This window comes from Cervus canadensis, chromosome 18 (assembly GCF_019320065.1).
Source record: "Cervus canadensis isolate Bull #8, Minnesota chromosome 18, ASM1932006v1, whole genome shotgun sequence".
Lineage (NCBI taxonomy): Eukaryota > Metazoa > Chordata > Mammalia > Artiodactyla > Cervidae > Cervus > Cervus canadensis.
In genome coordinates, this window is record NC_057403.1 from 38,388,047 (window position 1) to 38,459,535 (window position 71,489).

The following is a 71,489-nucleotide window of genomic DNA, read 5'->3' on the forward strand; positions in this document are numbered from 1 at the left end:
AGACTGTAGTTATTAATCAAGCATCACCCTGCCCTCCAGGGCCTCCCAGACCAGGGGAAAGGCATGTGCTCCAGCTGTTAGGATGCAAAGTGGTGAGAGGCATGTACCGCAGGTGGATGCACAGGGCTCTGTAGGTGTGAGGGAGACCTGGAAAGAGCACTGCTTTCACTGCCTGGGGGCGGGGGTGTAGGCGGGACCCCAGGAACATCGTCTCAGGGGAGTAACGCTTGAACCAGCGTTTGCCAACTGAATCGCCTTTTCCGGGTAGAAAAGGTAGAAAGCCACGTGGAAAGGAAGGGCAGCACAGAGAGAGGGGAGATCATGTGCTAATGTCCAGTGACACCGAAAAGTACAAGGGATTCAGGGATGCGCGTGTTTACAGGCACCACCTGTGGGCGGCGGGCTGTTGGGGGGCTGAGCTTGGAGACGTCGGTCATAAAACACATGACGTGTCAAGTAAGAAACTTGGGTTTTCTGCTGAAAGCAATGGGAGCTTTTGGAAGATTTGAAGATGGGGGAGGGCAAGGGGTTAAGTGCTGGAGGCCGCCTGTCTGTGGCAGTTGCTAAGAGGATGGATGGGGGTATGCTGCTTTAACCTGAGACCTGTGGGACACTCCTCCTGTGGTCTGTCCAGGTGAGAGATGACAGGGGCTGTCTGACCCCGGGCAGAGGGCATGGGAGTGGAGGGAATGCCTCATCTCCTCCCAGCAGAGCTGTTGAGAACTGATTGGCCACGATGTAAATAGAGAACAGTTAGAGTCACAGTAACACAATCCTATCACCATTCAAAAAGGACAGAAGGGAGGCTTCACTGGAGAGAAGCATCCTGCCCTTTGGATGGCCACACGTGGACCTCCCTTGCCCCCCCGCCCCTGTATCTGCCTGGAAATGGACATGGCTGTGTGACCCTGGAGGTGGCTTTGGGATGGACAAGCTGGTGGTGAGTCCCGGTGCAGAGGCATGATGTGGGGGAGGTCAGAGAGCCTGAGGGTGCGGGAGGAGTGGACGGGCTCTGCTTGGCATCTGGAAGTTTCGTGTGGTCAGACAGATGTGCATCTGCCTCCTGCCTCAGGAACTCTGCTCTTGGAATAAATCTCTTAATCTCTTTAAGCCATAGCCTCCTCATCTCTGTGGTAAGGCTGATCACAGCCTCTGTCCTGGAGGTGTTTGGGGATTTAGTGCCAAAATGTATGTGGTGGTTGTTCTTCAGTCACTAAGTTGCATCTGATTCTTTGTGGCCCCTTGGACTGCAGCGCGCCAGGCTTCCCTGTCCTTCACTGCTTCCCGGAGTTTGCTCAAACTCATGTCCATCCAGTCAGGGATGCCATCCAACCATCTCATCCTCTGTCGTCCCCTTCTCCTCCTGCCTTCAGTCTTTCCCAGCATCAGGGTCTTTTCCAATGAGTTAGCTCTTTACATCAGTTGGCCAGTGTATTGAAGCTTCAGCTTCAGCATCAGTCCTTCCAATGAATATTCAAAGTGCATGTAAAGAAAGCAGTTGGCATACTATTAAGCGCCATACCTGCTGGATTCCGGGTCATCTGCAGAAGTCACCGCGAATGTTTCCTGGTGCTGTTATTTCCCCTATCCTGCCTCTGGAAGCTGCCCAGCCTCAGAGCAAGGCACAGATGTTGGAGCCAATTCCTAGGAAAGCCCATCACTGATGCACTGGAAGTCCCCCTCCTGCCCAGTCCATAGCAGGCATGAGCCCCTAGAAGGGCCTTGGCAAGAATTATTTGCACCTTTTTTTTTTGGTGAAGGCCCTCCTATTGCTGCTCAGCACCACCCTCTGGCAGATTTTCTGGGCTGTGCCCACCAGGCAGTTAAGGAACTGACATCCCAAAGGTAATTTCTCCCCAAGGAGGTATCTTATGGGTTGTTGATGTTTCACTGCTGCTAGGAGATTTCCCCCTGACCGGTCCCGGGCCAAGCCTGCACCAGCCACCTGGGACTGTGCATGCTGGGGGGCCGTGTGCCTCCTCGGCCAGGGAGGATGGAGCAGGCCTTACTGGGAGGACCACAGGCGTTCCTGATTGTACCTTCCCCTCTGCCGCGGGCTGTTGGGGGGCTTAGGCCAGTGAATAGTGCTGAGATTGCCCGAAAGCATTGTTATTACTGAAAGCCAGAACACCGCCTCCCTCACTCCCAGGGCAAAAGGAGGCAGAAAACTCATCGATAAGTGTCTTAATATGCAACTGCCATTAACTCGACAATAGCTATTAAAAGCTATCAATTATTTAGATATAGGAATCTGGGGAGGAAAGCCCTTAGGAGCACATCTAAAGCTTGTAGAGTGTCAATAGTAGAGTTATTAATTTCCAGCTCGGGGATAGTATTTAAAACACGGGTTATGAAAGCCCTTCGGAGGAAGAGAACTTTCACAATCACGCAGATGCTGAGCTAAGGAAACTTCTGAGGGCATGCAGGGTGCTGTTCATACCCTGCCTCCAACACAGCCCCGTGTGGGGTGTGTCCGACTGGGGCTGGGCCCACGGGAGAGGACCAGGTGGTCCTGTCTGCCTACACTTGACCTTCCTCGTCTTCAGCCTGAGGCCTGAATGCCTCCTTCGAGCTATAGCTCTGTCGGGTGCTGGTACCAAGATGGCCACTAGGGGGAGCCGAGGTTCTCGGCCAAGAACGGCTCTCCCGCAATGTAAAAAGCCCAAGGGGACCCTTCAGCACCCGTGCCTTTTCCACCCAGGATTCGGAAAGCAGGCTGGGCTGGGGACAGCGTGGCCGCTGACTGGCCTGGCAGAGGTGGACAGTATTTAAAGGAGCCCCCGTCTCTAAGCGATATCCGGGTCCGTCCTCGCCAATCTGCCTCCCTCCTGAATAGGAAAAGCGCAGTTACATTCCGGGCGGCACACAGCCAACTTCAAGGTGACTTCTTCCCGGAACCCTTCCAGAGGTGCCTGTCGTGTGGCAACTCCAGGTCCCCGGGCATCGTCTCCCCAGCGAGGAGGAAGCTGAGGAATGTGTGCTGTTTCTTCCTCCCCTTCTTCCTCTTCCTGCTGTTAACTGCCCACCCCCCGCATTTGATTGAGCACCTCTGATTTGCAGGCAACAGTGGGCATTGTGTTGGGGTGCTAAAGGATGGTGGGGACTTCTTTGAGAGACAAAGCTCTGTATTCAAGGGTTTCCCACTCAGTTTGGAGATACAGAAATTTGATTCAATGCAGTGAATATTACCCGACTGCCCACATGAGAAACAGTAGAGCATGGGGCAAGAGAACTGATCTGGTGACAGTTTTTCAGTCTTGGCTTCACCTCAGAGAGCCAGGGTGATGTTGTGTTACTTAAACCTGCTTGGTCTCTATTTCCTCCTCTGTAAAATGGGTCAGACACCCCTGGGTTCGCTACAGACCTGTTTTAAGACTCACATATGGCCATGGAAGAGAGAGGCTTTCTTAACTGCGAAATAAGCGTCACTTCTTTTGTGAAGTCCCCAAACCCTCCCACCACCAAGTGTCTGCCTTCCCACACTTCTCCTAGCTCAGCTAGAGCCATCTGCACGCACAGCCAGATTTACCTGTCATTCAACAGAGAACTCAAGAGTAGGGATGGTGGATATGCCTGGTTCGTTCAGCTCACAGCCTGGGGACTTCCCTGGAAATCCAGTGGTTAGGGCTCAGCGCTTTCACTTTGGGGGCCTGGGTTCGATTCCTGGTCAGGGAACTAAGATCCCGAAAGCTGCGTGACAAGGCCAAAAGAAAAAAAGAAAGTTTAAGCTCACAGCCATGACTCCTGATTTGCAGGAATGTTTACAGATGTTTGGGGTAAGGTGTTGGGGTGAGGGAGGGGGTGAGAATGCCTCACCGTTTTCCGGTTTGGGGTCCTGGGCTGATGGTAGTACATCCAGGTGCACGTAGGTGGACACCGACTGGGCTTGGGTCTTGGCTGATGCCCGGGGAGAGAACCTGACCATTGAGAAGCTGGCCACAGGGCCTGGGCTGTGGACACACATATTGGAGGCCCTCAGGGCAAGGTGAGCACTGAAGCCCTGGGAGTGGGTGGGCTCCAGGACGGGAGGGGGCAGCGTTTCCCACAGGCTGGGCTGGATGTCACTGAGGGTCATGGGGCGGTGTCGTCAGGCGCCGCTGGTGTGTACTGCGCCGGGTCACAGAGTGGGAGACCGACCCCTTCTGGACTGTCCATCAGTCCTGCCTTGTTGAGGGACGTGGTTTGGTGCCAATGAGCCCCTCTGGCTTGTGCTAATCTGCCTTTCAGATGAAGTGCGAGCAGGTGCTTTCAGCAGGCAGCAGAGCCCAGCAGCAATTTACACTGGGTCTTCTTTCCTGGTTGCTTTTGAGAAGTGATGGTATTTATATATATGTACCATAGTGATACTCTGTTTCCTTTAAGTACATTTGAGTTACAAATAAAGGGAGTCACTGTAAAGGAAAATATTAAATAAACAATAGTCCAGGTGGTGCAGGAATACAGTAAAAATCCCTATGCTCCTTCACCAGTGATTGTAGTGGGGTGAGAGCCCAGGTTTGGAGTCATGGGTGGAGATCCTGTGATTCTTCTGGTGGTGGCCCTGGACTTCTGAGCTTCAGTCTCCATATCTGTAAACAGGGTTTATAAGACCTTCTCAGAGGAATGGCGATGAGGAGCAAAAGAAATGATGCATGAGGAGTACCTGGCACAGAGCTGGGCATACAGTAGGTGCTCAGTCATTGCACGTTGTTAGGCATTTTAGCTTGTAGTGGGTGTGTGTGGGGATGCAGACTATGGGCCAGAGCCCCGGGCAGCATGCACCTTGGGCGTGGAGGCAGGAGGAGGTGTGGGATGCTTGAGGAATGGTCTGGGAGGGACCAGGGGACCCAGAGGAAGTGACCTGTGGGCCAAGGGAGGGAGAGCCTGGCTCAGCCCACCCAGAGCCCTGGGAAGAAGCCAGCGGGCTCTGCTTCAGCCTCAGGAGGGAGTGGCCTCCTCACTCTGCCTTGCCGCTCCAGCTCCCCTTCCTGCGGGATTTTAATTCAGAACTACAAGTGTGCATATTCAGAATAAGATCCCGGCAACATTAGCCTTGAAAGTTCCAGCCTGGAAGACCCTCTTTTCTCCTGAAGTTTGGTATTAGTGCACTGGGGAGAATGGCCCAGTGTCTTTTGGGAGCGGCGGGCTCTGGCTGATGAAATCACAATTCTTCCCCAACTTGTAGACAAAGAGTGTGGGCACATGTGCTAAGTCACTTCAGTCGTGTCCGACTCTGTGACCCTGTGGACTGCAAAGCTCCTCAGTCCATGGGATTCTCCAGGCAAGAGTGGGTTGCTGTGCCCTCCTCCAGGGGATCTTTCCTCCAGGGGATCTTCCTGACCCAGGGACTGAACCCGCATCTCTTGTATCTCTTGCATTCGCAGGTGGGTGCTTTACCATTAACACTTCCTAGGAAGCCTGCAGACAAGAGGAGTTCATCCAAAAATATTAATGAGCTTTTCAATCTCTCTCTCCCTTCCTCCCTCTCTTCCTTCCTTCCCGAAGTGTTTATTGAGGGCATACCAGGCACTCAGATTTTAACCTTTGTCAAAACCAGGAGTGCCTTCTCTGGCAGAGGCCTACTTTCAGTTCTTTAAACATGAGCAAGAGGCAGAAATTCCAGGCTCCGTGTCACTTGGATCAGCCCAGGAGTTCTTCTCTGGTTCACCGGACCCCAGTGTTCACACAGCATTCAGGTCACACGCGCAGGTTGCCTTGAGCCCATCTGCCTGTGTGAGTTCTCCTTGCTGGCCTGCTTTCTCAGTTTTCCGTGTCCAGGCAGGAGATGTGCTTCCTTCTCTCTGCCAGGCGGCCAGGCTGGCTCCGTTCCCCCGTCTGCCATGCCCAGTGAGTTCCAGCCATCACGCCTTTGTGTGTGCCCCCCTTTCTGGAGCGCTGTCTTCCCTCTTTTTCACTTCTGGAGACACCCCAGGCTTTTCCTTCTGCAGGAAGTCGCCCTGAGGTTCTCCAGGGCTTCCCTGCCCTGAGGCCCCACGTTTCAGCCCCCACCTCGAGCCCACTGGCCCTGGATCAGCTGGGCTCCCCACTGGGGAGGTGACTGGGCCTCAGGATGGGATATTTGCTGAACGCTCGTTCCGCATCCATCCACGAGCTCCTGTGGAGGCAGGGGCTGGACTGACCCCGTTTCAGGTGAGGAGGTGACAGCTGGGCTCAGGGTCACCCAGCAGAAGAAACAGAACTAGCGCTGGCGTTCAGGTGCTCTGGCATCAGAGCCCCACTCTCTGGATGCCCCCCCGCCCCACCGCCCTACACACAGTGCCGGCTCGGGGAGCCGAGGAAGGAGCAGGTCCCCAAAAGCCCAGGCTGCCAGGATGCCGGGTTAAGCATGCTGGGTGGTGGATTTAACGTAGGAGGTGTCTGGTGGGCATTAAGCAAGTTTAGCCACATGGAGACGGGAGCTGCTGCCTGTGGCTGGGGTTGGCATCTCTGTACAAAGCCCCCCTCTGATTACCTGAGTGCTCACTGCTATCCCTGGAATGCCGTCCCTCCTCCGCTATGATTCAAAGCATTTATTTAGTTTTGTTTTGCTTTATTCCCCCAAGGGTTTCAGCTGACCTACAAGAAAACATTCAATAAAGTCCTAATAAAATATAAATAAGAACAACAAGGGAGGATGCTGTTCACATCACGACACAGCGTCTGCTGCACCTGATGGTCCTTCGTGACTCAGATGATCCTCACTTCCCCAGTCCTTCCATTCAGAGAGGTCATGCCCATCACATGATTTGGGCTCAAATGTAAAGATTCAAGGTTTTTCTCAGGTTGTCTTGTGCAGGCACCTTCAGAAGGTTCGCTTCCTAGAAAAAGTGGCTGCTTTGAAGGGCCCAGGTCACTGCCAGCCTCCCTGACGCTCTTCTCGACCAGCTCTTCATGCTGAGAAGGTGGCCCTGCCCTCTGGCCATAACCTGGTGGCTCTCCAGGTGAGATGAAAGATGCTGTTATAAACAGGCTGTGTGTGCTCACTCGCTCAGTTGTGTCCGACTCTTTGTGGCCCCACAGACTGTAGCTCGCCAGGCTCCTCTGCCCATGGAATTTTCCAGGCTAGGAATAGTGGAGTGGGTTGCCATTTTCTCCTCTGGGGGGTGGGGTCTTCTCAAACCAGGGATCGAACCCACATCTCTTGTGTCTCCTGCATTGGCAAGCGGATTCTTTACCACTAGTACCACCTGTTATAAATAGGGCCAGCGTCTCAATTCTCGCAGAGAATCTGGTTGGGCCAAGGGGCCACCTGAGCCGGGCACCGAGACGGCCTCTCTCGGGGGGGCAGGTGCTGCTCCTGGCTGCCTGGGCCACTGAGTCACGTGGCTGCTGGCCCCACAGACGATGCTGAACCATCCGCTGCTCCAGTTTGCTTTCCTTGCCTTAAGGAGACGTGGTTACTGGCTTGGGCTTGTGAGCCTCGGGCTCTGAGAAACCAGGGAAAAGGCTGTTGTGGGGATGCTGAGTTTTGCTTGCTGGAAGCCCCCAGAGGAGCCAGGAGGAAAGCTGACCTGCGTGAGCTCCCAGGACACACCTGGGGCCCAGGGATATGTTCCTTCCTTTCTCACCTGAATGGGCCTCACTCGGTGATCTGCAGCCCTGCTGGGGAGGCAGTGTGACCGTGAATGCGCAGGAGGCAGGAGATGCTCCACCTGGGGCACCGAAGACCACGGTGACTGATGTGCCACCTGCCTTTCCAGGGAGAACTTTGAGAACTGGGCTGGACAGTAACAAGGAAGGAGCCTTGGGAAGGGCCAAGTTTGAGTCCCAGTTGGGTTTGCTCTTGATTGGCTCTGTGACCTCGGGAGGTATCTGACCCCTCTGATGTCTGAAGATGACCAGAGAGGATGTCTGTAAAAGGCCCGGTCCCCGTTGGAGCCCAGAGCCAGCAGGATATGGACACCGCTAGGCTGCTCTGCGTGGGTGAGTCCCTGCCCTTCCAGAGCCCGGCTCTTAAACGCAGGTAGACACACAGGTAGACTGTCACACATGGAAACAGGTGACTGCAGCAGGAATCCGTGCCCCAGGGAAGCTCCGAGAGGAAGCGCCTGACCAGCCTGGGGGTGGTAGTAGCTTAGGACAGGTAGGAGTCAGCCAGGTGAGGCGAGCAGGGGGATAGGGAATCCCAGGCAGAGCAAAGGCCTGGAGGGGTGGATGGCAGGGTGCTGTGGGGAAGGATTTAGGGGTGTCTGGGGGATAGCATTCTTTTGGAATCGGGGAGCGATGAGAGAGAGGCCTGGGCTTGTAGAAAAGGATAAGATGGTGTAGGGCCTTGACCCGTATCCTTCAAGCGCCCCCCACCACTCCCCCGAATCCAGTCCCCCACCTAGTCTTGGGGCGGGACTGGGGTTGTGAACACAGAGGTATTTTCAGTGTGGGTCGGCAGTGCTGGGGGGGCTTCCCATCACAGGTGGAGTCCTGTCATGCCCCCACTCTAGACCCCTCCTCATCTCCTTTCTGCCTTCCTGACGAAGGAAGCCCGTGCTTTTGGCCTGATCTTCATGGCTTTGTGTGATCCGATACCACCCCTTCCCCCTCCCTCACCTCTCTCTCCTTCTTTTTTTTTTTTTTTTAAGATTTTTAATTGGAGGAAAATTGTTTTGCAGCGTTGTGTTGGTTTCTGCCATACAACAACACCGAAAGTGAAAAGTGAAGGTGTTAGTTGCTCAGTCATGTCCTACTCTTTGCGACCCCGTGGACTGTAGCCCGCCAGGCTCCTCCATCCATGGACTTCTCCAGGCAAGAATACTGGAGTGGGTAGCCATTCCCTCCTCTCAGGGCATCTCCCCAGCCCAGGGATTGAACCCTGTCTCCTGGATTGCAGGCAGATTCTTGACCATCTGAGCCATCGGGGAAGCCCACAACAATGCAAACCAGCCGTAATTACGCATACTTATCCCCCCACCCCACCTTCGCTTTCAAACCGTTCTTCCCTCTCACTGCACTCATGCTGTCTTCTCCTGACCCTCCTTTACCCGAGTCATTCCTGCACATCCTTTGGGGCTCAGCTCAGGCTTTGCCTCCTCCAGGAAGTCTTCCATGAGTCCCTCTGAGGCCTGTGGCCCCTGTGCTTCCGCATCTCAGCACATTTTACCCTCAGCTCTTCCCCACCAGGCCATCACTGATGTGGGAGCAGGGGCAGGTCTGTGCTGTCCCCTCTGTTCCCCGGGTCTTGGCCCTTAGTAGGTACTCATTAGTCACCGTTGCATGAATGAGTGATTGAGCGAATTAATGAAGGGCTTTGATTTCTTGGCAATCTGCTCACTTCCCTGACCCCAGCTGGGGCCCTGCACACTTACATTGCTACTTCAGAGATTCTGGAGCTAAGCCTTTACTGCTTCGATTCACTGTATGTATTTTTATTCTGGCTTTTCTATTGCACTGCCTGGCGCACAATAGCACTCCACTTTTTATATCCCTGAGCCCACCCACTCTGTTCTGACGCCTGAGCCCCTCAATAGGAAGACTTTTAATCTGCCCGGGCACAGCCATTTCAGAAGCGCATTTCAAAGCTTCTTGAAAGCGAGGTGCTGCAGCTTTGATGTCTCTGTTAGCACCTCTGCGGGGGATGCAGGCTGGCTCACTGAGGTCTTGGGGCCTGTGTGGGGGGTTGAGGACAGTCCGCCCGGACTGGAGGGGACGAGAGCTACCCCTTCCGCCCAGGCTCCATCCACTGCAGGGCCCTCTTCTTCAGTGACCGATGGGGCTTCTGCACACACCCCTGCATCCTCAGGGACTTTGCACCCCTTTCCCAGAGGCTGGGACTGTCTTCCAGCTGCACCCCTCACTGGACATTGCCCTGGGCTGCGGGGGCCTGCCTTACCCCTCGTGTAGCCCATTCCCTTAGCTATGGAAGAGGCTCATGGAAGACAGGCTGCAGTTCCGGAGGCCTTGATTAGGACAATTCCAGGGGACCACCCTGGCTCCAGAGCTCTTGTGGAATCAGCTGAGGCTTCAGTTACCACCCCACCACCCACTGCATTGCGGTCAGCTCCTCCCTCTGCCCAACCCCACCTTCCTCTCTCCCTTTCTCGTGTGTCTCCCGGGATCACTTGGCAATAAATGTTCTTCACGGACTTTCCATCCCAGAGTCTGTTTCTAGGGAACCTGCTCTAAGAACACCTCTCAACTGTGCGGTAACAGGGGCCTCCTGGTCACCAGCTGTCAGGGAGTGACTGAGAGGGTGTGGGTGATGAGGCAGCCCAGAGGAACACCTCCGATACAGATGCCTGGAGTGTCATGACCGGAGCCCCAGGATCCCTCTTCTTCCTTGGACCTGATTCCTGCGGGGCTCCGGGTGGTCTTCATTACAGCCTGGGTACGGGCTGAGCTCTTCTTTCAGGCCTGGGTTTGTCTCTGTCTCGGGATTTTGCCTGAGGGAGTGTGACCGTCGAGGCTTGTTAAGAGCTGGGTAAAGTTCAGTTCAGTCACTCAGTCGTGTCCGACTCTTTGCAACCCCGTTGACTGCAGCACGCCAGGCTTCCCTGTCTGTCACCAACTCCGGGAGCTTGCTCAAACTCATGTCCATCGAGTCGGTGATGCCATCCAACCATCTCATCCTCTGTTGCCCTCTTCTCTTCCTGCCCTCAGTCTTTCCCAGCATCAGGGTCTTTTCCAGTAAGTCAGTTCTTGGCATCAGATGGCCAAAGTATTGGAGTTTCAGCTTCAGCATCAGTCCTTCCAATGAATATTCAGGACTGATTTCCTTTAGGATTGACTGGTTTGATCTCCTTGCTGTCCAAGGGACTCTCAAGAGTCTTCTCCAACACCACAGTTCAAAAGCATCAATTCTTCGGTGCTCAGCTTTCTTTATGGTGCAACTTTCACATCCATACATGACTACTGGAAAAACCATAGTTTTGACTAGATGCCTTTGTTGGGAAAGTAATGTCTCTACTTTTTAATATGCTGTCTAGGTTTGTCATAACTTTTCTTCCAAGGAGCAAGTGTCTTTTAATTTCATGGGTGTAGTCACCATCTGCAGTGATTTTGGAGCCCAAGAAAATAAAGTCTGTCACTGTTTCCATTTTTTCCCCATCTATTTGTCATGAAATGATGGGGCCGGATGCCATGATCTTAGTTTTCTGAATGTTGAGTTTTAAGCCAACTTTTTCACTGTCCTCTTTCACTTTCATCAAGAGGCTCTTCAGTTCCTCTTTGCTTTCTGCCATAAGTGTGGCATCATCTGCATATCTGAGGTTATTAATATTTCTCCTGGCAATCTTGATTCCAGCTTGTGCTTCATCCAGCCTGGCATTTTGCATGATGTATTCTGCATATAAGTTAAATAAGCAGGGTGACAATATATAGTCTTGATGTACTCCTTTCCCAATTTGGAACCAGTCTGTTGTTCCATGTCTGATTTTAACTGTTTCTTCTTGCCCTGTATACAGGTTTCTCAGGAGGCATGTCAGGTGGTCTGGTATTCCCATCTCTTTCAGAATTTTCCACAGTTTTGTTGTGATCCATGCAGTCAAAGACTTTAGCATAGTCAGTGAAGCAGAAGTAGATTTTTTTCTGGAATTCTCTTGCTTTTTCTATGACCCAATGTATATTGGCAATTTGATCTCTGGTTCCTCTACCTTTTCTAAATCCAGTTTGAAAATCTGGAAGTTCTTTGTTCATGTACTGTTGAAGCCTTGCTTGGAGCATTTTGAGCGTTACTTAGCTAGTGTGTGAGATGAGTGCAATTGTGATGAGTACAAGTCTGAACATTCTTTGGCTTGCCTTTCTTTGGGATTGCAATGAAGCCTGACCTTTTCCAGTCCTGTGGCCACTGCTGAGTTTTCCAAATTTGCTGACATATTGAGTGCAGCACTTTAACAGCATCATCTTTTAGGATTTTAAATAACTCAGCTGGAATTCCATCACCTCCACTAGCTTTATTCATAGTGGTGCTTCCTAAGGCCCACTTGACTTCACACTCCAGGATGTCTGGCTCTAGGTGAGTGATCACACCATCGTGGTTATCACGGTCATGAAAATCTTTTTTTGTATAGTTCTTCTGTGTATTCTTTCCACCTCTTCTTAATATCTTCTGCTTCTGTTAGGACCCTACTGTTTCTGTCGTTTATTGTGCCCATCTTTGCATGAAATATTCCCTTGGTATCTCTATCTTTCCTTTTCTCCTTTGCTTTCACTTCTCTTCTTTTCTCAGCTATTTGTAGGGCCTCCTCAGACAACCATTTTGCCTTTTTGCATTTCTTTACCTTGGGGATGGTTTTGATCACTGCCTCCTGTACAATGTTACAAACCTCCATCCTGGGTAAACAGGTGATTTGTTGTTGTTCAGTCATTCAAGTCGTGTCCAGCTCTTTGTGACCCCATGGACTGCAGCATGCTAGGCTTCCCTGTCCTTCACTATCTCCCAGAGTTTGCTCAAACTCATGTCCATTGAGATGGTGATGCCATCAGACCATCTCATCCTCTGTCATCCCCTTCTCCTTCTGCATTCAATCTTTCCCAGCATCAGGAGCTTTTCCAATAAGTGGGATCTTTGTATCAGGTGGCCAAAGTATTGGAGCTTCAACTTTAGCATCAGTCCTTCCAATGAATATTCAGAGTTTATTTCCTTTAGGATTGACTGGTTTGATCTTGCTGTCCAAGGGACTCTCAAGAGTCTTCTCCAGCACCACAGCTGGAAAGCATCAATTTTTTGGCACTCAGTCTTTATGGTCCAACTCCCACATCCATACCTGACTATTGGAAAAACCATAGCTTTGACTATTTGGACCTTTGTCGGCAAAGTGATGTCTCTGCAGGTGCTGGCCTCTGGTAAAAGCTGGATCCAGAACTCAGCTTGGCCTTCAGCAGACCTAAGGGATTTTTCCTACATCCTGCTGGGGAATCCAAGGTGGAAACAGGCCCTGTGGACCACATGCATAAGAACGGCCATCCTGCCTCTTCCCATTTACATGCTGCCATAGACTGTGTCCTCCTCAGGCTCACAGGTTGAAACCTAACCCTCAGGGCAGTATTTGGAGGTGGGGCTTTGGGGATGTGATTAGTTCATAACAGTGGAGCCTTCGTGAATGCAATTAGTGCCCTGACAAGGGAGACCCCCAGAGAGCCCCCTCACCCCCTCAGCTGTGTGAGGACACAGAAGATAGCCAACTGTAAAAACTGGGATCCCATCACACACCCAACCTTCTGGCACCTTGAACTTGGACTTCTAGCCTCCAGAACTGTGAGAAATAAGTTTCCATTGTCTATAAGCCACCCAGTCTGTGATATTTTCATTGTAGCAGCCTGAACAGACTGAGACAGCCCGTGGCCATGGGAAGCACAGGGGTTTCTTAGAGTCACCTGTATTTTCCACCGCTCCTGGAATAAGTAAGTCATGTCAAACTCGATGGCTTAATACCACACAAGCTCACCATCTTGCAGTGCTTGAGGCCAGAAATTTGAACTAGGTCTTGCTGGGCCCAAATCAAGGTGTTGGCAGGACCTCTCAGGAGGCTCCAGGGGAGATCTGTTCCCTTGTCTTTTCAAGTTTTTAAAGGCTCCCACATTCCTTGGCTTATGGCCTCCCATCCCATCTGCAAAGCCAGCTGAGTCTTTCCACATCTCATCTCTCAGATTAACTCTCTCCCCCCCACCTTCCACATTATAAAGGATCCTGATAATTCCATGGGTCTCACCTGGATAATCCAAGTTAATTTCCCCATTTTAAGATCAGCTGATGTAATTCCATCTGGGATCTTAATTCTCCTTTGCTATGTAGCCTTGTATTTGCAGGCTCTGCCCATTAGGATGTGGACATCTTTGTGGGCCATTATTCTGCCTTCTGTGTCTTCCCTGTGATGACGGGTTGTCAGCACACCCTCCACTGACTGTCTTTTCTTTTCCACACCTGTGGTGGCCCCTTCACTTTTATTTGAAACTGTGTTTTAGGATCTTCTTTGAGGATTGAGGGATCAAACCAATACACAAATACAGCTTTTAAATTAAAGACACAGCTCAGAGAGAAAGTAAACCCAGGCTACAAAGACCCATGACTGAAAGCAGCAGTGATTGGCCCTGGCTCGTTGGGGCTGCTCGCTGGGGGTGAGCACCTCCCCCACCCACCCCTTGCAGAAAGAGGTACCCAGGTTGAGGCAGTGACCAGCCTCCACCAGCGCATCCCTCCACCCCCCAGACTCCCTGCCCTGCCGGGTACCAGGTGTCACTCTGCTAATGAACGACTCATTCTCCTCACTTAGCAAATTTCAATTTTAAGTAATTGCCTGAATCAAAGTTATTTATTGGATCCTTAATACATTTCAGATTTGAAGCTGGTTTTGATTAGCCTCCATCGCTATTAAAATGGAAAATACGTTTTCCATTTGGTGGTGATTTTCCTCCATAACGACACGGCTGCTAATGAATACTGTTTCAGTCATCACTGAACTTGGGGCACGCATCCTGCATCGTCCCCTCAGGATGACTCCTTTTCTGTCTTCAAAGGAGTTTTTTTTTTTTCCACAATCACAGCCCTTGCTGTGGCTGGGCACACACTGGGCATTCAACAGCCGATTGGATGCTTTCTCGATGGCAAAACAGGCCTTTAGTTCTCTCCAGCAGGTGTTCTGGACAGCAGGCCCCTCTTGGGCTGCATGAGGAAGGTTCAGCTCATGCCCCACGATCAGCCCTGCTTCCCATCTGGGGCTGCGTGGCCCTGGATGTGCCCAAGCACCTCCTTCTGGGAGTGAAATCAGCTACTGACACTGGGTGATGGAGGCAGGGCGTGGGACCTCTCAGGGGAGCCATAGGGGGAAGGAATCTTTTCTGAAGTGCCCTCCTAGCTGGCTGCTACGGCTTTTGCTCAGAAACCACTGTGAGTCAGTCTGTTAAGGGTGTTGAGGGGGGGGATTTTTTTTTTTTTTCATACCCATGAGGTGTTGGCGAATTTTGAAAAGAACAAGCCCTCGTATTTGTGACAAGCCTCACTGAGGTGGAACAACTCATTTTAGAGATGTCTGCCTTGGAGATATTATTTACCTCATTATAAAAGAATCCGACAGTCACCAGGTGCAGCCTTGGCTCCAATACCTGCAAGGCTCGGAGGGGCCAGCTGAGGAGTGGAGGCCCTGGAACGCCAGGGACGCCGATGAGAGAGGGACCCGCGGTGGCGGGGTTTGAGTGGGACATGGACATGCCTTTGGGAAAGCCACCGGGGGTGCCATCGGTCAGAGGCATGTCTGGATCATCTAACCGGGTCTGGGGAGCCCCAAGGGTGGGGTGGGGTAGGAGTGACTTCATCCCCGCCTTTTTACAGGCCATGGTCTGGAGGAACCGTTCTCATACTCCGGGTGATGGCAAGGCTATTATAATGTGCAGATTTTTGTTTTTGAAACACACCATAGCATCATCCTGAAGAACACATCTCTGTTTAACATGAGGCTGGGGAAATGATTCTTGTTTATTAAAACATACACACACAACGAAATCCTCTTGACTTTGTATTACCAGAATCTGCCTGGAGGCGAGGGTGAGGCGAAGGAGATTCTATTTTATTTATTAAAGGAAACACATTTCCTACCTGTCTCTTGGCTTCAGAAGCAGATACCTCAAAGAATGACTGACTCCCAGGAGACGGGAATGCAGCCTGGGAGGGAGAGGGAGGGAGCCAGGGCCGTCAGGCCACCGCTCCAGTGCCCAGGGTTCGATGGTGCCGCTCTGGGAGGGCTGAGGGCCAGCCACGTATCCTGTTGTGCCTCTGGCACTTTTCAGGTGCTCAGTGACTATTTTGTGAATGAATGATCTCATTCAAACCCCCAGGACCCCCTCTGGTAGGTACCAATACCTTCCTTCTACAAAATCCTGGACTTGCTCATGCCATCCCCTCCTCCTGGTTGTGTCATGTTGTACTCCACCCCCCACCTCCTGATTTTTCTGACTTTGGGCTCCATCCTCTATTACAGGACCTTCAGCCTCACCTGGGGGTTTCTCAGAGTCCCCGATACTTGTGAGCCCCTCTCTGCCCTTTCATAGCGTCCTCCGTCTTCCTGCTCCTCCTACCCACCTTGTTGATTTCCATGAATTATAACATCTTATGGGGGCAGTCTCTCAGAGCTATCTGAGATGCTGTCTCCCGGGCTGCAGTCCTCATTTTGCCCCAAATAAAACTTCACTCTGGAGAAGGAAATGGCAACCCACTCCAGTGTTCTTGCCTGGAAAATCCCATGAGCAGAGGAGCCTGACAGGCTGCAGTCCACGGGGTCACAAAGAGTCGGACATGACTGAAGTGACTTAGCCCATAACAGCTTTGAAGATCGTCCATGCTCAGAGCTCTCTCCTGAGGCTCACCTGGATGCCCACCCCCAAGGACCCCCGTTCCCTGAGTCCTGCAAGTGCCCAGGGTACACTGTGTAACCTGCAGAGGTCGGCACGAAGCTTCTCTCCTCCTGGGTGTTAGATGTGTCGCCCGCTGTGTGGGGGTGGGGGTGGGGGTGTCCCGGTGCCGGCCCATCAGAGCCACCTGTGCTTGGAGGTCCACGTGGTGGGGGACCCTTCCGTAGGGATAAAGGCAAACTTCGGGCACGCTGCCAGGTCCCCTCCAGGGCTGGGACCTTCATCCGCCTTTCCTGATCTGAAACACCCCTAAGTGCTGTTTTCAGAGTTTCTAGACTCCAGCAGCAGCAGCCTTGTTGCTGGACGGTGACACAAGTTCAGTTACCATTTCTGAAAAATCATCTTAGAGACTTCGTATCATGTTTACCTCTGCAGCTCCTCTGTGGACCATTTTGTTTCCTGTATTTTGACAGTGAATTTCTCCATGCATTAAAAAAAAGACCAATTAAGGCAAAAACAGAGAATAAATGAAATTTCACTGATTTCTGCCATCCGGGCGATGCCCCAGATTCTTCATGTAGTCTGGAAAGATACGGAGGCTCGATTACCCACAGAACTGGGTCAGTACATTGTACATGTCAGAACATGTTTTTTTCCCACCCACAAATGGATACTGGGTGTCATTATCAAAGCAGCCGCCACATCTGCACTGGCTCCATCTCCCTCAGAGTTCATGGGGGAGAATTTTAACAGCTACTTAGGTCCTTACAACAAGGGGACTTGTCCTCACTTTATAGATGGGGAAACTGAGGTTCATGAAGGTTTAGCAACTGGCCTGAGGGAACTTGAATTTGAGTTTAGGTCTGTCTGTTCTGTGGCTTCCCAAATGGCGCTAGTGGTAAAGAACATGCCTGCCAATGCAGGAGACATAAGAGATGTGGGTTTGATTTTGATTCCTGGGTCAGGAAGAGCCCCTGGAGGAGGGCATGGCAACCCACTCCAGTATTCTTGCCTGGAGCATCCCATGGACAGAGGAGCCTGGTGGGCTAGTCCATGAGATCCATGGGGGTCACAGAGTTGGGCACGGCTGAAGTGACTTAGCACGCATACAGTCATTGTTCTAATAGCAAGGGTTTTTCCCAGCCTATTGAATTATGTAGCACATGCCTGGACTCTACCTGCCCTGGTTAGTATGTCTGTGTACCAAATTACAGCAACACTTAGCAAGCTAAAAACAAGTTAATGGTGCTCTCAGATTCTGTGGTTGGAGTTCAGGTAGCACTGTCAGCTGCAGAGACTCTGAATTGGGCAGTGACTTGGCAGCAGGTTCTAGAGTCACCAAGAGGTTCATTCATTCATTCATTCATTCATTCGTCTGCTGTCTGAGCTGGGATGATTGGAAGACTAGGATTTTGAGCTGGACCACCTATCTGTGGTCTCCTTACATAGTTTGGCTTCTTCCCAGCCAGGGGGGCCACAAACTAGTTTGATGCCTTACATGGCCGGTCAAAGGGACCAGGTAGGTGTCTCAGAGAATAAGATGAAAGCCTAGTGACCTTGAAGGACCCAGCCCTAGGGCCTTTTCTGCCTCATTGTACTGTTGAAGGAGTCACATGCCAACTGAGACCCCAGAGAGGTGAAGTAGACCCCACCTCTCAGTGGGAAGAGTGTTAAGGCCACACTGTGGTGAGGATTTGGGAGGGGGGCATGTTGTTGTGTTTGCTGGGAAATGCAGTCTGTCTCTCTCTGAAGCCAACCCGCTGTCCATCAGTAGGTTCTATAAATGGGCTGCACTTTAGAAATATAAATGCAACCCCAGTGTGGAGTCTTAAGAGGGGACAAGAAGGGTGGTGCCCTCCAATGTCAACCGTCCTTCCCGGAAGTAGGTCTCTCTCTCTCTCTCTCTCTCTCACACACACACACACACACACACACACACCCCACACACAGAGCCCACACTTTCCTCCACTCTCATGGTACTGGATTGGCTAACTTGTTCATTTCAATTGAATCCACCCTAACGAAGGTTCTGGAGTGCTGGGAGGGGGGTGAGGAGCAGGGTGCTGCTCAGGACCTCAGCCTGGGGCACAGGACAATCCGTAGGCCACCTGAGGAGTGTGAGGGAGGGGGACTTACCCTGCCTGTGGGTGACTCAGCGAAGGGCCAGTCTGAGCTGGGAAGAACAACGGAGGGCTTTGAGTTCAGGAAGGTGGTGGAGGGTGGTGGTGGGGTGGTAGAGGGTGGTGGAGGCTGGTGGAGGCTGGTGGGGGCTGGTGGAAGGTGGTGGAGGCTGGTGGGGGCTGGTGGAGGCTGGTGGAAGGTGGTAGAAGGGGGCACAGTAGATTTGTGTGAACTTCCCTCCTCTTCGCTGGAGAGACCTCTCCTTGCCCCATGGTGTCTGCCTCACCTGTGTGCTCTAAGGAGAGTGGGACCTTTCCAGGGAGTCCCCTGCTTTTATTATGAAGAACAGGATGAAAGAAGGAGAGACAGAAGTGGAGGAGAGAGGGAGAAGGGCCGGGGAGGGCTTACAGGCCCTGGCAGGAGCAGAGGGAGCAAGGCAATGGGGAGAGAGCTGAGGTTCAGGGGTTACAGGGACCCTGAGCCGCAGCGGTTTGGGGAGAAGGAGGAAGGAAGGAGGTGGGAGGAAGCATTATCAGGGGTCTGTTATGACCTGGAACCTCTGAGGGGTCTTTGGTCACCGCAGGTACAGGTGTGAGACTTTCAAATCCTTTGTGCCTGCCGCAGAGCCCAAGGCCGGGCTGGCTTCCCAGCTAAGCTGGGGGGAAGGCAGGGCCCACGTCCTGCACCGGGAGCTCCCAGTGTTCACTGTGCTGCAGTGGAAGCGGAGCCCTGCAGCACAGACGCGCTAAGGCTGGAGGGAACTTGAAGCTGCAGGATCTGACGGACCGTTTGTTAAGTCTGACCTTCACCTGGAAGACAGTGGGAGCCACTGAGAAGTCCAGTGGGACAATGACAGGTCAAAAGACTGACTCTGCCTGCAGCCTGGACGTTGGATTGGAGGGGCTGGGAGCAGACACGGGGCGTGGGGGGCTGGAGAGGCTGAGAGAGCATCCTGGGGGTGCTGATGAGTTGAGGGAGCGAGGGAGAAATAAGCGCTGGGGAGGACTGGGAGCAGAAGCAACAGGACCGTGGACGAGTGGTTTGAGGGGGTTGATGGAGAGGAAGGAGCTGAGGGTGCTGCCCAGCTCTCGATGGGTAACTGAGGAGATTAAGTGAGACCAGGACTCATCTGGCACAGACCAGCTCGCTGCCCAGTAGTAGGGGGCCAGCTCCCGTTAGAACAATATAACGTTTTCGTGTCTGTGATGAATTACGAAGCTCTGTCCCCACTATGAAGCATGGGCTCCCTGAAGGCGGGGACAGCCTTGCCTTGTTCACTGCCCTGTGCTGGACAAGAGGCAGGCGCCCCCTAAAGTATCCCTGGAGTGAGTGAGTAGTAGTTAAAGTCGCTCATGCGTGTCCGACTCTTTGTGACCCCATGGACCACACAGTCCATGGAATTCTGCAGGCCAGAATACTGGAGTGGGTGGCCTTTCCCTTCTCCGGGGGAATCTTCCCTACCCAGGGATCGAACCAGTTCTCCCGCGTTGCAGGTGGATTCTTTACCAGCTGAGCCACAAGGGGGTGAGTGAGGAATGAACAAACCCATAGCCACCGCCGGTCTTTTCCCTCTCCTTAGCCTCCTCCGGCCAGCAGATGGCGTTGTTCCCAGAAGGAACCCCGCGGCCTCGGGCAGGCGTGGTTGGTGCAAGCAGCTGGGTCCCGGGGTCCATGGTCCCACTGGACAGATGTCAAGGCTTGGGATGTTGCAGGAGTGTAACTCCTGGCCCACTTCCCTTAATTAAAAGGGCGCAGGGGAGCAGTCGGCCTGCTCCTGGGAAGCTGTGTGTGCCTGTGTGTGCCCCTGTGTGTGTGTGCCTCTGAAGGTGTGTGGGGCCAGCGGGGCTCCCCTCTTTGTGGGCCGGTCAGAGGTCACGTGGGTTTGAGAACTGTGACTCCTTAGAGCCTTAGGTTTTGGGTTCCATGCAGAGACGGGTGAACATTTCTTTGCTAAACATGCCGACAGGGGCTCCCCTCAGCCACTCCTTAGCCTGGTGCTCACACCTTCCTTCTGACCCTCGCCCTCCTTTCCGGGAGCGTCCCCTTTACGCCCTTGAGGTTCTGCCCTGTGGGCGGGATGCCTCGCGTGGGCGCCTTGCTGTCCGCAAGGTCCTCAGGCTGAAACGTCCTCGCCACACACGCCCTTGTCCATTCTAGGCCCGCCCTGCGCCCCCCACCCCAATCTCACCCTGCAGCCCCCCCATCCCCACCCTGCACCCCACCCCAATTCCCACCCTGCGCCCTCCCCACCCCCACCCTGCGCCCCCACCCCAATCCCACCCTGCGACCCCCCATCCCCACCCTGCGCCCCCACCCCCACCCTGCACCCCCACCCCAATCTCACCCTGCGCCCTCCCCACCCCCACCCTGCGCCCCCACCCCAATCCCACCCTGCGCCCTCCCCACCCCCACCCTGCGCCCCCACCCCCACCCTGCACCCCCACCCCAATCTCACCCTGCAGCCCCCCACCCCCACCCTGCACCCCCACCCCAATCCTCACCCTGCAGCCCCCCACCCCACCCTGCACCCTCCCACCCCCACCCTGCACCCCCACCCCCATCCCCACCCTGCAGCCCCCCACCCCCACCCTGCGCCCCCACCCCAATTCCCACCCACGCCCTCAGCCCCTCACCCTCTGGCCGGGTGGCATTTGGCTCTTGCTCTCTTCTCTCCTTCCTGTTTGTCAGTTGGTTACTGAACTCTCAAAAAAATTTCTAGAGACCGAAACAAGCTAGGAAGATTTTAATGTTTGATTAATGTGAGCCTGGCGGGCTACTGTCCATAGGGTCGAGAAGAGTTGGATGCTACTGAATCGATTTAGCACGCACTCCAAAGCATGGTCCCAGGGAGCAGCCCCTCTCACGGGCGTCTAAGGGTGGTTCAGGGTTCTCTTTAAATTTTGGTAAAAAAACATATAACAGAAAAGCTACCAGCTTAGCCATTTTTAAGCATGTAATTCAGTAGCAAGGAAATTCATTCACATTGTTTTGAAACTGATCTCTGGAACTTTTTTATCTTGCAAAACAGAAACTCTGTACTCATTAAACAACAACTCCTCTTTCCCCCTCCTCCAGCTCCTGACCGCCCCCATTCTACTTTCTGTGTCTTTGAATTTAACTACTTTAGGTACTTCATATAAGTGGAATCATACAGCATTTATCTTTTTTCAACTGGCTTATTTCACTTAGCATAATTTCAGGTTGGAGGATGTGACAGGATTTCCTGCCTTTTTAAGTCTGAAGAATATTCATGTGTGTGTGTGTATGTGTGTGTGTGTGTGTGTGAATCTATATCACATTTAAAAAAATCCATTCATCTGTCAACAGACATTTGGGTTGCTTCCAACCATTTGCTACTATGAATAATGCTGCAATGAACATGGGTGTGCAAATATCTCTTCAAGACCTTTCTTTCAATTCTTTTGGATATTTACCCCCAAGTGAGATTTCTGGATCATGGTAATTCTATTTTTATTTTTTGAGGAAGTGTCATACTGTTTTCCATAGTGATTGTACCACTTTATAGTCCCACCTACAGTGCCCAAGGGTTCTCATTTTTCAGAATCCTTGCCAACACTTGATATTTTCTGGGTTTTTTTTGATAGTAGTCATCTTAATGGGTATGAAGGTGATACTGTGATTTTTGATTTGCATTTATATAAGGATGACTAATGTTGAGCATCTTTTCACATGCTTGTTGGCAATTTGTATTTCATGTTTGGAGAAATGTCTATTCAAGTTCTTTGGCCATTTTAAAATCAAGTTATTTGATTTTTTTATTGTTGAGTTCTAAGGGTTCTTGATATATTCTAGATGTGGACCTCTAAACAGATAAAAGATTTGCAAATATTTTCTCTCATCATGTTGGCTGCCTTTTCACACTGTTGATTGTATTATATGATGCCCTGACTGGGACCCTTTGAATGTCTTATAACGGACTGTTAGTTACTCTCTTTGGAGGATCAGTCTTAACGATGTTCATTCATTCAGTCACTCATTGATTCATTAATTCAGGAGGTAGTTTGGTCCCTACACTCTGCTAGCATGGTGCTAGGCCCTGGGGTGGGCGGTGGTGGTGGTCAGTGGTGAGAAAAACAAGTGAACAGCACAGGGGAGGCCCCTTGCTTCTTGCACCCTGCTCCCCTTGTTCCTGGGCCAGCTCCCCTTTCAGCCTGAGCTCGGCGGCTGGTGGCCAGTTTGCGCAGTTCAGCCTCACCTCGCTCTTACGGTGGCCACATCATGGGTTCCAGATCCTGCTCATTTGCTGTCTCAGGCTGTCCCCAATGTCATGGGGCCCCTCATCTGGCAGTGTGAACATGTCCCCGGGACATGCTTTCATCAGGTCTGTAAGACACGGAAACGACTGTCATGAAGGAAGAGGTTTACACCCACAGGTCCCTTGAAACAGGGTCACGTGGGGGAGGACCAGGGTGGGTCAGGAGACAGAAGAGGGAGAGGGCAGGCCATGCCTGGAGCTTTTATTTTGGATTTCACAGGAAGGAAGGAGAGAGGCAGGCTAAGTCGGCTGAGCTAGTTTAGAATTGGATAGTTTGGGCGGGCTTTGGGCTCTGGGCTGGAGGCTGGTCCCCAGTGGTGCTGTGCCTGACCCTGGGATGGTTTAGGGCAGGGGGAAGACTGACATGGGGTGTGAGAGCCCAGGGATGTGCACTCGATTGGTTGGTTTGTATGAGTGATTTACAGGAATTAGCCAGCTCTGGGAGGCCAGTGTCTCCAGGGTCCAGGCCTCAAATCCCAGAGCACCAAGAACACAGAAAATTAGAAACTCTAGTCAATACAGGGCCTTAATCTCCCTGACCCCTCGGGCAGCTCTCAACCCAGGGGGCCGGGAGCTGGTGGATAAAAGCTCCAGCTCCTGTCCTTGGCGGGTGGGGATGGGGGCAGTCCTGGAGCCTTCTCACTGTTTCCCAGGAGGCCCCCGCGTTGCCCACACGCATCTTTTAATGCTCCTTTCCTCTTCCCTGCGTCGCTCTCCCGACGCCCTCACTGCTGCACCCCGGGAACCTCTCCCCAGTGCGCCACCTGCACCCCAGTCCTGCCTGGGCTGTGCCTTCTGGGAGCCCCACTTAAAGTACCTGAGTCCCGCTGCCCTGACACTGCACTCGATTCAGGGCAGACACGCACCAGGAACGCTTCCTTGAGAAAGAGACATTTTCCTGCAGCTGAAGAAAGACTCGTCGTTTAGTGGGTGAAAGGGGTGAGGAGACAGCAGTCTGGGCAAGGCCCTGAGGTTGGTGGGAGGAGCATGGCCTGTTCTAGGAGGGCATCTAGCAGTCCCCCAGGTCCCTGTTCCTGCTGGTTCCACACTCTTCCTGTCCCCACGAACCCACAGAACCAAGATGCCAGTGTGCCTTTCGTCAAGGTCTAGCCATTTACAACCAAGGGGAGAGTATATCTGAGTGTGGACACATTTGCGTTTCAGTTCTGGGGTATTCCAGGGAATTGCTGGGTGAGATCCCATAAGAGAGAAGGGCAGAGAGACTCAGGTAGTTTGTTTCAGTAAGCTGTTCGGTTTGCTTGCTTTCTCCAGGGTAGTGGTAACAGCAGGGGATAATCAGGCTGGTGTGTGTAAATGGTATACCCTCCTCACTTGTTTTCTTTTTAAAACAGTTGTTTATTTTTGGCTGCCTTGGGTCTTATGGGCTTCCCAGTTTGCACTAATGGTAAAGAACCTGCCTGCCAATGCAAGAGACGTAAGAGATGTGGGTTCGACCCCTGGGTCGAGAAGATCCCCAAGGCAACCCACTCCAGTATTCTTGCCTGGGAAATCCCATGGACAGAGGAGCCTGGTGGGCTACGGTCCCATAGGGTTGCCAAGAGTCAGACGTGACTGAGTGACTTAGCATGCAGTGTGCGTGCAGCTCTTAGTTGCTCCACACAGGATCTTCCTTGCAGCAAGCCCGACCTTTCATTGCGGGCTGTGGGCTCAGTAGTTGTGGCATGTGGGCCCAGTTGCTTGGCATGTGGAATCTTACTTCCCTGACCAGGGATCAAACCCGTGTCACCTGCATTGGAAGGCAGATTCTTAACCAATGGACCACCAGGGAAGTCCCTTCCCTCTTATTTACTTCCTTTCAAGATTTCCCCAAGATTCACCCCTCTCTGGGTCCTTGGGGTTGTGGGCCCAGTTGGCACAGTGGTGGCCTTGCCTGGTTTCCAACAGCACTCACCCAGGATCAGGAAACTGGATTCTTTGTTTCCCTTTCCACCTCAAAAAGGATTCTGGTTAAGCCCAGGAGCCCAGACTTGCAGTGGCCCCTGTTTCTTGCTGCAGTTCTTTCCTCTCCCACTGGGCCGTCCACTGCACTGGGCTCAGCTCTGTAGCCTGCTGGCAGCACACAGGTGGTGGGGGGAGAGGCATGCAAAGACCTGGGTGGGTTTTTAACAGATTGACTGGGAAACTTGTAGAAATTCCAGACCTCAGCTGGGGAGGAAAAAGCCCGAGAAGACGCAGAGCCCAGCTCTCTTGTGCCGGAGGCCAGGCAGAAGTCAGGTGCCTCGCGAGGCTTCTGTTTTTGCATCTCAGGCAGGGTGGGTGGGTGGGCCGGAATAAGGAGGACCACAGCTGAAGGTGAAGGTGCAGTGAGCAGCAGTTGTGCCGCAGGCGCTGACGAGGCTTGGAGAAATCATTCTGACAGGCACATCCTCCATGCTCTGTTCTTCCTGGAAGCCTCTTTCCTTCTCCATCCTGGTGGACCGCTCCCAGGCCAGCAGAGCTGGACACACCCAGGCCTGGGTGGGCAGGTTGGGGTGGGGCGGAACTCCTCTCCCTCCCTCCCCATCCTTTCCCTCCCCTTCCCTTCCCTTCCCTCACCATCCCTCCACCTTGCTGCCCAAACCTTGGCCTGGGCAGTTCACTGTGGTCAGGACACGCTCATCACCAGACTCCGGATGCCAGAGAACTTGCGGTGAGGCGTCCTGGATCTTCATACAAAATAGAGGCCCTGGCACCCCAGTACTGCCTTGTCTCAGAAGTAAACTTTCTTTTTCTTCCCCTCATCCCCTGCCCGCCCCCCCCCCCCCACCCCCCAACCCCAAACGGTTCCTTTTTATCGCTTTTTCTCTTTTGGAATCAAGATGGCCTGAATTAAAATCCTATATTCCCCTTGACTTTGGGCAAGTTCCTAAACCTCTTTGTGCCTCGAGTCCCTCACTCATATGGGGATAACAGTAGGCTGATGTGAGGATTTATGCCCACAAGGTGTTTGTAACAGCCCGGCTGTGAGGAAGTGTCGCCTGTTAGCTGTTACTAGGATGATACAGGGCAGGACGTGGCTTCTGTCCTTTTAGGACCTTAAATTCAGCACAGAAAAGGGGAGCCCTCAGACATATTCTCCACTACCTGAATTTAAAGTAAGGTCCGGTGAGGACAGGGTTCACACTGGAATGTGGGATTCTGCATTTGGGTACCACTCTGGGAGAAGAGGTAAAAATCTCAACAAGAGAAACGTCCATCCTCTTTGGGGGTGTGTGTGTGACGGCAGCGGGCATCTGCTGTCTCCTTTTAAATATATAGACAGGGAGGACTTTGCCTGGGACCTAATGGCGGCCGTTTCGGGGCTCGTGGGGTGGGGTTGGGGTACCGGGAAGCCCCGCCAGAGACCTTCAGCACCCAGCACGGGCGCGGGGACTTGCCCGCTGCACGCTAGGGCTCCGTGGGCCGCCAGGGGGCGCTGTGGCCACGCGGCCGCCCGTCCGCGGCCCCGTCCAACCCGGCCCAGCGAGCCGCGCCTCCGGGCAGAGCCGTGGCCCGGCTCCCGCGAGCTGCCCGCCTACGCCGCTCAGCCTGGGCTCGGCGTCAGCCCCCAGCCCCAGCCCCAGCCCCAGCCTCCACAGCCCGCTGAGACCTAACGCCCAACCCGCAGTTTGCTCGTCTGCAAAGTGGCTCCGCGCCCACCATCCCCTCCCCCTTATCGGCCACACCTCCGTCCCACGCCTGCTGGTTTCTGGTTTGTGTTCTTAATTAAGGTCATGGACCCTGGAACTCGGTGCCCACAGATCCAGGCCCCTTCATTTGCCCCCTCAGAGCTAGCGATCTCTCCTTGCTCCCCGCAGTCTTCTTCCCTCACTCTCCTCTCTCTCTCTTGCTCGGGTTCAGCAGAAGACTCTGCGTTTGATCCCGGGTCTCTTCTCTGCTGGGGTGGATGCTCTTCCATGCCCTGGAGCATTGATCCTGCGGCCGCCAGACCTGGGCACCTTCATAGGCACCTTTAATTCGATGCGTCCAGACCTGAACTCGTCACTTCCACCCCCTCGTCCCAGCCTGCCCTTTCTCGGTGTCCCCACAACCCCCCAAGAGGGGACAAAACCTTAGGCTCCCGAGGATGGGGCTGTCCTGAAGCCCACCTACCCCCTGCATCGGACTCAGGGAGTGTTAAAATGGGCACTTTTGGGGCCCCACTCCAAGCGCTGGTTGAAGCCGGCCCTCCGAGGTGGTCCCTGAATGTGCATTTTGAACAAGCGCCGGGAGATGCTAAACGTTCAGAGCTCCTGCTCTGAAGGCCTCTGTGGGCGCTGGAAGAGTATGGACCCCTGACCTGGGTGTGAAGATTTACCTTTGAGGTGTTAGGCTAAATACATGCAAGACTATTTGTAACCAGATCTATACGAGAGATTGCTCGGTTGGGTGAGTCTGTGTGGACCCGCCCCCTCCCCAGTAGGTGATGTGGAGTGCAGGGCTGGGTGGGAGGAAGGGGTCTGTGAGGAGGAAGGCCCTGTGGTTTGGCAGTGGGAGGGCAGCTTGTGGGGGCCTGGGACGGGCAGAGGACACTGGAGCCCTTGGGTCTTCATGTTTTTTGAGCCAGGAGGGACCTTTTATTCCAAGCCCCCATTGCTCTATTGACAGGGAAGCTGATCTCGATCCAGAAGCTAGTCCTGCCAAGGGCAGCAGTGCCGGCGGGCGGGCAGCCAGGAGCCTCGTCACCCAGATCAGAGGACTTTCCACTGCCCGCCTGCCTGGTGGAGGCAGTAGTGAGCTGTAGTAAGTTCTAGAGCACTCTCCAGGATGAGAAGGTCTTTTCTCCAGCTGGAGGGTGGCAGGTCACAGGCCTGCAGGCCTCTCTCTGTAATCCACCTCCTGGGCCTGGAGCAGAGGAAACAGGGAGAGCCCCTGGGGCCATGGCTAGTCTCCTCCGGAGACTGTGGACCCAGACCTGAACGTGCTCATCTTTAGGGAGGAGGTGGAGGAGCCTCCATGAGGGGCAGGGACCTCCTAAAGGAGGAAACTGCAACCTACTCCAGTATTCTTGCTTAAAACATCCCATGGACAGAGCCTGGAGGGCTAGCCCCCTTGAAGTACGTGCTAACACCACGTTTCCATAAAGCTGGCAGAGTAATGAGAATGATTTTTTTTCTGAACAGGGGGCTTATGCATTCATACTTTCAGAGGCATCTATAGAGGGTACAGAAAGCATGTCTCTCCCCTCATCCTGACCCCATCCTCCCAGTTCCTCTTCTTGGATGCTCTGTGCATGTTAAAGCATACATGTCCCTGCGTCTTCTCTGTGACACAGAGCACATGAGCCAGCCTGTTCTGCCCCTTGCGTTTGACTTAAAAAAATAATTAAAAAAATCTATCTTAGAGGCTGTTTTCATATCGCTCTATGAGATTGATCTGTCCCCAGCTGAGTAGGTAAAAGCATGTCTCTGGGGACACTGCCCGTACTTGAATCAGGGTCCATCACTTACCGGCTGGTGACTGTGGGCAAATTGCTTAACCACGGTTTGTTCCAGTCCCTTCATTAGAAAAACTAGGGTATTAACACTTATTTCATGAGTTCATTGTGAGGATTCAAAGACGAAAACAGTCCACGCAGATCCTGGTATGCAGTATGCTCAGTAAATGTTAATTATTAAATTCTCCCCTCATTTACTTTAATTTTGAAAAAGCACAATTAAATTCAAACCTCGTCTCACCCCCCGTAGTGATGCCATGCAACAGACACAGGCTCCAGAGACCCTCTTACATCCTGGCTTTGCCACTTGCCAGCTGTGTGCTCTTGAGGAAATGACTCTTCAGCCTCCTGAGCCCTGCCTCCCCCGTCTGCAGGATGGGGATAACGATCTGACCCCTGCAAGGCTGTTGGAGGGTCAGGGGAGTAATTACAGAGGCACCTGGAGCCGCGCCTGGCGTGTGGTGCAGATGATGGCACTATTAGAAACAGCAGCAGTCAACGTGCCGGGCGCGGGATGTGTCCAGTCACCTGGGCCTCCAGGAACCCTGGTCAGTCTCTCCTCTGGCCCTTCCGACGTGCCCAGAGCTGTTCTGTGCTTCTCACTGACACAGCTCCTGTGTTATCCCCACTTTCCAAAAAAATGAGACTGAGGCTCAGGGATGTTTAGTAACTTGCGTAAAATCACATAGCTGATGGAGATCTGATTCGGTGTATGTCTGGTTCCAGACACACTCTCTGGGGCTCAAGGGTGCCGGCTTCAGCACTCCCTCGCCCCCTTCCTCCTGTCTCCCTCCCTCCCTTCTCTTTTTTTCCTCTTCCTTTTGTTCTTTTCTGGCTCTTTCTTTAAATCTCCCTCCCTTTGCTCCAACTCAGGACTGATGTCAGGGTGTCTTCTGGGGGGCTGGCAGAGAAGTAACAGAAGCAGCCCCTTGCCCCTCAAGGGGCTGACCTGTCCCAGGGCCTGCCAAGAGACTGACCCTGCAGGGGAGTGAGACTGTGTGTGTGTGTGCGCGTACTTCCTGCGTGTGTGTCTCCACGTATGTGCTGCCTGGGGACACAGAGACGCTACAGTAGTCATCATGTGTGTGCTGACCACTTCCAGAAAGGCCTGGAGTCTCTTACAGCAAAGAGGCAGCGGCAGGAGGGACGGGAAGCAGGCGCGGGTGGAGGCCTGCAGGCGCCAGCGTGCGGTTGTGTGAGTTGTGTGTCTGTGTGGGCGGCAGCTCCTGACCTCCCTCTGCCAGGGTTCGGCCTGTGCTCAGTGGAGGGACCTCCGCGCCCAAACGCCGACTCTGCCCACCCCAGCTGCGGCTGCCCACCCAAACCTCTGTCTGCAGCACGTGTGCCCAGGAGCCAGAGGAGGCCGGGGACAGACAGTGGAATCTCAGACCCGCCTTTCCCCTCTGGCTCTGTGGCTTCCGAGCCCCTTAGTGTTTCTGAGCTCATTGGGCTTATCTGGAAACCTGGGCAAGTGACGGCTCCTGAGTTTGGGTGGGATGGGGTATGAGCGCTCAGGCCAGCTCAGCGGAGCCGGGGATCAGCATCCGGATCAGCGGTTCTTTCCTGTCGTGGGTGGAGAGGAATGTCTCTGGAGGTGGGTGGTGGGGCCTGGGAGCCCGAGGGCCGGGCAGAGTCCTCACCGCTCGGCTCTCAGCCTGGCTGCCAGCGCAGTTTCTGGCCTGCACACATCTGGAAGCAGTTGTGTCCAGCTGCCGGGCGGGGCTCAGGCTGTGGTCAGGGCTGGATGCCCGAGCGCTGGAGACCTCCCCCGGGCCCACAGACACCCCCTCCAAGCAGGGAAGAAAGGCCAAGGAGAAAGAAAAGAACAGGAAGCGGGGCGGGAGGCTGGGGACTGAGGGGCGAGGACTGTCTTTTTGTTCTGAAGAACCTTTTGGCTTTTCCCAACAAATCAGAAAATCCGGCAGGGGGAAGCCATTTTTCCCTCCAGGCCCGCCCACGTCTGAATCAGGCAAACCTGAGACACACATGTGCTTTTGTTTCTAAACGAATCAGAAGGACTCCAGGCCTGTACGGGGTCCTGAAAGTACTCGTTGAAGACTGCTCACGTTCCACCCTCTGCTGTGAAACTTTCGTTTCCATGACTTAAACATTTCCAGCAACTTGCCATCTCTTGCTCTGACGTCAGGCGGCAACGGACCTCACTGAAGAAGTGCCAGCGTGTCCAAGTGTGCTGGGGGCTGGGGGGTGCGGAGCGAGCGGGGGTGAGGGTCTGGGGTTGAAATGGATTGTTCTCTGGTCACAGACGGTGGTCGAACCATCTAGTTCTGCCCCCTCATCTTAGAGCTGAGAAAGCAGCCCAGAGAAAGGCACACAGCCACGCGACGTGGGAGGGCTCCCGGCTGGCCTGTGTCCAGTCAGCCGTTTTAAAGCCTCCCCTGGACGCCCGAAATGCAGCTTATTTGTGATGGGGCCATGTCTGTGCAGTGTGGAGGCTGTATCATAGGAGGCACACAGTGTGGCTAGCAGTGAGCGGGGCCTGACTCTGTGCCTGGAGTAGGGGGGTGCCCAACTCAGTCTCCTGTCTGGGCCCTCAGCGCCCCACGTGAAGATCCTAACAGTTGTAACCGTACTAACATTTGTCATTTAATGAGCGCTTCCTTACCTGATGCTGAGAAAGATTGAGAGCAGGAGAAGGGTGGTGACAGAGGGTGAGGTGGTTGGATGGCATCACCGTCTCAATGGACACGAGTTTGAGCAAGCTCCGGGAGATGGTGATGGACGCGTGGACACGGAGGCCTGGCGCCCTGCTGTCCATGGGGTTGCAAAGTGTTGGACATGACTGTGCCACTGCCCAGCAGAAGGCTTCCTATGCGCACCTCTTGCATTTCCTCCCATTTGAGGCTCCGGCACTTTCAGGTGGATCCTATCACTGGCTCCACTCTGCAGATGAGGAAACCAAGGCTTCGGCAGGTTACTCATCCAAGATACAGAGTCAGGTGCTGGACTTGGGCGTCCAGGGGCAGACGTTACTCCCTTACTGGCTACTCTGCCCTTTGCCCCCACGCTTGAGATGAAGGGTCAACAGGGTTTCTGGATGGAGAAAGTGAAAAGGGCTGTGTTCACCATTAAAGCGGCAGGGCCCTGGTGGCTGTGGGTCCGGAATGGACTGGAGGCAGAAGTCCCCACCTTGGGCGCCCTCCAGCAGGCCCCCGCTTCTCTCCTGGAGCCCCGCAGCCTCTGCAGCAGGGCCCCAGCCCCCCTTGCCTCTGGAGTTAACTCTGAGCATCCAGGCAGGAGATGCTGAGGCCCACGAGCAGCCCCTCCCTGTGTTCCCCCCTCGACTGTTGGCTCTGCGCTTCATCCCCCACGATGGCCTGGAACATTGGCCGCTCCAGGCTCTGCCAAGGCAAAATTAGAATGTGCAGCTCCTGTGGAGAGGGCGGATTTAACCAAGCCTCCCGCCAGGCCCTTCCAAGTGGCTGACAGGAGGTTGGGGAGAGAATCCGGGGCCTGTGCCCACGACATTTCCAGCGACAAGGACATCTCCGGGCTGGCTGCTGGTGGCTCAGATGCCATCCCCCCGTGCTGGGAGTTGCCGGAGGACGGCAGACACTGGGCTCCTTGCCCCTTCTTGCCTGGCTCAGGGTGGGCTTGTCATAATGTTCCTGACCAAGGGAGCCGGGACTTCCAGAACATTCCTCCCTAGACTGGGGGCTTGCAGGCAGGGGCCTGTGTGGATTGCTCTGAGCCCACTAAATGGGCACAGCTTCCTGCTGGTGACAGCTGGTACTTTTCTGGTTTATTATGCTCAGTTTTTTTTTTTTTTTTAAGTCCCTTTCCTGGGGCTGGGCGTTTATCTATTATAGATACGATAAGGGAGATCAAGTTGGAGAAGGTTACATGGCAGTAATTGGAGGGCTGTTTGGCCCCTCCTCAGAGCTGCTGTGTGATTTCTGCAGTGTATTCTGTTCTGAGGCACTTGAGGAAATAGCAGCTGAAGAGATTTGTAGGTTTGCCACGCAGCGAGGCCCAGGGGGCGGGATTCTGTGCCTGGGTGACAAGGTGACACCTCTGGGTGGAACTCTAGAGGGCTGGTGGGGGGCAGGACCCCTTTATCCAATGGGTCTCAGGCCAGGGATCCTGTCCTCGATACTCGGGCTCCAGCCTGCTGAGCAGAAGTGGGTGGCGCGCTCGGCACTGGCCACGGGCGTGGCCGGGCTGTGTCCTGGCTGCAGGCTCCGCGCTGCGTTGGTGGTGGGTGACGTGCAGCCGGGTCCTCCCTGGTTCAGTCCTGTAACCGCAGACTCTCCTGTCCTACCCCTCAATACCGTCAGTTGGTCTCTTTCTGTCTGGCATGGCAGGTGGTAGGGGGGTCTGGCCAGGTTCCACGAACTGCTGGCTCTGGGGACATCATGGACTTAGGACAGGCATGGGCTAGAGTTCAAGGGTTTGGCACAAGAGGCAAAAGTGTGCAGCAAGTTGAAGGAAATGCAAGCTTAACAGATACCTGACTTTTATGCGTCTCCTGTCACGAGATGTTCATTCACTGGGAAACTGCAGCAGAGGACCTGGAAGCAAGAGACCGGGGGTGTGCTAGATATTCGTGTCTGCCTTTCGAGATCATTCTCCACACTGCCGTGTGCCTGGGATTGTCTACTGTGGCCACATCGCCTGGGCTTCTGCATGCTCTGGGTTTGGGTTCAGTTTGGCCAGTAGGAGGCAGCAGGGCTCGGGAGAAAGGAGCAGTCTCACATCTCTGAGAGCCCACTATGTGCCAGGCATTGTGTATATGCAAGTCCTCGGGCCCTCTTGAGACCCTGTGGGGTGGGAACTGGTGCTGTTCCCATTTAACAAATGAGAAAACCGCACTTCCAAGAGCTTAAGAAATCTGTTCAAGGCGACTCTATTAGTAAGTAGGGGGCAAAGCTGGGATCTGGACAGAATCATCTGCCACCACCCCCTCCACCCCGACCCTAGCTCCTTCCAGAAGTCAGGGCTGTCTCCCCAATGCTCCAGAGGCCGGTCAGTGAATGTTTAAGCTTCATCATTGTTATTGCATCTCATGAGAATGCACAGCTGCAGAATTCAACCTAGCTGGTAGATAGGTCTCCTCATACACACAGAATTCACTTTGGTGGGTCCTGGGAGCCAGAGCCTCAAGTTGACGACAGACAACCCCGGAGAGGCTGAAACCAGGGCAGCGAAACGCCTCTTAGTAAGCACATCCTCAGAACCGCATGGCAAGTGCTGAGCACTGCAGGAGCAGACCAGGCGCAGAAGTCAGATCAGCTGCTGTGCATTTCCCCTCGTCACCTCTGCAGCGGCAGCTCTTCTGGACTCACCTCCTTGGGTTTCTGACATCTTCTGTCCTGCTCCCTGGGGTCCAGTAGGTCTCCGCTTCATCCCCCTTTCTGTCCAGAGGGGCAGGGATCTTCACCCCTGGGGAATGAGACCAGAGCTCCAGGGGCATGGGTGCCTGTGACTGTAGCTGGGACCGGCAGGGCTTTTCCTGGCCTCCTTGCTCCTGGCCCTCCCATTCCTTGTGTGGCAAGAAAGGACACCTCATGCTGGAGACACGCCCTGAGCAAGGGCATCAGGCCCTCAGGAGCCCCAGTCAGGGGAGCAGGGCGCGTGTAAGGCCAGGTGACTAATCCTGCCATTTCTCCAAGATCAGATGCACGTCTCATGGAAATGTGCATGCTTGATGGCAGCATCAGAGAGGAATCGATGGGTAGGGAGCCTGGATTAGAGGATGTTAAGCCAGGATTTTGTAGTCTGTCTTTCTGTCAGGAGAGTCAACAGTGGGCCAGGTCGATTCATCTTCCTGAATAAACAAGTGGATGAGTCTTCAGAACTGCATCCGCGGCCCAGCTGTGAGTGTGTCTGTGTTCTCATGCTGGGGAATGTGTGTGTGTGCATGTGTGGATGAATGTGCGTGTGTGTGTCTGTGTGCACATCTGTGCAAGGGTGAGAATGTGTGCCTTTCTCTGAATGTTTGTGTGTTTGTGTTCTGGTGTCATTGTAAATGTGTCTCTGTGTGTGTGTGTGCGTGAGTGTTTCTAAATGTGTGTATGTGTGCGTGTGTTTCTAAATGTGTGTATGTGTGTGTGTGTGCATTCTGTGTGTGAGAATATGTTGTCTTCATGAGTGAGTGTACAGCATATCTGTGCAAGTGGGTATGTGTGAGTGTAAAGACACATGCACTGGGATGTATATATGTGTACATATGTGTGCCTGTGTGTGCAGATGTGTGTGTGTGTGAGAGAGAAATGGTGGGTGTAGGCAGCTGGGGTTCAGTTTCTTTACAAGGCTCTCTGAGGAAACATGTCTGGGGTATTTAGAGGCATCGTGGGATGCCTGGCCCATGGCCCTGACTACGGGCAGGTGGCTGTGCCGCTCAGCTCATGCCCTGCGCTGTAGCCACAGCCTCCCGGCACAATCTTGGGTGTATGACTCTCGGGACCAGTGAGGGACAGTCTTTGAGTTCCTCAGGCCCTGGGTGCAGAGCCCAGCCCTGCCTCCTCTCTGCGGACCTTCTTCAAACTACCAGCCTCCTCATGATTCTGTTTTCTGCTGTTTGCTGACCTATAAAATGGGATGATAACTCCCAGGAATTGATGACAGGCCCCGAGGGGAGCTGGGCAGGTGAAGGCTCTGCGATCTTTGAGCACTGGGGACTGCCCGTCCTCCCTCCCCGTTCGGCCTGGGCTCCAGGCTGTCCTTGGAAGGTGGCTGTGTGGAGGGCTGTGTGTGAAGGCATCTGGGCACGTCACACCACAGGCTCCAGCCTGGACTGCACGGGGCCCCAGTGTGTCCACACACATCACTCAGAGCACATTTCCACCAGGACAAGCCATCTAGAAACAGATTGCTCCTCAGACAGCCATCTGTGTGAGTTCCAGGGTGACCCTGGGAGCTGGGGCAGGACTGAGGCCATCTCACCAGCCATGCGAAGCTGCACAGTTACCCTCTGGTGCTGGGGCAACAACAAGGGCTCAAATTTGGGTCTGGTCACTGCCCAACTGTGTGACCTGGGGCAAGCTCCTTGACCCTTCTGGGCCTTGGTTCTTCCCATGCAGACCCTAGCCACCTAGCTGACCTGCCACCACCCCCGGGGAACTGCTCTTGGGAGCGTCAGAACAAGGAGTCAGTATTAGTTTCCTCTTGCTGCTGTAACAAATCAGCACAGCCTCAGTGGCTGAAAACAACCCAAGATGGCTGTTTTGTTTCAGATCTGAAGTCCAGTGGGTGTCAGCAGGTTAAGGGCGTTAAGGGCACGGTGTTGGCAGAGCTGTGTTCCTTCTTGAGGCTCCAGGGGAGGCGGGGTGGGGGCATGGTATGGGTAGATCTCCTTCCTTTTTCCAGCTTCTGGAAGACACCCACATCCCTTGGCTCAGGGCTGCCTCCTCCCCATCTTGAAAGCACATCACCCTGCTTCTCTGTCGTTATGTCTGCCCTGACTCTGGTCATCCTGCTTCCCCTTTGTCGGGACCCTTATGACCATGTTGGACCCACCCAGTTAATCCAGAATAATCTCCCATCTCAAGTGCCTTCAAGTGACTCACACCTGCAGAATCCCTCCCTTTTGTCATGTGAGGTCATATCACAGTCCTGGGGATCAAGATGTAGACATCTTTAGGGAGGCATTATTCAGCCTACCATGGTATCCACAAGGCAGCATGGGTGTCCCCTTGTGCCCCCCTTGGAGAGACAAAACATCCATTGTTCACTGTCTCAGTCATTTTACAAACATTTATTAAGGGCCAACTGTAGGCCAGACTGACCCGAGCCCTCAGGGACTTTATGTTCTAGCTGGGCAGACCAATACCAAACAGTAAAATGTATGATGTGGCAGGTGGAGACAAGTCCTCTAGAGCAAAGGAAAGCTGAGGGGGGCCCGGGGAGCTGAGGGCTGCCCCCACAGCCTCTCTGGGGGAGGTGATGTTGGAGCAGAGCCCAAGATGAAGCAAGAGAGAGAGTAAGCCACGCGGGTGCCAGAGGGAGGGATGTTCCTGGTTGTTGTGGGTTGAATCGTGTCCCCGGCAAAAGATATGTTCAAGACCCAACCCCTGGGGACCTGTGAATGTGATCTTATGGGAGACAGGGCCTTTGTGGATATAAATCAAGTGGGAGCTAAGATGACAGGATGGGCCCTACACCTGATCACTGATGAAGCTTGAAGTTGGGCTTCCTCTGTAGAGACTTTACCTCTGGGTGGTGAACTGATCAGAGCAATAGCCTCTTCTCCTCCGTCTTGGTAAAAAGACGATAAATCACAGCAGCTTCTGTTTATTGTCTGTTCAGTGCCAGGCAAGTTGCATCATCATCTCTCTTCTCACATGGCTCAGCCAGGCCATTATTGTTGGAGCCCCATTTCACAGATGAGAAAACTGAGGGTTGAAGACACTGAGCAACTGATATTTGCTTACACACACTCAGCTACTGAACTGGGGAGCTGCGGCTCAAGCACAAGGATGCGCCGTTCCCCACAGCCCTGCTGTGGGCACAATGGGAGGGCAGGGCCTGTTCATTCTTTTCTCTGTTATCTCTCGCACAGAACAGCCAGTTAAAACATATTGATTTTCGCCTCCATTAATGATCTCTTAAGTCTTGACAAGAGAGTTCAGTTCAATCAGAACTTCTGACGAATCCCAAACCAGCTTTCCCTCCTATGTTATTCATTCTGTAAACATTTGCTGAGAGTCCCTGCGTACCTGGGACATGCTGCAGGGTTATTTGTTCCGTTCTGTCTTGAATAGACTCTAATTACATCTGTAGTTTTGAAAAAGTAGTTTTTTGGTTGGGATTTGGGTAAAATCCTCTGAGTAGCCCCTGCGGTGGCCTCCGAGGAACCCAGAAGTCACAGCTGGAAACCCTGCCTCTCCAACGGGAGTCACACCACTGATTCCTGCTCCCCTGCGGCCTTTGGAGCCCCGGCTCTGCAGGGCTTCCTGTCCACCCGTAGCTCCCTGCCGATGCCTGCCCCTCCCTCGGGGGACACACACCTCGTGGCCTCCTGGACACTCTGGTCCTGGTTCATCTCATGCTTTGGTCCCAGAAGTATTTTCTTCCAACTACTTTGGAAAACTGTCTTCCTTCTTTTGACTTGTGCCACTGTTACTAACCAATCCCAAGAGCAATCAGGATGGCAATGTTTTGGGCATCTTGGGTGACCTGGGGCCCCAGGGAGCAGCTATTCTTAGAGCCTCTCAACTGATGGCTGGGATGCTGATGTTTTGTCTGTGCCAGGATGTGTGGGTAGAAAAGACATAGTTGGTGGTAGGAAGCCCTGAAGAATGGTAGAAGGGTTTCATGGAGGAACTGAAATAAGAATGTATCAACCAAGATGACAAGATATGGGCTACTGCTTATCCAGTTGGCCCTGATTCAAAACTGTTAACAACAATGAGATAACTACCTGAAAAAGCCCAGACTGCAGGATCTTGCCCCACCAAAGTGAAACATAAATGGCACAGTTTCCCCAAAGAGCAATTCAGCATCATGCATTAAGATTTAAACAAGCTCCTACCCTTGATGTAGCAATTGTTCTTCTAGGATGGAAGTTAGCTAAATCAACAGATGCAGAAAGATTTATTTATGAGGTTGTTTATCGTTGGGTATAGTAGTAAAACTTTGGAAAGACCCTAAATGTCCAACCATAGGCAAGTGGTTAAATGACCTGTGTCCATCTATCTGTCCATCTACTCAATGGAATGATATGCATCCATTTAAAATGATGCTTGTGGGTTTTTGGCTGTCATGGAAACATAATGATCATGGTAATAGTGTTTCAAATGGGCCAGTCACTGCTCTAAGCACAGTTTCAAGGAATAACCCAGTAACATGGTGGCTCAGGGACAACAGCAGAGCGATGCCCACATGAGAGATGAGGAAGGGGCAGCCCAGGGAGGTGCAGAGCCAGAACTTACTAGCGCACGTGGCGCTTGGGGTCTTGAATCCCAACTGCTTCCTCCCATCTACCACTCCGCCTCTCACCGTGACCACAGAGATGGAAAACTCAAGGACACAAAACTGCATGTCCCACCTGATCCACTTTCACAGGGGAAGATGTCTGCTGCACACAGAAAAAAGTCTAGAAAGGAAAATATCTGTAATGGTGGGAGCCTCTGGGTGATGGGGTTAGGGGACAGTTCTCTTCTACCTATTTTGGACTTTCTAAGGAAATGGCAACCTACTCCAGTATTCTTGCCTGGAGAATCCCAGGGACAGAGGAGCCTGGCAGGGTACAGTTCATAGGATCACAAGGAGTTGGACATGACTGAAGTGACTTAGCACGCGCGCGCACACACACACACACACACACACAAATTCTTTATAACAATTGCTATATTACTTTTATTATAAAAATAGTGAGAAAAGAGAGGCAGGGGACAGGGAGGTGTCTGGCTGGTTACTCAGATCCTGGCCACCCTTCTCCTGGGGTGGAGGAGCCATGGATGTGACCTTGTCTAACTCTTGGCTATTCCTCGCCTCGTGGGAGGGAGGTGCAGGGAGGGTTTTGTGCCTCTAAAGAGAGAAAGAAACAGTGACCCCTGTGTCCTCTGACTCTGGTCACAGAATCCTGGGGTAGGAGTCCTTCTTGGAGACACACTAGGGACATTTCTCCCTCAAGGCCTTCTTAGAACAAAACATAAAGACTGGAAAGAGGCCTGAGGATTATTTGGGGCATTGGTTTTCATCATTTTTTTTTTTCCCCCTGGTGGCAGAACACTTCAAGCAAGTCTTACTCATGATGCAGGGCAAGGAAGTGATTATCTTGCCCTCAAGGACCAAGTTTCTTTTAGAGAAGAGACTTTTGGAAAAATCCCTTGAGAGACTCCTTGGATGAGTGTGAAGTTCTAAGGGTATGAGCTAAAAGGAGACAGTAAAGCAAAAAGGACTTTTCTCTATAAGAAATGAATATGAATTTTGGCATGGAGGAGCAGGGAGCAGAGAGAATTTGGGAACCAAACCAGTTGGGACCAAAATACTTTGATTTCTGCTTCCCTGATTGAACCTTAACTGATGCAGGGATGAGAGAAAGTTTAACTTTGACCTTTGTATTCAGGTCTGGGTTGCTGAACAGACAAATGCTTATTAATTCAGTGTCATTTCTGGAATCTGTGGAATTGTGAGTCATCAACGATTGAGTGATCATGGAGATCATTATATATAGATCATTATATCTAGTTTGCAAAACAGTTGGGTAATAATATGAGAATATATATCTTTTTTATGTATTCAGTTCAGTTCAGTTGCTCAGTTGTGTCCGACTCTTTGTGACCCTATGGACTGCAGCACACCAGACTTCCTTGCCCTTCACCAACTCCCAGAGCTTACTCAAACTCATGTCCATTGAGTTGGTGATGCCATCCAACCATCTCATCCTCTGTCGTCCCTTTCTCCTCCCACCTTCAATCTTCCCCAGCATCAGGGTCTTTACCAATGTGTCAGTTCTTTGCATCAGGTGGCCAAAGTATTGGAGTTTCAGCTTCAACTTCAGTCCTTCCAATGAATATTTAGGACTGATTTCCCTTAGGATGGATTGGTTGAATCTCCTTGCAAGAGTCTAAGGGACTCTCCAGAGTCTTCTCCAATACCACAGTTCAAAAGCGTCAATTCTTTGGTGCTCAGCTTTCTTTATAGTCCAACTTTCACATCCATACGTGACTACTGGAAAAACCATAGCTTTGACTAGACAGACCTTGGTTGGCAAAGTAATATCTCTGCTTTTTAATATGCTGTCTAGGTTGGTCATAGCTTTTCTTCCAAGGAGCAAGCGTCTTTTAATTTCATGGCTGCAATCACCATCTGCAGTGATTTTTGGAGCTTCCCAAAATAAACTCTCTCACTGTTTTCATTGTTTCCCCATCTATTTGCCATGAAGTGATGGGACCGGATGCCATGATCTTAGTTTTCTGAATGTTGAGCTTTTAAGCCAGCTTTTTGACTCTCCTCTTTCACTTTCATCAAGAGGCTCTTTAGTTCTTCTTTGCTTTCTGCCATAAGGGTGGTGTCATCTGCGTATCTGAGGTTATTGATATTTCTCCTGGCAATCTTGATTCCAGCTTGTGCTTCATCCAGCCTGGCATTTCACATGATGTATGCTGCATATAAGTTAAATAAGCAAGGTGACAATATACAGCTTTGATGTACTCCTTTCTTGATTTGGAACCAGTCTGTTGTTCCATGTCCAGCTGTAACTGTTGCTTTTTAACCTGCATACAGATTTCTCAGGAGGCAGGTCGGGTGGTCTGGCATGCCCATCTCTTTAAGAGTTTTCCACAGTTTGTTGTGATCCATACAGTGAAAGGCTAGTTTGAACATACTTTGGCATTGCCTTTCTTTGTGATTGGAATGAAAACTGACCTTCTCCAGTCCTGTGGTCATTGCTGAGTTTTCCAAATTTGCTGGCATATTGAGTGCAGCACTTTCACAGCACCATCTTTTAGGATTTGAAATGTATTTTCAAGTTTGTGTGTATTTGTATATATGTATTATTTGTATGTATTATTAGTATCTAAACATTCACAATGAAATATAGGTAAACATTCCTTAGATAACTAGTGAGAACCTTTTGTATAGCACAGGGAACTCTACTCAGTGCTCTGTGGTGACCTAGACGGAAAGGAAATCTTAAAAAGAGGAGATATATGTGTACTTATAACTGGTTCACTTGGCTGTACAGAGGTAACTAACACAACATTATAAAGCAACTTTAATAAAAAGTTTAAAATCTATATATAGGCAAGCATTCTTGGAGTAGATAAAGTCTGATATTTTTGTTTACTTGTATTTAGAAATTTTATCAATTGTTGAAGTATAAATTATTGCAGGAGTACTGTAATAATTAATTTTGATTATGAAAGTTATTTTTATTTGCTAAGTCATCTTGACATATTTTCAGCTGACAAACAAATAGGGAGATAGAGTAACAGTCAGTACAAATATTGAGAGTATCAGCTAGATAACTTTAGGAAGAATATTATTTCCTTTCCAAGCCAACCAGTCTTTGTAAAATTTAAATATTAATACAGAACAGAATAATAGAAATTAGATTATATCACAATTATAATATTTTAGAGTTATTATTGTAACTGCATGCATAACATTAAACAAAATAAAGTAATAACTGCATCCAATTTTTAGTCCTTTAATTCTGTCTAGGAATTCTATTTAGGTCATGAGAATTTGAAGAAAATATTTGGAAATTTTTCCATATCCTGGGAGGATGAATAAATAGAATGTCACCTTTGTTACCTCGAAATAGAAGGAAAAATCCAAAATTATGTACCATGTTCATGATGAATCTGACTCATATATAATTCAGAATATATATATATATAAAGAAAGTGTTGGAGAAAGATGAGGCAAGCCCCCAGTATCTTGCTTCTCCCATGACCTCAGTGAAGAGGGAGTGTTTATTTAATATCACAAATGTGAGCTCGGTGTCCACAGGGCCACCTGACCTCTGACAGTTCTGAGGAATCACTGTTCCTGCCCTAAGACATCGAATGCTCAGCATGTGAGTGCTAAAACGTACATTATACAATTATAATAATAATGAAATCTAAAAAGATGCCAGAACTGTCCTTTGGTCTCAGAAGGAAGTTCCATGATGGCGTCATTTGGCCTCACTTGGGACTAAATGCCAATTGTGACACGGCCGTTTGGCCACAGTGCGCCTGCCTTGCACCAGGCGTGCAGTTGGTGACTGCTAGTGTACCCGTCCGCATTCCCACTGGACTGTGACACGCAGGAGGCAGAGGCTGTGTTACCACTTCTCTGCCTCAGCTCAACAGTGCAGCTTCTGGCATTTGTAAGTCCTGTCAATTCTTGGTGAATGAACAGAGTACAGCACGAGGCATCATCATTATTATTACCCAGTGGGCAGCATGAGGGAGCTGTTGAGAAGTCAGGTCCTGCACTGAGGGTGCTCACCGGCCCCCGCGCCCCCACGTATCAATCAGAATGCTTTTAGTTGCAGGTTGTGAGGAGTAGAAAAATCAACGTGAAATGGCTTAAGTAATATAGAGAATTAGGGGAATTTCTTGACTCACGTGTCTGCAGAGTCCACGGTCTTACGGGCCATGTGCTTCCCCAGTCCCTGAGGTTATTGGTGCCGCCGTCCACAGCCCGCTCTTATCTCAGCCTTCGGGGCTGGGACCGTTCATATCCTCCACCTCAGGACTCCCTGGAGAGAAGGGCGGGGGGGGGGGCTGCGCTCTGATTGGGCCGATTGGGTCACGTGCCCATCTTTCCGCCAATCACCGAGGCTAGAGAGGATCGGATTCTGCTGATTGGTTTAGGCAAATAGGGTCACCAAACAGGCTCTCTGTGACCCACTGGGCCGGGGTGGAGTGGGGTCCAGGATGGGCTGAGTTGGATGTATGTTTCCTATTTCTTCCCAACAAATTATCACAAACTTAGTGGTTTAAAAGAATACAGAATTTACTATTTCATGGTTTCCATGGCTCAGGAGTCTGAGAGTGGGTTAACTGGGGGTCTCGGGTCTCACCAGGCTGAGCTGTAGACCTCAGAGACCTCTTCCAAGCGTATTGGTGGTTGGCAGAATTCGTTTCCTTGAGCCATAGAGGTCCCTTTGTCGTTGCTGGTAGTGGCTGGGGACTGCTCTCAGCTCTTAGCCCTCAAGTCCTTGTCACCTGGCCCCCTCCTCTCACAGCATAGCTGTTTACTTCACCCAGGCCAGCCAGATACGCTCTCTGACTTCTATCTCTGAACCGGTAATAAGAGCTCCCCTGTGATTAACCAGCTTCACAACCTATTAGGGACCTTGATTCCATCGGTAACATCTCTTCAGCTTTGCCATATCAAGTAACCTAATGAGGAGACAGACACTCCAGTGTATTCACAGATTCTGTGCATATGCAAGAGGAGGGGGACTATACAGCGTGTGTACACCAGGGAGCGGGAATCCTGGGGACCACCTTAGACTCTGCCTGCCAGTTGGGTGAGTGTCACCATGTTCCCCGGACTCCCCTTCGGGTCTTGTCCAGATTTCCCAACCCCACTCCCAGCTGTGGCCACTGGGACAGCAGTCTCCAGAGAGAGACGTCTTTCCCCATTCTGCCTCTGCAGGGTGCAGACCTCTGTCCTGGATGAATTATCAGAGCCCCTCAGAGTGAGTTAGCAGCTGGGAGAGATGTCAGAATCCGTTGCTGGCCAGGACCACCAGAAGCCTGGATTAAACATTTTCCAGACAAACTGTGAAGTCTTTATTTACCAGATGACTTTTTTTGGGTGCTTACTAGCTCCCAGGTGGCTTAGTCGGTAACGAATCCACCTGCAATTCAGGTAGACCCAGGTTTGACCCCTGGGTTGGAAAGATCCTCTGGAGAAGGAAATGGCTACCCACTCCAGTATTCTTGCCCGGAGAATCCCATGGAGAGAGGAGCATGGTGGGGCTACAGTCCATGGGGTTGCAAAAGAGTCAGACAGGACTGAGTGAGTAAACCATAACCATCAGATACCAATTATTGCACTATGTATCTTTTCTCTATTATCTAACTGAATCATCCCAACAACCCATGAGACTGCTATTAGTGGAATTTCCATTTTATTCCTATTTTAAAGAAAAAACGGGGGCTCAGACAGGCTGGCTAGTTTGCCCCAGGTAGTATGGCCAGCAGGTGGCAGAGCTGGGACTTGAGCACAAGGTCCTGCAGACCGCATAGCACAAGTACTTCACCACTCAGGTAAAGGCCTACCCCCAGAAGGTTCCAGACCATGCAACCTAGCCCCACGTTTTGCTGATGGAGAAAGGGTGGGCATAAGTTCAAGATCGGGGCATTATTGGGTTTAATTTCAAATATGAGCCTGGGGCTTGCAGACCAAATCCAAATGAGGGGACAATATCTGCTTTGTCCCTCTCCACGCCTGGGAGTGCCATGCCTGGGATCTGTTGGAATGGATCTTGCAGGCTGTAGAGTGCCTTCCACAAGGGAGATCCTCCCAGAAAAACAGTCCTTTCAGCGCCAGCTGGAGAGGAAAACGCTGGTAGCTTTTTAATTTACCTTGTGAAATGGCTGCTGCTGGGCGTGAGTGACGGTCATCAGACCGCAGGCGAGAGCCAGGCACTTTGGCGCCAGGTCCCTACTCAGGAGGACATGGGGGTGAGGGAGGGGGTCTGAGAACATGGCTGGACGTTCCCTGCTGAAGCAACACAGCAAAGCTCTGAGCACACTCAGGGGCTGGGCTCTTTGCTTCAAGGCATCTTAATTACCGAGAGAGCTGGCAGCAGGCGGGCAGGGCTGAGTGGAGGACAGCAGGGCTTGGCCAGAGAGAAATGGCCCAGATGTTGCCAGCTGAGCTCTGCGTGGATACGTCCACAAACACTCCCAGGAGGTGCTGTCCAGTTGAAACAGAATGCATGACCCATGGATGTAATTTTAAATTTTCTAGTCACTACAGAGGAAATCAGTAAACTCTATTTTGGTAATTTATTTTAGTTAACTTGATATAGTAAAAATATTTCCAACATAATCAATATAAAGAGGAAAGTTTTATTATTTTTATTGTACAAAGTCTTGCAAATCCAGTGTGTATTTTATATCTATAACACATCTTAACTGGGACTCATCACATTTCAAGGGCTCAGTAGCTATGGGCTGTATTGGTTTTGCCCTTAGTACAACCTCCTCTGCTCAAAGACCTTCCATGGCTCCCTTTTGTCCCATCTGTTGGAGCCAGCTATATATTATAGTAATTTGTGTTTCTGCCCGCCTCTCTCTTCAATACTAAGAGTTTTTATGGGATCTAACAAGGCACTTATTATGCACCTACTGCGTCCTAGTGGGAAGTTCCCTGAGCTGCGTTAATTGTATTTTCTATCAGCTCTTGGCAATTCTTCCTGGGATACAGGAACGCATCAGCCATTGTGTTAAATGCTTTATGTAATTTTCTGATTTAATTCTCAGTACAACCCGTGAGGTAGGTATTTAATCTCCATTTTACAGATAGAGATTGAATCCAGATTTGTTGGTTTCCGAGTTGCTCTTTCAGCTACATTGTGCAGGGCCTGACACCTTATCTGGACACATTCTAGGTTCTCAGAAAACACGTATTAGTTTTGCTGAAGTGAGATTCTGGTTTCTTGGCTCTTTCTTGGGGTGAGCATATGGAAGTGGCAGGAGGGACTAGAAATCTATTGGCTCGTGTGTCCTCCTTGGTCATTGGGATGCTGTATCGGCTTGGGCCCCAGGAGTGCTGACAGTGGCCTCTGTTGGGGGCAGGGGTGAGCAGAGCCAGTGCTCCTGGCAGCCAGGCAGCAAATTGGAGCAGTGACCACCCCTCTCTGCCTCAGGCTGATAACTGGCGCTCAGCACCATGGGCCTCTCGAGTCACTGCTCTGTGCCTGATGCATTATTCACACTCGATCGTTGCCAGAGAGTATGACGCGTAGCCTTGGTACCTTTATTGAGAGTGCCATAAAAATAAATGTCAAAAGAAAATGTCAATTAGGGTTACTGCCCCCACCCCCCAAAAAATGAAGCCGATGTTATTGTACATCCTATTAGTGAGTTCCCTCTAATTAGTCAAATAAATATGCAGTCCTCCCACTCGGGTGTGTGTTTGTTTGCTTTAAAACATTGTAATTGCATCCTCCGCTTTGGAAACTTTTGGGAACCGGAAACCCTACACATGGACTTTGGCTGAGAGGACTGTGAACCAGTACTTTGCTGGGATGACTACCGCTAGTGGAAGTTGTGGGGTAAGCTTTCAGAAGCAGGCCATGCCTTGCCCTGCCCTCACTCTAACACTCAGTGGCTCCAAAGGGCTTACTGGCATCAGACCAACTCCACTGTGTGCAGAGGAGAGGGAACTGGGCAGGAAGCCTGGAGAGGTGGGTTCTGCAGTGCCTCAAGCAGTTCCACCCTCTGCTTCCTCTTTGAGGAGGCAGTTCTAGTACCAGCCCTGAAGGAATGCTGATTTCCAGAACCGTCACCGGGCTCTCGCCTTCCAATCCTGCAGTTTCTCCTCGTCCGACAAGAAAACATTGAGCTTCAGCTTATATTTAGGTTATATTTATTTCTTATATTTCTGTATATGTTAGAATATACATGTGTGTGTGTGTATATATATATATATATATGTTCTTTACCAGCTTAGCCACCAGGGAAACCCCATATATATATATATATGTATTTTGTGACCCTATGTACTGTAGCTTACCAGGCTCCTCTGTCCACGGGATTCTCCAGGCAGGAATACTGGGGTGTGTAAGGTAAGGGAGTTAGAGAAGGCGAGGTTCAGAAAAAGAACGAGACTGGCACTTTACAGGAGCAGATTACCTTTAATGAGGCGAGAAGGGGCAGCAGTCAGATTAGCGAGCTGCTGCACTTATTTAAGAAAAGAGTAAGTATATATAGGCATGAATGTGGAAAGTTACTGTCTTAAGGGGGCCTGTTCTTCTCCAAGGTTGTTCGGAGTAGTTATCTCTTAAACCGCTAGGGCAAGGAATTTTGGATATCGGCCAGAGGCTGGACCAGCTGGGAGCTGAGCATAATCAACCTTATTGTCCGTTGTTTTCTTCAGGTGAGTGAGTTCTTTGTTTTGCATAGAATGGTGGGGAGGACCTGGAGGGGAGTTTTAACTCCAGGCTATTTGGAGCCATGTAACTTTCCTTCAGGGTGGGTAGCCATGCCCTCCTCCAGGGGATCTTCCCCATCCAGGGATTGAACACATATCTCCTGTGTCTCCTGCATTGCAGGTGGATTCTTTACCACTGAGCCACTGGGGAACCCCTATATGCATCACACACACATATATATACTCTTTATATATATAGCTAATAATAGAATAGAACACATATATATTTAATATAATAAATAATACTGATACATAGGTTGGTGATGTGTCCTGTCTGTAAAAACTTTTAGCTAAAAATTCTGTGTGATTAAGAAAAATAAGTAGAGGCAGTTAGTGTGAAGAGGGAGGACCCTATAGGTGAAATAAATTGGAATCTGAAGACCTCCTTCAGGATCCTGGTCCTCCCTCTGACTCAATGCATGGCTTCTGGCAGTGCTTGACCTTCCTTGTCCCGAAATAATTCTGGTCTGGAGAGTTCATTATAAGGGAGGATCTTCTGAAGGCTGAGTTACCTAGTGCATGCGAAACTATTCGGTAAACTACATCCCCTCTCTAATGAATGGGGTGAATACAAGGGGGCAAATACTTGCACCATGTGCTCCACTGGGTTTTATATATACTTTGGCTCAGGAAAAATAACAAATCTCCAGAAGGTGGGGATTTTTATGGCCATGAAAGATCAAGATTATTATGTCAGAGAGGAGGGGGTCTTGGTCAAGGTCACGCAGCTTGTGTGTCTTCCTGTCTGGTTTTGAGTCTAAAACTCATGATCTTCCCGTCGTGTCAGACTGTGATTTGATCTTCAGAGCTCGCACTGTATCCTGTAAATCAGCTTGACAATTTTCTTCGTGTCTCGTTGCCAGCCTAGCATAGATTTGCTCATTTAAGATGCCATTGACCTTATCTAATAAAAAGAATCAGGATCCAAGGAGTCTGTTTAATTCATTATTAAAGATCATTTCCTGTTATTATCTTCCCTGTAGCAAAATTAGCTGTTAACTCTCCTGTTAGCATAACCCAGCCAGGATTACTAGGAAATTAAGCAAAAAATCAGTTCAGTGATATGTGAGCCGAGCTCGGGGAATTCCCCATCTTCAGTGCATATTAACATTATGCCTTAGAAGTCGAGGAAATATTCTGTTAAGTGGAAAAAGAGTTGCAGAAATTTTACTTTAAAAAGTCAAGTAAGAAGTTACTTTTTTTTCTTTTTTCTCCAAGTCAAATTAATTTTTGTCTCAGGGCAAGAAAAAGTAAATTAAAAATCACACGCGCCACCTCCTCCCAGGCCGGGTTCCTCCTGGGTTTCCATCCCAGATGGCTGGAGGTTTAGGTTTCTCTAGCCCAGTTTGGGCCTCAGAGGATGATAGGCTGCAGGGTTTCTGCTCCGAGAGGCCCTGACTAAGACAGGGTGGGGCAACCCGACCCTCCTTCTCGCTGCCTACCCTTGCAGGTTTTTCCCTTCCTCCTGGGCAGTTGTTGGGGGTGAGGAAGGGAGCAAGGACTGAGGTCCTGGTGCCCCAGAGAAGGCCTGTGTTTCATCATGGTCAGGGGATGACACAGGGTTGCTGGGACTCTGACCACCCCCTCCCTCCCCACTGGGCAGTCAGTTGTCCATGTAGGTGGTAGGTAGGCACAGAAGAAGCGCAGAAGAGCTTTGGACTAAAAGGATGGGGCAGTGAGCAGATGCTTCTCAGTAGTGAAAGTCTCTCAGTCATGTCCGACTCTTTGCCACCCCATTAACTGTAGCTCACTAGGCTCCTCTGTCCATGGAATTCTCCAGGCAAGAATACTGGAGTGGGTTGCCATTCCCTTCTCCAGGGGATCTTCCTGACCAAGGGTTTGAACCGGGTCTCCTGCATTATAGGCAGATTCTTTACCATTGGAGCCATTTCCTCCTCCAGGGGATCTTCCTAACCCAGAGACTGAACCCACATCCCCTGTGTCTTCTGCATTGCAGGCAGATTCTTTACCCGCTGAGCCATCAAGGAAGCTCTTGCTTCTCTGGTAGGAGGAGCCCAAATGCAGGAGAGGCCTGAGCTCACAGTCTGCGGCTCCCTGGGCCCATGGCTGGCTGTGTGTATGGGGGGGCACACGGCAGCCTAATCTGGCCAAGAAGCCACTGGGCTTGGACTAGAGGACATGGGGTGAACTCCTAGCTCCCTAGTCTGACAGCCTTGTGGCCTCAAGCCAGTCTCACATCTGCCTTGAGCATGTTTCTTCACATGGAAGATATTAATAGGAATTTAGTAAGTTCTGGGGTTTTGGTGAGGATTGTGGGTGGTTCCAGCAGCACAGGACTCCCAAGGTCTCAGCACAGCCATAGGTGACCATTGCTGGCCAGGAACACAGGAAGGGGCAGCACCTGCAGAGACCTTGATGTTTGCTGGAAGCTCTACTGGGCTCAGGACACGTGAATTAGGGCTCCAGTTCTTGTGATCCAGTAGCTCTCAAAAATACTAGAGTTAGAATAATCGGAATGTTGACACAGTCAGGGGTCCTGGGAGGCCTTATAGGGTGGTCAGCCTGTCCTGGTTTGCCTGGAACTTTCCTGAATTTATCACTGAAGTCCTGTACCTGGGAAACCCTCCTCTTATATTCCCCACTATGGACACATTTCTAGGCAGAACGGGACATCTGGTCACCCTACAAATCTTTCTTGTCTAGAGACTCAGAGGCAAGATCATGGTTTGGCTCAAAATCATACGTCTGGGGGCAGCAGTGCCGTTTTTAACCTGAACCCATGATTTTGGGCAAAGATGGAATCCAGCCTGGCTCCTCCTGAGCAGGGATCATCCCACAGGATGGGCATCCAGGTGGTAAAGTTGCTGGGGGTTTATCTTACCTGTTGGTATCTGACTCACAGTTGTTCCCTGTTAACTCCATTAGCTTTAATTTGCAAGAGTTGCAGCCATCAGGAAACCTCTAGAGACTTCCTGTTTAATGAAACACAATTTGATTACATATCAACAGAGTCCCCTGGCAGGACAGACTTTTCTGGAGGCTTTCAGCCTGCCTGCCCACTCCAGCACAGTCTCTGCCCTTTGGAGGGGGCATCCAGTGGAGGCTGCCTAAGTCCCCTGCTGGGGAGGGGACCCCAGACCCCAGCTCACCCATTTGTTAGTGGCAGCTGTTGAAAACCTTCTCTCATGGACATGTGGGTGAGGGGTGTTTTTGGTGGGTTGCTGGGCCCAGCGTACCAGCAATGCTTTGTCGATTCAATCAGTGTGTAAAATTTACCAATTGTTGCAACTGCCAGTTGTATCATGGCCAGTGTCAAGCAGACCAGGTCTGGGACTGGGGTGATTGAGTTGGTTCACGGTAAAAAGTGAGAGGGGCTTCCCTGGTGGCTCAGCAATAAAGAATCCACCTGCCAGTTCAGGAGACTTGGGTTTGATCCCTGAGTCAAGAAGATCCTCTGGAGGAGGAAATGGCAACCCACTCTAGTATTCTTGCCTGGAGAATTCCATGGACAGAGGAGCCTGGTGGGCTCCAGCCTGTGGGGTCGTAGAGAGTCAGACATGACTGAGCAGACAAGCAAACAAAAATAGGCATTAAGTTCTGTGCACCATTCTAATAAATGACTGAATCCAAGGAGGGGCTCATGGGAACCCCAGCATGTAGCCGGTTGGTAAGAAGTACAGGTGACAGTTGACCTCTGAAGTGGGACCAGTTTTGTGGGTCAGATCACTTGACTTGTGGGTTCTGATGCTAGGCTTAGGTGGACAGTGTTGGAGCTGAACTGAATTGGAGGACATGCAGACGGCATCAGAGAATGGCTTGACTTCTTCAAGGTCTACACATCTGGCATCAGAAGTAATGGGAATGTGGCAGCAGTATGAACGGGCGAGGAGAAACACAGGAGTATTTTTCCATTTCCAGTTGCGCAGCAGTAAAATCAGGATCCCTTCTGAGGGCAGAAGCAGGATGAGGGGAGCACGTAGTTCACCCCATCCTCCCCCAGTTACTTAGAGGAGAAACTATTTTAATTGTTGGAAACAGCCGAGATTCACACAAAATTGCTTGACAGTGGCTTTTTAAATTCTACTTGTGTTTGGCAATGCAAAGACCGGAAAATTTCCATCAAGATTGATAAGAGCAACAAAAGCACAACAGCCAGGACTCAGCTCAGGAGGCCGCCTCAGCCCTTCCATCATCGGGTTCCTGGATGGTTCCACCCCGTTCTGCACAGAAGCGGTATTTATTCGTATGGACTCCCCTACCACGTTGCCTCTCTGGGCTCCCAGTGTTCTTTCTCCCCCTCACTGGTTCCACGCATCCAGCCATAGCTGTCTGTGGTTTCTTTCCTTCTGTGCTTGTTTGAAAACAGTGTCAAAGCACATCGCCCTTATCTCACTGCGAGTCCCTCGGGGGCTCCTCTGGATTCCAAGAGTCTCTCTCTCTGCCCTTCTTTCTCTGTTTCTACTTCCTGTGCTTACTCTCACCGGAGACTCGGATTTCCTGGGCAGTCACATGGAGGCGTCACTTACTTTGCAGGGTTAGCTGTCAGCCTTGCCTGGGAAGGTAGTGATGTTGAGGATGACCTCAGGGGCACCTGGCCACTTGTCTTGTATCCCTCCCACCACATAGTTAAGAGATGCTGAGCTGATGGGGAAGAGAAGAAAGGAGAGGTTTGAGAGGCGCTGTTTCTTGATGGGGGGAAGGTTGTTGTTTTCAGTCACTAAGTCGTGTCTGACTCTTTGCGACCCCATGGACTGCAGCTTGCCAGGCTTCCCTGTCCCTCACTATCTCCCGGAGTTTGCCCAAGTTCATGTCCCTTGAATCGGTGATGCCATCAACCATCTTATCCTCTGTTGCCCCCTTCTGCTGCCCCCAATCTTTCCCACCTCCATACAGCCAGAGAATCAGAGAAATTGAATCCCATTCTTCCCCTCGCTTGCCAAGGGCTGTAGATAAGCCCCCATTTCCGTATATGCAAAATTAAGGCAACCAGATAAGTGAATTATGAAGTCCATTTCAAGCTCTCAAAGCTGAGGAGGCAGGACCGGCTCATAAGGCCCTACTTGGGGCCAAGCCCTGCCCAAGGTCCCCTCCGTTTCTCCTTCTAGGAAGGAGTTCTCATCCTTGTTTTACACATGGGTCCACCAAGGTTCTGAGAGATTATGCCTGTCCTGTGAAAACATTTCTAAAGCCAGAGACCAAATCCAGATTTTTCTAACACTGGAGCCCGTTTTTCTAACTCCAGAGATTTTTCCGGCTCTATCCTCTTAAAAAACATGACGCTGTGATGTTCCTCTCAGGAAAGTTTATTTTTCTACCCCCATCTGTACAGTGTCTTCCATGTCATGGAGAACTTTTCTTTCAAAAAATTTCCAAGGGACAAGGGATGTGTTATGTCTTCAGCTTTTGGCAACTTTGCACAGTAACCTCAACTGCCGTTGGGCTCCCAGCTCGCAGGGATGGCATTTCAGGCATGCGTGGCTGTGTCAAGCCTGTGGTTTAAAATTTTAGTGGAGGACCCTTACCCCCAACTGTCTGTTCTGGCTCTCACCCTGTCTCTGAATTCCCTTTGGTCACCGACTCAGCAGGGGCCCCCACCTCCCAAGCCTGTCCTCTCGCAGCTGAGAGGGGCTGTGTCCCCCTGCCCCCAGCCACTAGCCTGGGTTTTTATCAGCACAGTCGACAGGCTCCATTGGGCCTTTCAAGCTTGCTGGCAGTTTGGATGTCAGTGACTGGGAAAATCAAGATTAATATTTGATGACATTACAAAGTCAACCTGTTCTCTTTTCATCCTAGATAGAATTAAAAAGCAGAGTCCTCACCAGGACACTCCCCCAAGGAAGTGGGAGACAGTTGGTCTGGGAGCCACAGCGTGGCTCAGGCCCAGGGTGAGGGTGCCCTGGGCCAGGAGTTGGCAAGCTTGGGTACTGGTTTTGGCTTGGAAACCTATCAGCTGCCGACCTCAGGCTAGGCTCACCCTCTCTGAGCTCTCAGTTTCCTCCTGCACGAGTGAATGATTGCTCCAGCTAGGAGAACTCGCATTTAGGAGTGATGCTGTCTTAGAGGATCATCTTGTGGAGATGTTTCTATACTCCATGCAAACTTTAGGAGGGGCTGGGTTTTTTGAGGGGAGGGGTCAGAGGAGCAACGATGGGCCCTGAAGAGCAGGTGAGGAAGTCTGGGCAGAGGAACCAGCTCTGTTGGTAGGACCTATGAAAGGTTCAGGATGCCTGCTCACTGTGCCTGGGCTCCAGGGGATCTGGAGGGCAAACAGGTGTTCGTGACGTGGGTGCGTCCAAACTTCTGGGAGTCTCGTTTGATGCTCGAGAGAGGCTCCGGGCTCCACTACCGCCAGACTCACACCTGTCCTGTGCCTTGGCTTCCCCAGCATCTGCACACAGTACATGTGTCGTATGAGTCTGTGGAGCAAGTCAGTTGGGCGGAAGTCTGTTTCCAAATGAGGGTGTCTCTTCAGGCACCTCCAGGATGGCTTCTTCCCCTTGGAGTCTGGACTGGCTGGAAGGAGAAGGCAGGACTGATGGAGGCATGGGCTGGAGCAGGTGTCATGCTGGGCACATGGTGGGCATCCGTGCCCAGAGTTATATTTGAAGACTGAGCTGAATCAGAAAGTCTTGTAGGGTTTGATGACACTGGAGAGGAATGGAATCCCTAGAAACAAAGAAACATGTCCAAATACCCAGAAAAGAAACCTCATTTCATTCCCTATAGTCAGTTGTTCCCAAGAGAAAGCCACCATGCTATATTGTGACCCAGGGAGTCTCACTCATTTCAAGCAGTTATTACCAGATGGAAGTTTTCTGGGAGACCCTAACTGACATGGCAGTTACTGGTGTGATAGAAAGAGATCCTTCCTAATCTTAGAAGAATTTTTGCAACAGCTTAGAAATAAACAAGACTAATGTCACCAGGACTTCTGTATGTAGAGGCATTTAATTACACTGGAGCTTGGAATCCTATATTATGGCATCTCATAGGAAATAGTCCCTCAGATGGGAAGCTCTATTGTGGATCATCCTTGCAAAGAGATGTGTCTTGTCAGTTTTCTGTACTGTGATCTTTGCATGCAGAGAGAGCCATGTTAAATCATGATTTTCTTTGAATATTTTTCCACTGAATGATTTCTGGCCTGGATCAGTACTTTGAAGATGGCATACTGAAGAAACAGCAAAAGATGTTTTCCTTATAAGGATGTCTAAAATATGATGCAAAACTCAGGAGCCACAAAATAATAAATTCAATTCCATTAACATGGACTTAGCTAAGTGTATGATAAATAAAATGAAAAGACAAACATCAAATTTGCAAGATGTTTGCAGGCTATGTCACAGAGGAAGGGCTGGATTCTCTAATATATAAAGAGATCCTGCAGATCAATAACCAAGGGCCATGAACTTCATAGAACAATGGGCAAAGGATATGAAGAGAGTGCATGGCACAGGAAACAAAGCTTCTTCTTAAGCATATGAAAAGTTGCTTAGTCTCACTAATAAGAAATGAAAACTACATTGAGAAAATCCATTTCATTTTTCAGATGGGAAAGGATCAGAAAGTTTGACAACGACAAGATAGTAAGGAGTGTGTATGTGTGAATGTGGTGCTACTGCTAATATAAATCATTATCACTTTCATGGGGGAGCAATTTGGTGACCTATTTTTCGCCCGTGAGTCCAAGTTGTGAATGTTATATCTACAGATGACAGTGGTTTCCCACATACACTGAAGTTTCCCAATCAGTGTTTCGTGGAATAGTTTCTCCTAATACAGTGTGGAAGAGTTGCGGGACACAGTCTGAAAAACACTGAGTTGTATAATGCATTATGTAGTTAGAATGTATTTGGGAACCATAAACACCATCCAGGTCTAGCTGTAGTCATGTTCGCTGGCCCTCTTTAGAAACAGAAAACCTCTCTGAAACCTCAACCTTCGCTTTCTGCTATTTGAAATGCATTTCAGAAGTATGAATGCCAGGGCCTCGAAAATGGTTCAGAAACCCAGGGGAACTGCCTGGGGACAGACCCTGCTCTCTGTGGCTGGGACAAGGAGATGGCAGGGCCTTTTTTTCTGCAGGAACCTCCCTGGTGTGAGATGAGAGACCAGAGACTGCGCTCGCTCGCAGCATTAATTAGGAGAAAGCAACATTTGGAGACAATCTGTTCAGGAAACCCTGCCCGGGACACGTTTGCACCCTGGGCTCCCAGCTGCTCTGTGCCAGCAGCCTGGCTCCTCATGTCTCGATGGCATTCTCTGGCATTCTTCTCCATAAAGTGTGGACAAATCTGCCTCTCCAGGTTCTTCTCCTTAGCTTCAAGGTGAAACAGGTGATTTCCTTTATCTCTCCTTCTCTGGGAGCCAGCGAGTGGTAACGATGCGCTCAGGGCTGAGCTAGCACCCAGAGGAGCTGCCATGGAGCCTCCAGCCCGTTCCTGAAGCAGACAGGTGAGGAAATACAGACGGGCGAGTGGACAGCACGCGTCGTGTCCACAGATGGGGTCTGCGGACCAGCTTTGCACCCCCTCCTCTGCTGACCCCGGACCCCCAGGGGCAGGGCGGCTCAGGGCTGGATGGAGTTCCCCCTCCACTGCTGTCTGTCAACCTGTTTCATTTTTGCCTGCCAGGGAAAGGTATGTCTTCCACCTGTGACAGTGACCTTTAACCACCCCACTCCAGTACTCTTGCCTGGAAAATCCCATGGATGGAGGAGCCTGGTAGGCTGCAGTCCATGGGGTCGCGAAGAGTCAGACATGACTGAGCGAGTTCACTTTCACTTTTCACTTTTATGCATTGGAGAAGGAAATGGCAACCTTGCCTGGAGAATCCCAGGGATGGGGTCTCACAGAGTCGGACACGACTGAAGTGATTTAGCAGCAGCAGCACATGAGAGTCACTGGGGAAAGCATAAAAAGTGATCGCTGCCTGGATCCCACCCCCCCTCCCCGCCATATAGATTTTGATACAGAATTGAGATGTTTATGAAGCTCCCCAAGTAACCCAAATGTATATAGGCAAGGTTGAGAACCACAGATCTGGGATGAACCACCGTATATATGAGGATACTTTGGAGAGTGAGTGGAGGCAAGTTAACCATTATTCTGATGTTTGGGACTGTCCTAGGCAATCTAGAATGCATGGCCTCCCTGATTTAACCTGGAGAGACCCCAAAAATTGTTTTCTGAGAGTACCTGATTGTTGTTGTTGTTGTTTTTAAATTTTCTAAGTGGATGCAAACCTTGGTAATTTTACAGTATTGTAGAGGATTATAGGAGAGTGTCAGGAATCTGATTTTGAGTTCTGTTAAAAATCTGCCTGCAATAGGAGACCCAGTTTCGACCTCTGGGTTGGGAAGATCCCCTGGAGAAGGAAATGGCAACCCACTCCAGTAGTCTTGCCTGGGAAATCCTATGAGCAGAGGAACCTGGAGAGCTACAGTTCATAGGATTGCAGAGTTGGACATGACTGAGTGACTAACATCTTCATCTTCACATGTTTCCAATGTCCCAGTTTCCTACTGCATGCACCTCACCTCTGAGAACCGGAGGGGAGGCAAGGTCTAGTGATTTCTGCCCTTTGCGCGTCCTCTTGTAGCACTGGGGAGCCTCACGCTTGCTTGACTTTCTCTGTAACCAGCTCTGTCTCCTGCAGCGTCTCAGGCAGTGGTGGGTGTAGAGCTCTGTCTCTGGACTCAGCAAACCTCTCTGAGCTTCAGTTTCCTCGTCGGTAAAGTGGGAAGGGCACTACCAGCCTCAGAATGTTGCAGCAGAGATTACGTGAGTCCCTGTTATACTGCTGGGGGGCCCAACAGAGAGCAGAGGACAGGCCTCTTCCGTGGGCCGTGGTTTTCTTTGCAAAGAGCCATATTCTTACTGGGTGACAATCTCTTGATCCTCTTAGAAGTGACAGAGGGGGAAAAAAAAAAAAGAAGTGACAGAGGATAATTCCTGCAGTGTTTAGGAAGAATGGATGACCATTTCACACCGACATGAAACTGGGAATAAGTGAAGTCTGTTATAAATATTAAGTTTTTATACATACTTGATCTTTGAACAGTGAAGTGAGAAGCTTTGAGCATGCCTGCCTATTCTGCAGATGGAAAGATGGAGGTGCTCTGTGATCTAAAATCTCACAGTAGCTAACTCTGCAAGGAAGAGAAGAACGTGGCATTTATTGAGAATCTTGGGTGCCAGGTGCTTCTACTTACTTTATCTGATTACAACCTTCCAACAACCCTGTGGAGGAATTCTGATTATCTTTTTGTCTAGGCTAAGGAAAGTAAGACTCAGAGAGGTTGTGTAACTTGCCCAAGACCACACAGCAAGGTGGCCAACTGGGTTGTGATTCTGTTTCTGCCTGACTCCAAAATGCAAGCCCAGATCCCAGTGGAGGGAGCCATGCCTTTTAGGCCATGAGTGTAATATTGAAATCTCTGGAAAATGGCCAGTTGTTTGGGCTTATCTTTTTATTTTTAAAAAGATACTGTTTATTTAGCTAGCTAGTTACCTCCCTAGCTGTGCCGGGTCTTAGCTGCGGCATGTGAAGTCTTAATTGCAGCACGTGGGTTTTAGTTCCCCAGCCAGGGATTGACCCTGGGTTCCCTGCATTGGGAGCAGAGTCTTAGCCACTGGATCATCAGGGAAGTTCCTGGGCTTATCTTTTTATACCCCCATCCCAGTGGGGTTCTCCTGGTAAGGAGATACTGGGGCCAAAACATGGACACGTGGGTCCACGGCTCCGTAAGGCGATGCCTTCCATCTTTGCCTTTGCCTTCCTTCCACCATCACTGGTAGCACACCAGCTCCTGTGTGCTGCCCTGGGGATACAGCGTAGAGTCTGTGACAGGGCCCCTGCGCTCAGAGAGCTTCCACTTCAGCCAGAGAGAGAACCATCTGGGAGGCAGAGTGAAGGACGTGCCAAGGAGGGGTGGGCAGAATGACAGGTTTGGAGACTCAGAGGTCCACAGCAGGGACTGTTCAACATCACACTGCAAGTCAAGGAAGACAGCATGGAGGAGGTGACTTTGGAATCTCATTTTGGAGCAAGGTTGAGGTAGATAAGGAGAGGGAGAGCAGAGGGAACATGGGCAAGAGCATGGAAGCACAGAAAGAGGCCAAATGTTTGAGAAAAGAGGCAAGTCACCCCGGGCAGGGCCACAAGCAGTGAGGCTGAAGGGCAGCTGGGGGGCAGGGCCTGTGCCTCTGGGACACCACGTGGTCTGTGAGGGATGCAGACCCTCAGGGATGCAGATGTCAGTTCTCCTGCTGCAATTTGCAGTCAGTAGGCAAGGCTGGAGCAAGTTCCCATGGCCTCGTCTCTTCAAATTAGGCTAAAGAGGTGAAATGACTTCATTGCTGCTGTTTTGCCAGTTGCATTGTCTCTCAGGATCCCTCCTGTTAGATCCAAGGACAATGGCGTTCACACCCGCCCATGGGCCTCTTGGATCATTCCCAAGGCCATTCAGTAGGGGCTTCACCTCATTGCAGTTCTCGGGAGACCTTTGCTGTTTTCTAATCCTGTTCTTATTTTAAAAAGCTCACAGATTAAAAAGGCTGTGTTTGGAAAAATATTTTTAATATATATATTTCTTGGGAAAAACAGGCCATAGTTAAATCATCATGCTGTTGTCACAAGCTGAATTTTATTAGCATTTCACCTGTGGTTTGGTGACAGACTCTGGCTGGCTTGAAAACCGAAAAGGAATTCTTGGTTGATTAATTTGTTTTTGTTCCTCACAGTTCTGACACCTAGGAAATACTTAAATTGTTATTTTACCACTTTGTGCAAAACTAGTCTGAGTGTTGGAGAGCTGTGTGGGCAGAATGTGGATGTTTTTGACTCCAGTGGTGGGAGTCAAATTTGAAATTCACAGAGTCCAGTGCACCTGGAATTGGGGGGACTTCAGTGGTTGAGAAGTCCAGGGCTTTAGTTGAGAGCTGCTGGTACCTGGCTGCTGACATTCATATGGTAGATCAATATCTGCTTGTATACCTCCAGTGACAGGGAACTCACTACCTTAACATCAGCTCTGAGATGTTGCTAGTGAGCGCGTTTATTTATTTAAAAGTATTTATTTATTTGGCTGCACAGGGTCTTAATTGTGGCATTCAGGATCTTTAGTTGCAGCATGCAAACTCTTAGTTGTGGCATGTGGGACCTAGTTCCCTGACCAGGGATTGAACCTGGGCCCCCTGCATTGGGAGCGCGGAGTCTTAGCCATTGGACCACCAGCAAAGTCCCAGGACGTGTTTAATGACATCATGCAGGAGGTATCACAGCCTCCACGTGTTTCAGTTTTAGCTCCAGGGTTAAGCTGGAACAACCTGGGGCCTTCGGATCCAGGAAGCTGTTGACTGCACCAAGAGGACAGAGATTCAGGTGCAGATGAATGTGGGCTGCCCCCTGCCTGTGATTGGGAGGTCCCTGGAGTCTGCCCTCAGCAATAGTTGTGTAGACTTAGGATCTGGGGATTCAGGAATAAGAAACAGACACCCCAGTGCCAGATGTGTCAGAGGAACAAGGTGGTTTGTGCAGAATCTTGCAGACCAGATGAGCTTGGAGGGTATCTTCTCCCCTGTCCTGGTTAAGGTCCTTACCAGTCCTCAGAGGGAAAAGCTGGAGCTCAGAAATCGCCGAGTACCTGTATCCTTCATTCAATAAGTATTTGCCTGTATGTTTCAGAGCATGTATTACAGCAAAGTGTTTCCTATGGAGTGTGGCCTTGGTCATGCTCACCAAATCTTTTTGCTGTTATCTTAAAGTCAGGTGTGAAAGCTGCCCTTGGAAGGATGATAGACAGAAGGTATTACAGATGCATTTCTGGACCAAGGGGATTAGGCATTTGGCTGGGGTGTGGAGCCCTGGGTCCTGACCTTTAGACTCCAAGGTCTGGGCAGTCACTGGGCCCCAGACTCCAAGATGGTGGGCAGGGGAGAGAAGGTGTAAGAGAGAAAGAACTGCTTTCTCATCAGGGTTCCCTAGAGCCACCAGGGGTACTTATTCACCAAGCAGAGGTGCAGAAGGCCTGGGGTGGGTCTGGCCTCTGCATTTTGAGCAGGCTCCCCAGGAGATGCTTGTTTGAGAAAGGCTGCCTTTCCGAGCACCATCTTAACCAGGCACGGCTGTCCTAGGTGTGCCGCATGTCACAGAAACACTGTGAAAGATGATAAATGTTGCACCAATTTGCATCCTGTAAATTGGTTGTGTTGTATCCTCCTGCCTTCCGTGCCATCTCTGGTCTATGGAGAACTACAGTGTCTGAGAATCCTTTTCTAAAGGGGCTTGACACGCTGCCAGGAGTCACCGGAAACAAATACTTCACTCCTTCCCATGTTGTCCTGCTTGACGGCTGGAGAAATCTCTCATCTTACCCACTGGACCTTAGCGACAGACGCTGCTCCACAGCTTGCACCTAACAACCCGGTCTGGCCGTTTTCTCCATGGTTCAGTCTCTACCTGCTCCCAGCTGTGGGTCAGAGAGCTGCGACCGCCAACGTGCAGGACAGCCGTCAGAGCCTTGGTTAGCAAGAAGCAGGTCCCGCTTCCCCGGAGCCCAGAGATAGTGTGAGTGAAGTGGGCTCTGAAGTTCCTACTGGTGAGAGGTGCCTTTCTCACTTCAGCTTATAACACGTCTTGTGAAGAAGAGCAGGGCAGAGCCCCCACTGGGAGCTGAGTGGGAGCTGTAGACACTGACATGTGGGCTGATGTCCCCTGCGGTGGTAGCAGGGGAGGGTCTTGTCACAGGGAGTCTCCCTGCTGTTCTGCACCCAGCCACGCGTCCAGCCTGCTTTTCCCCCTTGACCTCAAGGGAACCTGAGCTCCACATCCCCCTGAACGTTTAAGACTTTCTGCCTGCCTTGCATCGTGACCCTGGCCTAGGCTGGGTGTTACAGACAGAATGTTTGTGTTCTCCCCAAATTCATATGCTGAAATTCTAACCCCAGTGTGATGATGGTACTAGGGAGGTGGGTGCCTGTGGGAGGTGATTAGGTCATAAGGGTGGAGCTCTTATAAACGGGATGAGTACAACTATAAGAAACTCCAGAGGGGTCCCTTGCCTCTTCCGCCATGTGAGGACACAAGGGACAGAAACCTGTGAACCAGGATGCAGGCTCTCCCCACACATGGGATCTGCTGGCACCTTGACACTGGACTTCCCAGCCTCCAGAAATGGAGAAATACATTTCTTTTGTTAGAAGCTTCCCCATCTATGATACTCTGTGAAAGCTGCCCAAACAGACTAAGACTGGAGCGAAACAGACTGAACTTGAGCAGATGACGCAACTCGCTGAGACTCAGTGGCCACATGCACACGGCGAGGCTGCCCGCTCACAGGGCATTTGTGGAGGAGGGTCATTGGATTCCCTCTTTTTTGCCTTGCAACAGTTTATGCCATCTTATTTTCTGCCTGTGAGGACAGCACAAGCTTTTATTCATATCTTGGGTTCTTCATCGCACCTAGCTCAGAGCCTGGCATTGCACGAGAAACCAGTGGTCAGAGGGGAGATCGCAAACCCTTAAAGACTCAGTGGCTTCCCCTCCAGGTGGGGAGTGGGGCCAGGCCTGTGCTCACATCTGTGTGACCTGACTCTGTACTGGACCCATCTGTCTTGTGTCAAAAATAAAGCTCAGTTTCCTTCCCAGTTGTCAGTCTTTGAAAGCATCCTCTGTGCCAGTCACAGAAGGGTTCCTGCACACTGTGACCTCCCCCTGCCCTCCATCTTGGAGTCCTGGGGCCCAGTGGCTACCTGGACCTTGGAGTCATTTTCTAAAGGTCATTTTCATCACGAGGTCTTGGTTTTTTCCAGCTTTGAGCAAATAAAATTAAAACTGACTGGGTAATAGTACAACAATGACCGGGGCCTTCAAAAACATTTGGGGAACCGACTTAGTGTTTTTAACCAGTATTCTTAATTTTTATAATGAGCCTAACTTGCTGTTTAGATTAAAATGCTATTTTCTCATGAGGCATAAATGCAGTATGTATGCAATTGAGCCCAAATAAAATTACCGTTTACGTTTTCATCAAATGGGGAATAAGCTGATGAGGACAGTTGAAATGCAATTCATGATTATGTAAATTAAGCTACCTTCAGGACACTAATATGTAGATAAATGAGACTTCCATTATTGTGAATCAAGATACCATTAACCTTGAAAATTATATGCAATTGTCACGAACATCTCGTAAAAAGTAAAAAAAAAAAAATTTATAATCTCCAGTTATGTGGTTCTTTTTTTTTTCTTGAAAAAAAAAAACTTGTCCTAATTTTATTTTCTTATTAGCTTTATTAAGATATAGTTGACACGTAACATTGTGTAAGTTTAAAATGTACAATGTGAGGATTTAATACACATATATTGTGAAATGATTATTACAGGAGGGTTGTTAATACCTCTATCACCTGACATAATTACCATCCTTTTTTTGTGTGTGTGGTGAGAAAAATCTTAAACATATTTAAAATGTACTCTCTTAGCAACTTTCTAGTGTATGATACAGTATTTACTGTTATCACCTGCTGTACATTAGATCCTCAGACCTTATTCATGTTATGAAAAAAGGGAAGTTTGTACCCTTCTACTGACATCTCTTCATTTCCTCAACCCCCCAGCCCCTGGCCACCACCGTGCTAGGGCGTCTGAAAATTTCTGAGGCATTCTATGGATATGCCTGCTCCACGCTTCTTCCTCCTTCTTGTGGCAGAATTCTTACACTTGCGTGCCTTCTCTTGATCCTGCAACACATCAGACAGGGTGCTGGCATCCTCCCTTTTATTTTCCCAGAGGTAGAACTGACTCTCAAGTCTGTGGTGTCCCTGTGGACTGCAGATTTGGCTGGCCTTCTGTGCTAGCTCACCGACCATCTGCCGGAGCTCATTTTCACTGCCATCAGGGTGCACACAGAATGCCAGCCCCAGGTTGGGGTTGCCTGTGGGTGAGGCAGGTGGAGTGCTGGGTGTGCCCCTGGACCAGGTGGGTGGACCCTTGTCCCATGTGGTCCCAGTGGCTCGTGAGGAGGCTCCTTGATGGAGTCCAGAGTCCTTGCTCCTTTAATACCTTCTGAGGTTTGATCTGCTGTTTCACCATGCTCTTCCTGTCCTCCCATCGCGCAGCTCATGACTGTACTCTGCAGGGAGCGAGAGAAATGGGCTTCTTTGGCAATGTCCTGCACAGCTGGGAAAATCAAACACTCACTCACTCACACATTCTCATTTTCCCCTGTGGGACAAATCACGGGCCAGAAGGATCTCTCTTGGTACTGAGCTGTGTCACCTTGGGGGACCCCTCTCCACTGCATCCAGACTCGTATTTTTTTCTGCTGTGACAGTGGGCTGGAACTTCTTTGCTGGAAACCTGAACTTCTACAATGGATCTGTCCTCTGTGAGTGATTGTTCCTAGATGGTGTTCTCTAGGGGCTCGTGGGCTGCAGCCAACAGGGGCTAGAGCCAGCTTGCGGTCCGCTGCAGAGTCAGCAGGCAGGGCCCAGGTTTGTTTGCCCATCACCTAGCACACAGGTGGGCAGACTCTTTCCGTTCTGTGGTGTATGGTGCTGGATCCCACAGCTCCCACACAGGCACTTTTGTCTATCAGTGGGCACCGAATTGTTGCTCTTGGGGGCCACAAACGAAGGACATCTTATTCAACCATGCTGCGGGCGTCTTGCAGTTCTCTCTGTGGGCCCTTAGGCCAGGTTGCCTGAAGATTCAGCTCTGAATACAGAAGGTCTCAGGCTTCTAATCACCATCAGGGCCTTTGTACTGACTTAGGGCTCTGCATTGAACTCAAACAAATGAGGTTGGTGCTTCCTGGGTCCCTTCATATGTGTATTTTTCCCTGGAGAAATTAATTCCCCAATACTCCACTCCCAAGTGTCTGTTGTTGAGAGTAGTACGATGTGTCGAGGAGGAAGGAGACCTGATTAGAGTTCTGATTTGGTTACTACCTGGATAACCATACATCTAGCCTAGTCTTTCTTGGGTCTCAGCTCTGTCATCTGTAAAGTGGGGATGATGACAGGTTGTGTGTCTGTTAGGATTCTTCGGCTATAAGCAGCAGATTCTGAATGTAGCTAACTTGAGCTGGAAAGGACTTTGTTGGGAGGATATGGGTGGGGAATTTAGAAAAACAAAGGAAAAACTGAAGAAACTTCGCTGAAAGAATAGAAATCATGGCACCCTTGGGGACTTAAGTCAACAGATTTCATGCTGCCTCTGCTGAGATGAATGGACAGAACAGTTTGTTTTAAATCATTGTTAAACAGTTTGTTTAAATCACTCTGCTCAGGATATACATGTGTGGGAGGGTGAGTCAGGTTGGCCTCATTTGGGCCAGGTGTCCACCTCCGGCCTGGAGGAGGGGACTTGTTGACACCATTAAGATGGAGTGTGGTAGGTGAGAGGAAAGCAACAGCCGCCTACAGCGTTTCCTTATCCGTTACTGAGTGTCTGTGGCAAGGGGCAGAGCCAGAAGGTGAATCCAGAGCTTCTGACCCTGCCCTCTGGCTCCTTTCATCTGCATTCAGTGGCGACTCCAGATGGAAGCAGACAGTGTGGGGGTCCAGCGATCAGAGTTGGGGGCAACGTAGGGGCTGAGACTCAGCATCCCAACAGACCAGAAAAAGGAGCTGGCCAGAGAACACCCAGAACCCTGGTTGCTTCCTGGTCTGTTGACCTTGGAGGGACTTGGATGACCTCTGTCTGAGCCAGGGTGGGTGGGGCCTGGCTGCTCCGTGCAGCTAAGGGGATCTAGTTGTGTTGGGGTGCGGTGGTGGGGGTGCATAACCTCAGGGTGCCCCCCCACCCCCAGCTCAGCACTTGGATTAGCACTGCTCAACTTAGTCTATGCGTGAGTGTCACCCAGGGAGCTTTTAAGACTCCCCCATGCCTTGGCTACACATCAGAACCTGAGTATCTGGTGGAGGCCGATGTTTAAAGGCTCCCGGGTGATTCTTTGGTGCAACTGAGGCTGGGAGTTCTGTTTCTGGGCTGCGGTCACACAGCTGTAAATGTTGGCTGAGAATCTCCTGTTGCTCAGGATTTGCTGTTTGGGTGGCTGACGGAGTCCCTGCATCTTAACCTGATCTCTGGTGCACGGGGATAGTGTGGAGAAATCTCAGATGTGGGGAGCTGGCTGGAGGCAGAATGCAGGCCTCCTTGGCCCTGTTCCCAAATCTCGGAGGACCTCTTTTTAACTCTCTCAAACCCTAGTCTTTGGCTTTGGAATTAAGAGGCAGCACCACCCATCTGAATGCAGGGGGTAAGGGGGAAAATTGTAGGATGAAAATAAAAACCCATGTCTCCAAGAGCTGTTCTGACACATGAGATTCTAAATACAGGTTAAAGGGACCAGAATGTCTTCTTCTATCAATGTGGGCCAGTCTCGACCTGTGACAACCTTGCCGTCCTAGCTAAGGGGACATCAGTTAGGCTCTTGGGGCAGGACAGTGAAGAGGTGAGGTGGCGTGGGAGGGGTGAGAGAGTGTGGAGGGAAGGGTCACAGTGCTCACCCTCCCTGGTACTTCGGGCAGTGTTGGCATTTCCATTTGGTCACAGAGGCAAGTGTCCACATAATGTATGGGGCCCAGTACAAAATGGAAATGGGAGAACCCTTATAAAAAATTATAGGGAATCACAAGATGGTGATTTGTTGTTTAGTCTCTGAGTCGTCTGACTCTTTAGCAACCCCATGAACTTTAGCCTGCCAGGCTCCTCTTTCCATGGGTTTCTCAGGCAAGACTACTGGAGTGGGCTGCCATGCCCTCCTCCAGGGGATCTTCCGAACCCCAAGATGGGGCTTCCCAGGTGGCTCAGTGGTAGACAGTCCACCTGCCAATGCAGGAGACATGGGTTCGATCCCTGAATCAGGAAGATCCCCTGGAGAAGGGACTGGCTACCCACTCGCGTATTCTTGCCTGGAGGAGAATCCCATGGGCAGAGAGGAGCCGGGGGGCTATAGTCCATGGGGTTGCAGAAGAGATGGACATGACTGAGCGACTAAACAGCAGGATGGTGATTGCAGAGCATAAACAAAGTGCGGGGCCCTATGAGATGGCACCCGTGAAGCGAGTCCTGCCTGCTACTCTGGAGTTTCATAGGGCCCCAGGACTTAGGAGGGAGAGAGAGCCACGTCCAGATGGGGTTGAGACTGGGGAAGCACCCTAGCCGTAAGTTCACTCCCGGGAGGAACCCTTGCCTGGGTCCAGCCCAAGGAGGACCACTGAGTGGGCGTGGGGGCAAGCAGCAGGATATTTCAGACCTCGTCCACGGGGTCAGTTCTGTGGAAGGAAGCTCTGACCAGGGTGGGGAGAGCTGTGGAGAGATGGTGGGGCGTGTGTGTGGTGATACGCATCACTGCCCCAACCCCAGCCGTAGGCAGCCTTAGTGATCAAGTGCTACTGATCTTCCCAGACGGGCATCTTCCACCAGTGCCTTTCACATCCCCCGGGGATCTTGTTAGAAAGCAGAGTCTGTCTTTGTAGGTCAAGAAGGGAACTCAAAATCCTTCATTGGCACCAAACCCCAGGTGATGGTGTTGCTGTGGGTCTGTAGACTACATTTCAGGTGTGGAATTCCTGCTGGATCTTTCCTTCTGATCCCCAGTTCCTGCTGTCTTACTGGCTTTCCTGGGAACATTTCCTACAAAATCACTTTGTTCCAAATCCTCATCTTAGAGTCTGCTTGGAACCTATCCTATGACATTCATGGATTCATGAGGTAGATAATGCCATCACCAGTTTGCAGATCAGAAAACTGAAATCCTGAGAAGAGAAGTCACTGGTACAAGGTCCCGCAGCCGGTGAGAGGCAGAGAGGGGCCTCCATTCAGGTCTGCTGGACACCCAGGCCCACTCTTCTCTCCCCTTGTTAGGCGATTCTCCCTTGGCCATGCCCAGCATCTTGCTTCATTGTGTTCAGGTTTGGAAACCAGTTGGGAGCAGCTACAGGCCACCCCTGCTCCCCCTTCTCAGTCAAGCCTCCAGACCTGGAACCCTCTGTGCCGTGAAAATGCACCAAGATCTAATTGCAGCGCCAGCCCCGGGATTCCAGTCCTCCACTTGACACGAAGCACCTCTCAGGGCTCCATTTCTCTCTTATTTCGGCCATAAGACAGTTAAGCAGCCGGTTCTCCAGAAGCCATTAAATACGGCAGAATGTCGGGATCAATGGAAAGCTCTTCTGTCCTTTCCCCCATGCAGAGACCGAGCGGAGGTCAGGCGTTGTGTTCTCAAAGGGCTCCCTCAGCCCTGCCACCCAACGGCTGGGAGGCGGCGCGGGGCTGCATGACATCCTGTCACCCCGAAACAGCTCTTTTTGTTCCTGGATGAGATACTTATGGCAGATGAAACGGTATCGACCTGCTTGTAATGGTAAACACCACCCCAGCTGCCTTCATAACTGTGACTGCCTCCAAGATGCAAAGAAAAGGGACACATGTTTACTTTCTGTTTTGGAGGAAGCATGCCCATTTCCTAAAAGCTCATTTTAACCTCAGACACTGAAAAGCAAAGCGTTTGTGGGGTGCCTGGCTGCCCCTCCCAGCCAGACTTCAGTGCAAGATGTTCTAAAGCTGGCTTCTATGGCCGGGGTCCTTCCGCAGGGTAGGGGGCATTTTGGAGTTAATGCTTAACAAAAAATGAACAAGTGTTTTGGTGGAAATAATAAATATGACTGCAAGTGGGTACAGCAGTGGGAGGGGAAGGGGGCCAGGGTACTAACAAGAGGTGGGAGGAGGCCTGGGTGCCTTGCCCTCCTTACCCAGGCTGCTGCTGCTGCTGCTGAGTCACTTCAGTCGTGTCCAACTCTGTGCGACCCCACAGACGGCAGCGCACCAGGCTCCGCCGTCCCTGGGATTCTCCAGGCAAGAACACTGGAGTGGGTTGCCATTTCCTTCTCCAATACATGAAAGTGAAAAGTGAAAGTGAAGTCACTCAGTCTGTCCAACTCCTAGTGACCCCATGGACTGCAGCCCACCAGGCTCCTCTGTCCATGGAATTTTCCAAGCAAGAGTACTGGAGTGGGGTGCCATTGCCTTCTCCCCTTACCCAGGGAGACCTCAGTTTATTGCCTCATTTTAATGTGCTTTGAAGATAGGGCAGGTTTTTTTTCTTACCAATTGAAAGTTTGTGGCAACCCTGCATAGAGCAAGTCTGTCAGCACCATTTTCCCAAAGTGTTCACTTCGTGTCTGTCACATTTTGGAAATTCTTGCAAGTTTCAAACTTTTTCATTGTTATTAATATTTGCTGTGGTGATCTGTTGGTCAGTGATCTTTGTTGTGGCTATTCAAAAAAATGATGACTTGCTGAAGGTTCAGATGATGGTTAGTGTTTTTTAGCCATTTAGTATTTTAAAATTAAGGTATGTATATATTTTTTTAGACTTGATGCTGTTGCACACTTAATAGACTGTAGTATAAGCATAACTTTTATGTGCACTGGGAAACCAAAGCATTTGTGTGACTTATTTTTTTTCTTCAATATTTGCTTTACTTCAGTGGTTTGAAACTGAACCTCCAAATCTCCAAGGTCTGTCTTACAAAGAACCACACTGCACAGAAGTGTCGCTTGCTCCCCTCTCTGTCTGAGGGTCACTTCTTGTTGTTGTTCAGTCACTCAGACATGTCGGACTCTTTGCGACCCCATGGATTGTAGCAAGCCAGACTCATCTGTCTTTCGCCACCTCCTGGAATTTCACTTCTTGGTCATCTTCCTTTAAGTGAGGAGCAGGGGCTCCGGGAGGAATTGACTTTCCTTTAAATCTCAGGTCTGCCCCTGCATGCTATGTGACCTGAGCACGTTCCCTCCTCTCCCCCACTGGTTGTCTCCTCATCTACACTGGGCTCATGCAGCTGTGCACAGATCACTGTGGACAGAAGAGTGAGTCCTGAGTCAGTGTGTGACACGCCTGCGGCAGTGCATGCTGCCAATCTGTAGCTTCCAAGGCAGGAGTGCCTTCAGGGAAGGGGTGGTCCGCAGAGCTAGGTCCGGATGGTGGGTCAGAGTTACCCAGTGAGTGGGGATGGGGGCTGTTCTCTGTAAAGTGCATGAGTCCATCATCTGGCACCTGGCCCTCCAGCCCATTTGTATTTTTAGTTTATATTTTACTTAAGGAGCCAGCAGTGCTCTGGATCAGATGGCAGCTCAGGCTGTTGGTTCCTTCCTTGAACCCAATCCATGACATGCCAGCAGAAGAAGGTGGAGGCTGATGGATCTTAGAACTGCTCTCAGCTACCGATGTGAAGCCTGTGAGACCCTTCGATAAGCAGAAGAGGGTTGGGTCCTAGCATGGGATGACCTGGTGCCTTAGAGCAGGAACAAGAGGTATAAGGAGAGGCGAGTCCTTTCAGTGTCACTCCAGTGACCCCCAGTGGGGGAATCTGGGTTTCCCATCTCTGCAGCTTAAGGCTCTTCTGGAGCTCAGGTCCTGGTTCCCACGGGCACAGGAAGGGATCCTGTGAAGGCCTGGTCATATTGGGCCTCTCATGCAGGTATACCAGCAGCTCAAGAGAGGAGTAGTAATGCTGGTAGGAGAATAACAGGAAGGGCGTGTTGCTGCTCCATGATGGGGGCAGGAGAGGTATGTCTGGGATGCAGCAGACACCCCAGGGTACCAAGTGAACAAGTAATAATAGGTGTGGTACCCAGGGAGGGCATGGTACCCAGAAGTCTCAGACCCTTTGAAATGAAGGAGTGGCAGGAGCCTAGACCAGTAGAAGAGCTGGCCAAGGGTGTGTGAGAAAAAGCGCTGGGACTATGTTAGCTTCCTGTGTGCTCGGTTGCCCAGTCACGGCCGACTCTGCGACCCCATGGACTGTAGCCCACCAGGCTCCTCTGTTCATGGAAAGTTTCTAGGCAAGAAAACTAGAGTGGGTTGCCATTTCCTACTCTAGGGGATCTTTATGACCCAGGATCAAACCCACATCTCTTGTGGCCCCTGCATTGGCAGGTGGATCCCTTTCCCCTGCGCCACCTGGGAAGCCCTATAGTAGCTTCCTAGGCCATAACAAGTTACCACAGACCGAGTAGCTTACACAACAGAAATGTATACAGTTCTGAAACATAAAAGTTCAAGATGAAGGTATCGAGAGCTTGTGGATGGCCTTCTTCTATCTTCACGTGGTCTTTCTTCTGTATCCGTCTGTGTCCAAATTTCCTTTCCCTTTAAGGACCCCGGATTGGATTGGGGTTCATGCTAATGACTTCATTTTACCTTACTTACCTTTTTAAAGGCTCTGCTGCTACAAATAGTCACATTCTGAGGTACTAGGGGTTTGGATTTCATCACATGAATTATTTGGGGACAGAATCTATCCCATAACAAGGAGGTTCATGGTGAGTGTCAAAACCTCAGGACCAACTGCTCCAGTAGGATCTGTGACCTATCCCACTACATCCATCTATTGTTTGTTTATTTATTTATAAAAGAAACTGTGACCAGTCACTGTTACGAACCTGGATTCTTGGACATTTTAATCGGTAGAAACGGATAAGAGGCCAGATGAGAAATTCAGGCAAGGCTTTTACTGAGATTCTTGCTGCAGCCCAAGGAAGTGAGAACAAGTAGCAGATGCCCTTGCTGGCTCCCCAGGGTCGGGGGTTTGGAGCTGGTTCCTTAAATGGGGTGAGGGTAGGGGCAGATTGGTGGGCCAGGCTGCAGGGGTGTCTTGGGTGGTCTGCCCACCCTGTCGGTGGTGCTGTGTGCAGGCATCATGTGAAGTACCCTGCTGTTGCTCCCAGAACCTCAGAAATGGCAGTTGGGTTTTGGCCTTTTTTTGTATCTTTTTGTTCACACTTTATCCCACCTGTGCATGTGTGCAAGTTATTTTTAGTCCCTTATGGTTTCTTTGTATTCTGTTCATGTTTGGAAGGTGCAAGTACTCTGAGAAAGGGTCCCAGGTCCAAGCTCCTTTCATCACCACCTTGAAAAAATCAGTGACAGAACAGAATGAACTCGACATGGTGCAGAACTGGGTCTGAGCAGTACCTGGGGTGGGCTGGACTCTCAGAGCCCTGCCTGTATTCCCCGGGCACTCACTGTTCTTCGGCACATGGACGGCTGCCCACTGCAAGCGCCTGTGATACCCTCCCAAGGGCTTCCTCTGGTATCTCTGCTTGTGCTTAGGACAGGCAGGAAGTGCTGGGAGTGATGCCCCCAGGGTGGGCCCTGAACTAGTGAAGGTGGAGTTGGAGGTTAGATAAACTCGCTTCTTCATGCTTCATCCAGGATGGAGGTAGGGACCCTAATGTGTGTGCTATGATTTTTCCCAGAGGTCATTAGTGAGATGGAGCTCCAGTGTAACTTGCTTATTCATGTATCCTGTATTGGCCTGCTTGCCCCCCTTCCTGTCTCACTTCCCTGCTCTCTTACTGTACCTTTTGGGATCACTTCCCAAACAAATTACTTGCATTTATATTCTATGCCAAGGTTTGCTTCTGGGGGAACCTCCGTGAAGACGGGAAGAGGAATGGAACCCCATTTGAGTGCCTACTGTGGGCTAGGAATTGTGCCAGGCTGTTCGCATCCTCATGTCTTTTAAAATCCCATGAGGCTGGATTTATCATTCCCATTTTAACACATGAGGAAACTAAGGCTGAATGATTTCCTGAGGTCCCAGCACCCCGTCCTGAAGTGGTGGAGCCAGGGTTTGCTTCTAATGATGTGACCATCCCAGTTCCGAAGGACAGGGTGCTGACTGTGCTGGGCCTAGCACCCAGGAGCCCTGGGTTCAAGCTTCAGGCACAGCAGTTACTTGGACAAGTAACTTCCCTGCTCTGGGCCTCAGTTTCCCTATTTGTGAAATAGAAGAATAGGGTCAGAACATTTCTGAAAGCCCGTTTGGCTCTTGAAATCTAGGCTGGGAGTCAATCAGCCCCATCCTACCCAGGTCT